General features: G+C 38.3%; 1 protein-coding gene across 10 annotated transcripts; it reads left to right on the forward strand.

Moving 5' to 3' along the window:
• Window positions 1-14580: 14580 nt before the first annotated feature.
• On the forward strand, window positions 14581-38922 carry LOC18431791 (Chaperone DnaJ-domain superfamily protein). 10 transcript variants are annotated; one of them, XM_020665719.2, is made up of 7 exons: window positions 14581-15226; window positions 25784-25894; window positions 31371-31411; window positions 35334-35413; window positions 36357-36440; window positions 38278-38386; window positions 38502-38922. In XM_020665719.2, the coding sequence occupies exons 1-7, from the start codon at window positions 14957-14959 to the stop codon at window positions 38638-38640; spliced, it is 834 nt and encodes a 277-aa protein (XP_020521378.1). In that variant the 5' UTR covers window positions 14581-14956; the 3' UTR covers window positions 38641-38922. The 10 variants fall into 10 exon arrangements, with proteins under 10 accessions (XP_020521378.1, XP_011622434.1, XP_088709002.1 ...); XM_011624132.3 differs by having other exon boundaries at window positions 25784-25864; XM_088852870.1 differs by having other exon boundaries at window positions 14716-14936.
• Window positions 38923-72089: the final 33167 nt, after the last annotated feature.

The raw sequence follows: 72089 nt of genomic DNA on the forward strand, positions 1-72089 counted from the left end.
TGTTATTGACTCAATCATTCTAGTTGCTAAGTTAAACGAGATAGTAACATGAGTGAAACAAAACTCCTTTGCTTATAGATTTGCATTAAGAAAATGAACATAGGCTATGTACAAGAGGAACCAACATAAGCAGCGGAAATCGTTTTTCCGCTGCCATGGTCAGGAATTCGGATACTAAGAGATATGAGCTTTGACCAAGATCCGGGATGCACTCGAAAAAATGTTTGATAGTATCTTTGATGACGTCAACACCTAGTGTAGTGTGCCCTTTTATGAGGGTCGCTGGCATGCCCATGTATTTGTGTTTTGTGTGCTTTTTGTATTAGCACATGTGTGTCAATTTGAGCACGTGACATGCCACCTCATATTTGTTATTTTTTTCTAATTTGAGAAGTTTAAAAGTATGAGAATTTATAGCTAAAAGATTGTTTAAGATTGACACCTTATATAAACCGCACCTTAAATAAATTACATATAATAAATATATAAGTATAAATGTTAGTATCATGTGTGCTAGTTCTTATAATACAAGAGTAGAGAGTTTACCTTGAAAATTTTGCCTTAAACGAGTTGTAAGTGTTGGATTTATGTGGGCCCTTATGAGTACTTATAAAATGAAATAATATAGTAGAACATAGACCCAGTGGGAGTGTGGTCCCTCATGGACCATGCTATGTAAACGGTATTTACAGATACCGGACTGTGCTTGATGATCTAAGTCAGTCGGTTGGAAAAAACCCATGTTACTTAGGCTTAGAAAACAAACCGAGAAGGGTTCTAATAGGTCATCCCTTGATGAGGTCGGAGCATATGTCCGGATGAGTGAGCCGAGGGACTGTGTGACCCTTGTATGTAATGGTGGCCTACAGAGACGGGGGACAAAGCCTCATCCATGTGTCATAACACGGTATGCATATTGATAGATCATTCGATAAAGCAAGGAAGCCACCTTTAGAGTGAAGCGTATGCATGTGCGAGAAATACCCCTATGCGCTATAAAGCTATGGTTGCATCAGGGCTAAGTGACCTTGACTCATCTTTAGGGGAGGACCTATAATCCACAGATTGGGATTGCAATCCCTTAGCTCATCGGGTAGACTTAGATGACCCGCTAATGAGCCCCTGCTTGAATTGTGGGTCATGGAAAATACTGGGTCGGTCTGATAAAGCAACTGTGGTCTGTAGTCCACAGTTGAAGGTGGACTGCCCCATGATTGTTGATTCAATTCCCAAAATTTATGGATCATTTTCCCATCAAATTAATTTAATTGTATTTGTTTATGACAGAAATTATTTTAGAATTATTATTTGAATTTTTATGAACCACTGAATATTTTATTTATAATTTTTGGATTTATAAAATTAAAGATATTGATTTTACAATGGTTTAAATATTCAAATAATATTCTAAAATTTTTTTATTGAATTTTTTTTTTTTACCAAGATTCAAAATTTTATTGAAATCTTAAAAGGATATTACATCTTCAGAGATAGTAAGAGAATCAAGCCCAACCCCCCCTTTAGCCAGAGCATCAGCTATTCCATTAGCCTCTCGAAAGACATGAGAGAGCGTAACAGATAAGGAAGCAGAGATGTCCAAAATATGTAGCCATAATGATCGACGATCCCAATGAACATTCTGTTCCTTTTACACCATCTAATAGTATTTAAAGAGTCACCTTCAATAATACAATTGGTACCCAGCTTATGGTGATTGAAAATCAACGGCCCTCTAAGTAAAGAACACATTTTTGCTCGGTTTGAAGTTGCTATCCTAATTCCCCCAATACCAACCGGACCTGAATTACCCATAGAGCTACCATCGAAATTAATCTTAAGGCAACCAAGAGGGGGAGCACGCCATAAACTCGTTGGCATGTACTTCCTTACATCAAGAGACTGGAGAGATTGGCCATGACGTCCACCTTTGTAATACCCCAACCTTCCTTGGATACAGATAAACAGGACCATGTCGACAGTTTGATTAGGTTAATCACCTTGTGGGGGGGTAGAGTAATACTTTCAAAGGTCCTTCTATTCCTCTCTTTCCACACTTCTCACATGAGCATTCCTATTATAATCTTCCAAATAACTCTCCTAATTTTTGGTAAAAAATGAAGAGAGAACTGAGAGAGAAACTCAGAACCCTCTGTGGCATTACCATGGAAATTCCTACTACCCTAAACAACCAATGCCAAATCCGAGAAGAGTATGAATAGTGCAACAACAGATGTGCAACAGATTCACCATCTTGTTTGCAAAGCAGACAAGTATTAGGCAGAATTTTACCTCTCTTCATCAAATTGTCTACAATTAAAATCTTGTGTTGTGCCGCTAACCATATAAAAATTTGAACTTTATGAGGAATAGGCCATTTCCATATCTGGACAATCTAAAGAAAGGACCATCTGTAGCGATCGTGGAAGAACAAATTGTAGTAGGACTTAACTGAGAAAATACGATCACTCTCAATTTCCCAAACCAACTCATCTTCCGCATCATGTGAGATATAAACCTTGTCTATCAACTCTATCAAAGCACACCATTGAGAGAATACCACATCATTTAGCCTTCGGTACTTAAGATTGACATTCTAAGAAAGACTTTCTCCTCTTCTCTTTACAACATCCTCAATGAGCAAATCTGGTTCAACAGCCACACGAAAAATATCAGAGAAGGCAATTTTCAGTGGCAACTCTCCAATCCACTTATGGTGCCAAAACAAAACCTGTCGGCCATTTCCAACATTCCATTTAAAATATCTTGAGATCATAGGCTGACAGTTATAAATGACTTTCCAGGTGAAAGAAATCTCCTTCCCTCTTCCACCACCAAGCCATACATTGTGATTATCCATCCCATACTTTGACTGTAACACCATAAACCAAAGATGATATTTGAATTGTGCACTGCACCACCACTATTTGCACAGAAGAGCCTCATTAAATTTTCTAATATTTCTATTCCCAAGGCCCCCTTCTCGTTTGGGAGTATACACCTGATCCCATCTAACCAAGTGAAAGTTTCTATGCTCTTCCCTCGATTCGCAAATGAAATCCCTCATCATCTTCTCTAATCTTCTCCCAACCGAGGCAGGAATTTGGACCAAAGACATTTGGTATACTGGGAGATTTGCCAGGCAAGACCGCAACAATGTAACCCTACCCCCAAGAGATAGGTATTTATATTTCCATAAATCATGTTTCACTTACACTCTCTCAATCACCTTATCCCAAACCGCAATAAGGAATTTAGAGTCAGAAATAGGTAGGCCTAAGTAAGATATAAGAAAGGATCCCACTTTACAGCCCACCACGCATGCCAGGCTCTCAGCCACACTTACTCCACAATTAATTGTTACCAAAGAAGACTTGTACAGGTTTACTTTGATCCCCATTACGACTCACGAATTTCTAAAAATCAGGTAATATTTTTCAACTGCGTGGCCTGCGCATCACAAAACACGAGTGTATCATCCGCATACTGAACATGAGACACGGTGATATCTGGATTTGCAGTTTTGAATCTTGAGAAAGCCCCACTCCTTTCTACCTTACTCAACATGAGGCTAAAATACTCTGCATAAATGGTATGAGGAAAATACGATAAAGGGTCACCTTGGCAAAGTCCCTGGAGGCATTAAAAAAACCAATGGGACTTCCTTTGAGAAATGTGCAGAAGAGAGACACCCATAAATCCAACTCTATCATAAGCCTTTTCCATATCTAACTTCAAAATAACCCCCTCCCTCTTACTGAGTACACGAGAGTGAATGCATTCCTGCATAACCAACACACTATCTGTGATCTACCGATCCTTAATAAAAGTCGATTGTGACTTTGAAATAAGGAATGGTAAAACTTCTTTGAGCCTCTCAACAAGTATTTTAGCAATGATTTTGTAGATACTCGTAAGCAAGTTGATAGGTCTCACATCAGAGAGTTCACTAATACTTGATTATTTAGGAATTAAGGCCAAAAAAGTGGAGTTAATACCTGTAAAGACCTGACTCCTAATAAAGAACTCTCTAACCATAACGAGAAGATCATCTTTCAAAATTGGCTAAAACTTATGAAAAAATAGCAAAGGAAACCCATCAAGACCAGGTGCCTTATCACCAGTCAAAGCGAAAACAGCCTTTTTTAACTCTTCCATACAAATAGGCTTATCTAAAAGATTAATTTATTCCCCTTGCAACACCTTAAAGGGAACATTAGAAAAATTAGGATTAAAAAATACCTCCTTAGAGAAAGCTTTTTTGAAATGATTCACAACTCCCTCTTCCATGGTTGGGCTGTCCTCAAGATGAATCCCAAGGATAGTCAATCCTGAGATATCATTTTGCCTTCGTCTAGACGAAGCAATGGCATGAAAAAATTTGGTGTTAAGGTCACCCTCTTTCAACCAGTTCTTCCTCGAACATTTCTTCCAATAAATTTCTTCTACCGTCCTTAATTCCTCAAGCTCCTTCAATTTGACATTACGCTCAATAACCATAGCCTCAGTCATTTCACCCATATTTTGAATATTCTCTTCTAAATTCTCAATATGAGCTGAGACCACATCAATCTTCACCTTTATGTCCACCTTGTTAATCTGCTTCCATTCTATCAACCTTTGCTTAACATTCAACAGTTTTTTATGAATCTGAAAGTCCATGTGGCCAACCACCACCGTATTCAGACATGTTCTTTTTATTATCTCAACTACCTCTTTTTCCTCCAGCCATCCCACCTCTTGTCTGAATGGCTTAGGCCCACCCCTTAGACTTCTCATACTAAGAATAATGAGAACATGGTCCGAGGAAAGACGCACCACTGACTTCACAAAGGCAAGTGGAAAAGCTTCCAACTAACCTGCGCCCACAAGAAATCTGTCCAATTTGGACATAGCAAGATTTTGTACACTATTATTGGACCAAGTAAACTTAGTACCAATAATAGGTAAATCGAAAAGAGCATTATCTTCAATGAAATTATTAAACTTCCTTATAAACAAATTTATTGGGTGGCCTGCAAGACATTCATCAGGCCACCTAATAAGGTTAAAATCCCCCTCAAGAACAATTGGATATGGCACATATTGTACAATAGCATGCATATCAGAATAAAGCCATATTTTAAGGAGGAGGCATTTGGTCCATAAACATTCATAAAACCCCATTAATACCCCAAATTAGGACTTCTAAACCGCAACAAAAGAAAATTGTCTCTAACAATAGTTTCAAAGGAAACAAGAACAGTTAGATCCTAAAGAATCCAAAGACCCCCCGAACTACCCACAACTTCAATACCAACAAAAGAAGCGGCCTCATGGCTCCCTCACCCCCACAATAATTGGGCTAGGAAGTTTGGTCTCCTGTAAAGCCAAAATGACGGGTTAACTTAGAAACTAAAAATAAAACATCTCTTTTCCTACTGGGGTCCCCCAACCCCCTCACATTCCAAGACAAAATATCCATTAAAAAGGAGAATTGGAGGAAGAGGAACCTGGCCCTACTGGACCACCACCACCGAACTGAGCATCTTCAAGCAATAAGGATTGAAAGTCCTCTTCATAGGTCGAGAAGGACGAGGAAGAGGACTCTGAATTAACGTTCACCACCTTTGGTTCCCTTAAAGCAAACACAGCAACCATGTTCCCTCCTTTAGGAGCACCCCGGGCCTTCAGACGCATAGAAGAGCGAATACCCCTATGGTAGACCTTCTTCTTCTTGTCTGCGCTCTTTGATTTGTCAATTAGTGTCTTGTTTTCAGCCTTCCCAGTATGGTCCTCAGCCAAAGCAGGAACTTCACTATTCTTTGAGACAATGCCCGAAGTCTTAGGTTGCTTGTCTACATTCTCATATTTTGCTTTTTGAATCTTTCTGATTTCGTTCATCATAATAGCAAGAGGAGTCTCTTCGATACCCATATCAACCAACATTTTCCCAACTAGAGGTGCATCATCTTCAAGACCCAGAATAGGTAATGCATTCTCAGAGACATCTGTGTTCACCAACGTGGCATCAGTAGCGTCAACTAGTTGGTACTCAGAGGCCTCCAAGGGACTTGGATTCACGACCTCATTCGCCAGGGGCTGAACTACGTCATTGGGCTGAATGACATCATTTTCTAGTAGCAAAGGCTCTTCTGGATCAATCACTGTAATGGCGAGTGGATCAACAAGGAGAGGGTCGAATTGAGTTCGACTCTTTTAACAGCAGCAAGACGAAATAGCAATGGATGCATCTTGGAAGAAAAACGCCCCGTGAAAATCAACAAACACCACGCTTCACCGAGCTTCTTGTAGTGAACCAACAGGAAGACCAAACAGAGCACCGGCGAGGGATTATCCTTCTTATTATTTTGAAGATGATCACCTTTAATAGTGGATTTAGATGGAAATAATACCACCTGTACTTAAGATCTTTCCCCACTCAAAATAAGCTGAGATGATGGTACTATCTCTCCCAAGACTACCTCCAAGCTTAAAAAAAAGAGGTGGACCTTCAGGAATATCTACGCCTTCCGAAGGACCATGCACAAACCGACAAGAGACATCCTCCTTTGTCCCATTCACGTGTGACTCCACAATTTCGTTTTCACAATCTTTTTCCTGTACTTTCTTAGCAGGAAAGTTAATAGCAACAACCACCTTCTGATGCTTACCAAAACTGAACGAAAACCCATCCGTATGATCTGAAAACCTACCCACTGCAATCCACTTTTTTTAATTTTTTGGAGTTACGTGAAAATTGAATTTCTCTTTCCGAAATTTTTGCCTGGGCTATTTACGTTTATTTTTAACCAAATTTTTTCGTTGTGCAAGCTCCCATTTTCTGGCAAAAGAGACTCACCCCCACCTTTCAATGGAACAGGAACATCTTTGATACTCTTTATATCAGTAACTTTGAGAACAACAATCTCAAAAGCGTCCTCTCCAATAGATAGATGAACCTTGTCAGGAATGGGAGAACCAGCTCCTATCGAGACTCTAATCCAAATAGTCTTACAAAGAAGACTAAAAAAAGAGCCCCAATCAATATCCACATAAACACCCAACACATCTGCAATCCTTTTCACAATGGTCAAGTTCCAGGCATGAAGAGGGATACCAATAAGACCTAGCCAACAAAGTTCTTTCTGAATGTGGGACCTATGATCAAAAGGCTTCCACAATTCTAAAGAGAGTAGGCTCCCTCGTAATCAACAGAAACGATGACGAAGAGTTCTACTTATCTCATCCTTAGACCGAAGTTTAAAAACCACTTTGTTTTCACCTATAATCTTCACATCAAGGGAGTACAGAAGATTCCAACCTCTCTTAGCCCAGTTAGAGCGGCCATAGAAATCCGAGAGGGGTGTGAAAATGATCAAGTTACAAAAAACTCCTTTTTAATATTCAACGTATCCCAATCCGAGGATAAAACCCGCACAGAGGGCCATGAAGAGCTACCCACAATAACCATTTGCAAAGATTTCCAATAAACCAACAGAGGGGTTTATTTGAGTGAGGAAAGTTGGAAGAAACAAGACGAAAAGCAAAACAAAAACGAAGTGAAATGAAATAAACGAAAAGGAGAAGTGGGGTGTTTTGCTTGGGGGTTTTTAGAGAGAGAGAGTACAGGGAGAACGGTAGAGTGGGAGGATGGTCGAGCAGCATGAGAGAGAGGGGGAAGGCGAGTGCGAGGGAGTACAGGAGCTGCCATTCTTTTTTAATTTTAAAAATATAAAAATACCATGGGGGGCCATTGTGCACATGGGCCCACCATATTACTGGAAGGTGGGGCACATGAGTGCTTCCCTTGGGTGGCATGCCCCACCCTTATTCTCTTTCCTATTTTTTGGTGATATAGCATGTGGCCATATGGTTAGAAGATATTGACTAAATATTGACTTGGTATATCTTTGAAAGATTTTATGGAAAGATTGAGTAGACTTGTACTATCTTATGGTATGCACAATATTTTTATTAGATTAAATTAATTTCTATTGATGGGAAAATAGTTTTGGAAAGGGAGATAATGGTTCATGCACATTCCATAATGTTGATGGCCTATTTATAAAATAGATGACTCAAATCTCTCACCACCCCACAAATCACCCAAAATCAATGGTTCATATTTAATTGAAGGTTGATCATTGATCCTATGCCATCGGATGGTGGTGACTCGGTGTAGGGTGTAATAAGCTCGGTTGAGGTAATCTCTATCACTCTCTTTTTGTTTCTCGTATTTAGTTATATTGTCTTTATATTCTCAAGCATAAAAATTGTGGATATTTTCTTTGTTTAAAGAAATTTGGTTTAATGGTATCAAGGTTTTTAAGATTTTGGATTTATTAGTTTCAATTTTTTTGAAGCAAGAATTATTGTAATAAGACTACTTGTAAGTGATTTTTGCTAAAAGAAAAGAAAACGAAAAGAAAATGGGTGAAAAGAAGAAGAAAAAAAAAAGTTCCCTGACAAGACCGCATTAGTCTTTCTTTCAATAAGCTTCTTTAGGGATCAAGGAATCATATAATTTTCCTAATAAGGGCAGTTATTATATTAGTGTGTTGTATTATTGCAATTAAAGGTACAATATCATTTGTTTTTTTTTTTTTGACATTAAAAGAAAGTTCAATAGTATGTATACTATGCTCCTGCAAACGCATACGTGCATGTACTCCCTCGCTCAAAACACCTATTTAGGAAGACTTTTTCAGCCTAAAATTTCAGGAACCATATAACTATTATTAGATAAGTATTTTTAAAAGGAAAATTTTGAATTTTGACTTCTGTGACACTTAGATCTAGCCCATCAAAAATTCGATGGTATTTATTCAATCTTGAGGCATTAGTTTCTTTTTGCACATATAAAGTGTAATTCAGAAATCGTTTTTATTAAGATTAATATATGGGTGTAAAGATTACATCACTAAAATTTGAGATTTGAAAAATATCCCCTAGCATGTATTTTGCCCAAGGGAGTAAGTGGATAGTATGCTCCTATTGGAGTAGTAAGTCTTTTTGCAAAGTTCAAAGCTGGACAATCTGAATCAGGAATTGCAAGATCTGATTGGGAATTAATAGGCACAACACTTTCTCCTTGCCTTTGCAGGATCTGATTGGGAATTAATAGGCACAACACTTTCTCTTTGCCTAATCAGGCAGTTCAATAAGTATATAATATAATAATTTTGTTTGTTATAGAGCTTTGACCATTTATCTTTGGTATAAGGAAGTTAAAATTACTTATAACCATCAAATGTGAAATCTGATAGCTTGGCTGTGTTGCAATGTTCGAGAAAATTTCTTTTGAGTTTTGAGCTTAGTCAATAGAATAAATGCAGCCACTCAATTTCAGTTCTAATAGTCAAGAATAATTATAACTACCTTTTACTGAAGGTAAATGGTGTCATTGTATACTTTTTCATATTATTATATTATTATTAGTGAAAATTGCCAAACCCACAAAATTTGTTTAAGAGAAAAAATATGCAAAGGTTACATGCTCCTATGGAGCATGTTGTGCATTTACACATGAGTGTGTATGCCATTCTCCCTCGGGAGGGTATCGTATACACTTACTCCTTCGGGTAAAACACTGAATTTGGAGTTTATTTATTTATTTATTTTTTGAATTTCGGGACGGATATAATTAGAACTAGTGATTATTTTCAAAGAAATAAATTTGAATTTTGAGTTCTTAAACATCTATAACATTCCCTCCAAAATTGGATGGTTCCAGTGAAATATTGGGATTCCATTTTTTTTAGGCACATAAAAAGTGAGAGTTAATTTTATTTTTTTTATATATATATTTTTTGCTTTGAGGTTGGTTATCAGGTTCTAGATATCACAACTCCAAAATTTGAAAAGATATTTTATGATTTAAAAGATATTGTTTAAGTATTGACTGAGGGAGTAGAAGGATAGTATACTCCCATGGGAGTAGAAAATCTTTTGGCTTTACAAAGATTTTTCATATTTAATACAGTGCTAAAAAAGGGTTATGAGTGGTGTCCAGTGTTCATAAAATCAAATCAGAGCGGTTAACTAGACATGGGGCCAGAAGCAGTTTAACCGGCCTAACCTGTAAATCAGCCCATTTAACCGTTCTAATTGGGCAAGTCTTAGATGGTCAAAAAATTGTTCAAAAATTTTAAAAATATACAAAAAAAAATCTACAAAAATATGAAAAGAATATAAAGAGTGATTAGAACAAAACACATTCAAATAAAATAAAGTTGAAAATTAATGGAAAAGATGTATTTTAAAGAATCGATTTGTGCCTAGGGGTATTTTTAAAATTTTTCAAAAACGATGGGAAAATATAAGAGTAAGTATCAATGACCAAATGATTTTTAATATTTACGAAAATTTAAAGAATATTAAAAAATGTATTACAAATCAAATTCCTTATTTTTGGGATTTTATTTACAGTTTTTTGAATTTCTTTTTAAAATATCGGCTGATCATTAAAACTACTCGAAATCGGAATTGGCCCCTAACCAGGCGGTTACCGGTTAGATCGCCAAGTTTTTCTAACTTTTGTGGTGTCTATCTATCATTCTACATAATCATTACAATTGGATGAGCATCAGTGTTCATAACTGCTAACCACCCGATTAGATTGGAACCAGCCACTAACCAATCCCGGTTTTGGGCAGTTCTGGTGATCAACCAGTAATTAAATAAAAATTAAAAAAAATATATATAAATTCTCAAACATAAGGAATTTGATTTGTAATGTATTTTTTTAAAATATTCTTTACATTATGGTAAAGATTAAAACTTATTTTAGTCATTAGTACTCACGTTTATATTTTCCCCATCTTTTTCAAAAAAAATTTAAAATCCTCGGCACAGATAGATTCACTAAATTCTATCTTTTCATTAAGTTTCAACTTTATTTGAATGTGTTTTGTTTTAATTATTCTTTATATGTTTTTTATGTTGCAGTAGATTTTTTTTGCATCTTTTTTTATGTTTTCAACACTTTTATGAACGCCAGGGACTTGCCCTGTTAGAGCAGTTGAATCGGCCGGTTAACCGGTCAGGTCGGTTAAACCGCTTCCGCGCCTATGTCTGGTTAACCGTTCTGGTTCGATTTTGCAAACACTAGTGAGCATCAAGTATCTCAAGACAAGTCTATCTTATGCGTATCTGGTCGTGATTAAAAAATTGACGAGTCGCAACGGACTCGCCCAAGTCGGCACAAGAATCGGTTACCCCGTACCGATTTCAATGTAAAACCGGGAACCGCTTGGTTCTAGAACGAATTGGCCGGTTCTGCACAATGAACCGCTTGTATGACATCATACAAGGGTGAATGTCGCCCGTATGACATCACATGGCGAGTCGCATCGATTTTGAGAACACTGGTGAGCTTCAAGTATCTCAAGACAAGTTTATCTTATGCGTATCTGGTAGTGATTTAAAAATCGACGAGTCGCAACGGACTCGCCCAAGTTGGCACGAGAGTCGGTTACCCCGTGCCGATTCCAGTGTAAAACCGGGAACCGCCCTGTTCTAGAATGAATCGGCCGGTTCTGCACAATGAACCGCTTGTATGACATCATACACGGGTGAATGTCACCCGTGTGACATCACACGGTGACTCACATACCGATGAGTTAACACGTGGCAAAATACCGATTTTTCATAATTCACACGTGGAAGACCTCCGTCACCCACAGGGCGCGCATGGATGGCAACCTCGGCCACACGCAAGCAAACCTCAAGGAACTTACAAAGCAATTTATAGAATCGAAACTAAAGCTTGCTGTTGGATGTGGGATAATTCTCACGGTGCATTAAATTACAATGGAATTTGGAAAAGTAATATTAATGTAAAAAATAAGTACACTTGTGCTAATATGGTAGAGTGGGTATTACTTCCACTTTAAGCCTTCACGTCACAAGTTCGATTTCGATTGGACACATTTTATTTTATTTTTGTTGACAATAAAAATGAGCAGAAAATAATTTTTTTTAATTTTTAATTTTTAATTTTTTTTAATGATTCTCTTTCTATTAACAATTTTTTTTACTAAATTTATTTTATAAATTTTAAAAAATATAAATAAGAAAAAAATAAATTTTTTTTTAATTTTTAATTTTTTTTTTTTAAATCTCTCTCTTTCTATTAACAATCTTTTTTACTAAATTTATTCTATAAATCCAAAAAAAAAAATTTTAAAGAAATTTATTTCATTTGAAATCTCTCTCTTTCTATTAACAATCTCTTTTACTAAATTTATTCTAGAAATCTAAAAAATTAAAATTTTGAAAAACTAAAGTGTTCTTTCAAAAATTGGTATGCATTCTGATAATTTCCCCAAATTTTAATTTTATTTATTAATTTTTACATTATAAATCATGTAATTTATTATCTTTCTTACAATTCTCAATAATACATTTTAAATTAGATCGTATTACAAAATATTTTTGATTTGTTATTATTTGTATAATAAAATAATTATTAAATTTAAACCAACAATTTTAATTTAAGCTTATAACATTATTGTTAGTTGGGTTGTAATAAATTTGGATTATGGTTAGTTAGTTTGTAATAATTTAGGTATTTTTAGGGGATTAGGGCTTTTTGTCAATTTGATATTTTGATGGTCATTTTTTATCGATTAAATCTGCTCTTTATAGTAGTCCATGAATGATTATATATTTTATCCATGGTAATTATAGGATTTTTCTTATGTGTGATGTAAATTTAATGGTTAACATAAGCTTATATAGAGAAAAAACATATCAATATTCACAAATTGATGAAAAAAGTGAAAGGTAACAATGGAGTACCCTCATTTCTTATTGAATTCCTAAAAGACAACATTTATAATTAATTTTAATAATATTTTTGAATTTTTTTAGAGCTTAATCTGACCGAGTCGGTTGATTCCCGATCCGGATCACCGATTCACCGATCCGGATGGGTTTTTGAAGTGCCCGATCGGGGGCACCAATCCTTTTTTTAAATCATTGGTATTTGAGGACCAACAATCATATGATTTTAATTATACGGTTGAGAGTAAAAAAAACATATTATTATCGACTCACACCTAGCTATCCAATTGAACATGAACAATTGTAAAAATAATATAGATTAAGAGATAAAAAGGTTTATGTCCAATAAAGAAAGCCGAACTTTATCATTAGAAAGCCCAATGATAACTCAAAAGAACTTTCTAGAGACAGGGTGAGAAACGGAGAATATATGTGACATATAAAATATAAATGAGGTGAGAATAATGTGGCTGATGATTGCAGATTATGGATCTCCTAGCAACTCTGTGAGTCATTTTTCATGTTTATTGTGAAGCGAATAATGCGGCTAATGCTTTGGCTGAGGGTGGATCTTCTTTACCTTCGCTTGTTGTCTCTAATGATGTAAATTTTTTTTTGTACTTATCAATAAAAGTATCAACATTTGTCAAAAAAACGAGATGAGAATATATGTGACATATATAAAAGATAAACCCTCATTTTATGTAATCACAATCTTTTATTCAACCTATGGAGTCTCTAGTTTCATATAAGATATAGAGTGGATAATGATGAAAATGTCGAAATCCATATTCTGGTTTTTTTGACGACCTTCAGCGACCCAAATCAGATTTTCGGCATTCTAGGTTTAACTGAAAACTACGGTAAGTTTTGTTTAAAAAAAAAGTGATTTACGTATGGAACGTAAATTTTTTCTTAAAGTACGAAATGGTCTATTTATTGGTGGAAATTACAAATAATCAACTCATTTTTTTTTTTTTTTTTTTTTCAAAATTTTCCATCTATTCGAGGACAACCTCAAATCGAATTTTTGTTTTTTCGTTAGTAGGGCACTACCCTAAAGTTTGAGGCATTGCCATACTAACGGAAAAACTAAAAAAAATAAAATAAATTTTGGACTCGGGATTCCATCCTCAGGCCGAAGGAAATTTTGGGAAAAAGAAGAAGAAGCAAATTGACCGACCTTCTTTGTAATTTCTGCTTGTAAATAGAGCATTTCGTATTTTTTTAAAAAATTTAGGGTAAATCACTTAAAAAAAATAGTAGTTTTTAAAATTAAAGACTTTTTTTTTTAAATCAGTTACTATGAATTTCATTAACCCATAACGATTACAACGAGGTCTACAAAGAAAAGAATGTACCCACTAACAAGTGCTGATGCACACCACCTTTTGCTAAAGCATTTGCTTCCATATAAACCTTCCTAAAACAGTGAGATAACTCAAAAGAACCACTACTTAAAATGAAAAATATTTTGTAAAAAAAGCTGCATAATCTCTTGGCCATTGAGATTCTTTATTATTTTTAAACCTTCTAAAAGAGCTCTTGCATCAGTTTCGTTCACTGTTGTTTGTCCACATGATCCCGAGTAGGTTAATTTATAATTACCTATATGATCTTTAATAATACCACCATAATCTGCTGGGTTTGGGTTTCTAATCTAGTTTTCATCAAAGTTGAGTTTTAAGTAATTTTCATGAAAAGGGATTCAAATAACATTTCGAATATGTCTGTCATTATTAAGCTTAGCAACTTCAAATTCCTAAAAAATATGTGACTTTGGAATAAATTTATAATCCTTATTGATTGAAAATCACTCAGCTGTTGGTGCTAAACTGTTGGAGTTCAAAACTTCAATCTCACCCTCTAAAAGTTAATCTATTTCTCTTTCTCCAAATATTCGGAATAGTGCTCACCAATATAGCGCTTCACAACATAATGCCAATTTTCGGCAACAAAGGCTCCTTTCATTGAGAGAGGATCAACTCGAGTATATTTACATTCCCGTATTAAAGTCCCGGGCGGAATTCGTGCGGCGTAAACGGGCGAGTGAGGAAGCTGCTCCTGCGGGAGGACCACATTTTTCTTGAAAATACGTCTTGAGCATTCCGGCGAGTTAAATATATCAATCCGGGTGTCCTTGTGGATATAAGAGACTTGTAGAGTGAGGCGTAAGCGACGAACTAATTCCATGGCGACTCTTTCTCTCATTTTTTCCACTGTTAATCTGCAACGCCATACTTTTTCTTATTATTCTACCTCTTCCTTTTGTTCTTATATACTCAAAGGGACAAGAGAGCTAGGGTTTGGTCGGAGACCTCAAATAGAGGTCAGATCTAATAGGGATAAAGAAATAGAGATTGGAAGTGAGGAATGGCTTGTAAAGGCGACCCCTTACCAGATTCTTGGGGTTAAAGAATCGTGCTCTCTGGAAGATCTCAGAGTTGCTTTTCGAGCTAGGGTTTGTGCCCTTTTCTCCTGTTATTGACTATATTCTTGATTGGTTTGTAGGATTAATGGAAATTAATATTTGGACCGAAGATATTTAGAAGGAATTAAAAAGTAGTCTATATTCCTGGACATTTTAACGTTGCGGTGAAAATTTTTGAGTTTTTTTATGTTCATTTTACCTTGTCAAAGGTTCAAATCTTGAATGTAATTTCTTTTTCCAAATTAAAAACCGATTTGTGGTTTAGTGATACAAATTTCAAACCACCCGAACTATAAGGTGGTTTGAAGGTTGAACTTTAAAATTGTTGGAAGGCCCAACCTTCAAATCGTTTACTGGTAATTTTTTAAAAGTAAATGGTCTACACCTCCTAACAGCTTCATGTTGCTCATTACAAAGTGCAGCTGGAGAGTGTAAGGTTTGTGGAACCCCTCGCTTGCGGAACTGGGAATCCCAAAGACCGGGATTCCACCCAAGATCTTGTATACAATTAGCTAAATGCGAAGTAGATTAATACAACTATAAATTGAGTGCAAGAATACAATAAACTTAAAAAGCACACCACAATAAGCCACGTTTTACATGGTTCACCCTATCAGGCTACCTCTGATAACTAGAAATCCATTGCCACAATGAAGATTACAGTTTTGGGTTAAAAGAGATATATCTCTCTCTAAACATCGATAAAAACCCCTCACCGATCTTCCTTTTTACCCACTGTCTCGATCGAGCAAAACCATCGATCAAAATCTTTTTTCCCATCGCAATTATGCTACAAGAAAGATAACTTTGAGAGCAACCAAGAAACTTTCTCTCTCTAGAAGTGGATACTAAATCAACCCAAAACTTCATGAGAATACCGCCTCTATATAAGAGTCTTTCCCATCGCAATACTGCTACAAGAAAAATTACTTTGAGAGCAATCGAGAAACTTTCTCTCTCTAGAAGTGGAAACTAAATCAACCCAAAACTTCATGGGAATACGCCTCTTTCTAAGAGGCCGTGTCTCTCTCTTGGAGATCCATTCCCATAACCCCCAAATGGATGACCCTCAAAAGGATGGGTATTATGTCTTTCTTGACTCTATTATATAAATATCACCTTTTTGTTTATCAAGAAAGTCCCTTTTGTTTTTTTTACAGTAATACCTCTAATCTTTTAGAGGAAAATATGGGTATGGTGATTTGGCTATCACCACACCCAACAGAGAGTTTGACTTTGACCTTTGAACAAACCACACAATTTGCTGTTTTGGGTGTTTAGATTTGTTCGAAGGTCCAACCCTCATATTGGTTTATAGTTAAAGAAAAAAGCATTACAAGATTTGAACCTTGCAATTGAGGTAAAATGGGACAACAAAAAGCTTGAAAATTGCTTTCTCAGAGTTCACTGAAAATATTCCTTTCATCGATATTCCCCTCTCTAGGGCTTCCTTCACTTGCTCCAACCATGCCTTTAATCCTATAATGACCAAAATTGATAGATTCCTTGTCTCCTAGTCTTGGGAATCTACTTTCACGGGGACCTTGTCCCGTGCCTTATCTAAGTCCACTTTTGACCATAAGCCTATCCTTTTGGACACCAATCCTATCGATCGCTCGATCAAACCTTTTAGATTCAAGCTCTTTTGGTTGGAAGAGCCCGCTTTCACCCACCTATTTAGATCCACTTGGCCCTCACTGTCCGTCACTTGTTGGGCGGTTTTAGACTCTCTAGGAAGCTGCAACTTTTGAAGGCCTCCATCAAGCAATGGAGCCGCTCTCTCCTCGCGAACTTCAGTGAACAAATCAATTCCTCTTTTGTCCTTATCCAGTCTATTGACTCTTTGGAAGAATCCTGACCGCTCACTCCTCAGGAAAGTGCACAGATGGCCTCAACCAAACATAACCTTTTCCACAATCTAAAGCATGAGGAAACCTATTGGTACCAGAGCTCCATACTCAAATGGCTCAAAGTGGGAGATAGATAGGTAGTCGATCCTTCTTCCAACCTGAAAATATTAATCGCATCTTCTTATGATGCTTTAAAAATCTATTCCCTTCACTAGGCAATCTCACCTTTCAGACTCTCCCACTGGCAGAGTCAGCTTGGTTAGAGAGACCTTGTCTCAAGACGAAATCAAGAAGGCGGTCTTCGAACTACCTAAAGACAAGGCCTCGGGGCCCGATGGCTTCCCCATCGTCATCTTTAAGCAATTTTGGGATCTTTTAGCCCCGGACCTTTTAGCCTTCTTTGTAGAGTTCTTCCATAGGGGTCGCCTAAACTCTGCTCTAAATTGAACCTTTTTAGCTTTAGTCCCTAAAATTGATGGAGCTCACAAGCTGAGAGACTTCATATCCATTAGTCTCGTTAACAACTTCTACATGATCGTCGCAAAGGTTTTAGTCTCCTGCCTCTAGGAGGTGCTTAATTCAATAGTTTCCCCAACCCAATCTTCTTTTGTTGCTAATAAACAAATCCTACATGGTGCTATCACGGCATGATGCCATTGACTCTAGATCTCTATTAGGCTAGAAGGGCCTCATTATCAGGCTAGATTGGGAAAAGGCTTATGAGTTATGATCGGGTGGATTGGGATCTTCTTGACCTTATCCAAATTCATATGGGCTTTGGAACTAGATGGACGAAATGGATTAAAGCATGCATTTGCAACCCCACTTTTTTCATTCTCCTCAATGGTTCCCTAGTCGGTTTCTTCCCTGCAATTAGGGGCCTGAGACAGGGAGACCCTCTATCGCCCTTCTTTTTCACCATTATTGGTGAACTATTCTCTAGAACCCTCACTCAACTCTTTGACATAGGAGTTCTCATGAGCTTTAGGACTTTCCTTGAATGGCAGGTCCTCTCCCACTTTCTCTACGTTGATGACACACTCATTTTCTTTGAGGCCTACCCTTCTCAGATTGATAGCATTTGGCTCGTCCTTAGGAGCTATGAACTCCTAATCGGTATGAAAGTTATTCTATATAAGACTAAAATGTTGGGCATTTTGGTGGAAAATGAAGATTTACAGCTTCTTGCCCAACATTTGGGATGTGCTATGGAAAGCCTTCCTTCTTCTGTCTTGGTCTTCCCCTTTGTTTAGGCAAGCCCTGAAAGCACCTCTAGGACAATCTTATTGAGAAGTTCAACCAGAAGTTTGTTGGCTGGAAGGGTAGGTATCTTTCTCTCGGAGGAAGAATTACCCTTATCAAATCCACACCATCAAACACCCTATGTACCACATGTTCCTCTTTCAAATCCCTGTTTCTGTTCTTCAGCATCTTGAGAAACATATGCGAGACTTTTTGTGTCAGGGTCTTCTGAAAGCAAAATTTCACCTGGTAGCCCGGGACAAAGTCTGTACCCCCAAAAAATATGGGGGATTTGGGTATCAAAAAACTTAGAACTATGAATCTTGCCTTCCTAGGCAAATAGTGGTGGAAATTTACTTTCCCTCCCACCCGCTCATGTGGAAACAGGTTATCCAAGTGAAGTACAGACTTGGAGAAGACAGGTGGCTGCCTAGATCTCCCTTCCATAGATCCACTACAGCCTGGAACTGCATCACTTCTAGCAAATTAGCTTTCCTTAACTGCATTAGGTTTTGATTAGGGAATGGTCAGATAATCAAATTTTGGATGGATAGTTAGATACGAGTCCAACCCCATAGGCATGCCTTCCCTTCTCTATTCCTCTTGGCCCAAAACCGGGCAGCGGTGGTTGCTGAATATGTTGGGGTTGGAGGTTCGGCCTTGGTTTGGACGCCCATTTTTAGGAGAAGCTCACAGACTAGGAGTCCCTTTCCATCTTCTCCTTATGCTAGCTCCTCTTTTCAGCCCACTCCAAAGTCAAGACTCTCATCTGGTCTCCAAACCCCACAAGGAGTCCCTTTCCACCTTCTCCTTATGCTAACTCCTCTTTTAAGCCCTCTCCAAAGAACCCCACAGGGATTTTCACAGTCTCCTCTTTCTACTCCTCCTTACTCCCTAATCTATCCCCTGCACCTCTTCCCAACAAATCTTGGTCCCTGCCAGTGCCCCAAAACATACAAGCCTACATATGGGTGCTTCTGCAAGGTAAAACCCTTACATTAGACCAACTTCAGTACAGGGGGACTCTACTCAATCGTTGCATCTTGTGTCTCCAAGATGAGGAGACAATCCCCCACCTTTTTATCCACTGTGAGATCTCTTATGGTGTCTCTTCATCTTTCCTTAAACTCTTTCGTCTTCATCTTTCCTTAAACTCTTTCGCCTCCATTAGGCCACTCCCCCTTCACTTGACAACCTCTTCAACACCTTCTTATCCCCTCCTTTTGCTAAAAATGGTAGAAAACTTCGGCAACTGTCCGTCGTCGCCCTCCTTTGGAGCATTTGGCTTGAGAGAAACTCCATAATCTTTAGGAGCACTTCCTTTGCAGCTCCATCCACATGTCATGTTCGAGCATATCAACTTCCTTTGCAGCTCCATCCACATGTCATGTTCGAGCATATCAACTTCCTTTGCAGCTCCATCCACGTGTCATGTTCGAGCATATTCCTCAAGAGGGCAATTCTGAAGCAGACAGGCTGGCTAAGGAAGGAGCACACCAAGCCAGAGCATAGCAAGCCACAGCTCCATCCCACAGGTAAACAAAGGTTTACACTGAGCTAGACCGCTGGGCTAAGAAGGGATCTTGCCAGGCCACAGGTGCACCCCCAGCTCCTTGAAACCACATACCCCTCAATCTGTTCCGTCTCCTCCTCTCCAAAAAAAATAAAAATAAAAACAAAAAATAAAGAAAAAAAAAGAGAAAAGAAAGGGAAAAAGTTTTAAAAAATAAATAAATATTATTACAATATCATTCTCTCTGTTTGCTGCTCTTCTTCCAAATCATTCCGTCACCCCCTTCTCTCTTTATTCTCTTTCTAACAACCCTCTCCTCTCTTCCCCTCCCCTTTCTTCACCGCACACATCTTCTGTACAATCCATCATCCTTTTCTCTGTCATTCTCCTCCTCTCTCTTAATATCTTTGGCCCCTTTAATCTCTCTTCTTCTTCATCCACTTTCACCCCTCGCCCGTTCCTTTCATTGGCATTCACATTCCCTCTTCCTTGTGCTGCTATGACGTTTCAGACCAAAGGGAACTGAAGACCAAACATACCTTGGCGACGACACCTTACTGAGCAACTATTTTTTATTGTAATGCTTTTCCTTTTCTTTCTTGAGTTATCACCTATTGTTGTACTTTCTTATGCTCTCGTTTTTTTCACGACCCTCAACTTCAATATTTTCTTCTCTCCTTCCCCTCAAATGTGTATATTGTTTCTCAAAAAAAAAGAAAATAGCTCGAAAATTTTGGCACCCAATATAAGAGGACCCAAAACATGGATTTAATTTTGTAAATTATTTTGGCTCCCTGCTTAAATTTTGTAAATTATTTTGGCTTCCTACATTAGTTTCCCTTAGATTAGTGATGATCAAATTTTGGTTGGTTTCTATACGTAAAAAGAATGAGTTTTATGAATTCAAACTATTAGAAATGGATGATAAATTAAAATATGGTTTAAGGATCTCCATGGTATCTTCAATTTCTTAGTGGTTAATGGAGAGAAGGACATCCATGGCATTGCCTGATTTGTTCATGGTAAAGAGAAAAGATAGGAAAATTCTATGTGATTTGGAATTTCGACTGGGAATAAGATTGTTTAGAGGGAATATTATCCGTAATGTGAAAGATTATTCCTTTTTGGATAGAATATCCTTGTTGGGCATTCCTATATAAAAGGGTTAACAGGGAGGAAAAAAAGATTCATCATGGAAGAAAAATTGTGAGTCACGTGCCTCTTAAAAAGAGCTTCTTTCTCTCTATTAAAATCTCCCTTTGCTCTCCTTTCTTAGCCCTAGGAAATAAACACTCATACTAATGATTCAAGAACTCTGTGGCTGTCCATCAAATGCTCGGAATTTGCTGCTATATATATTGTTCTTTTTGTTCTCATAATTAAAAGTCAACCTAAATTTACGGGCACTGAACACTCAACCTAGAGGAAGCACAAGAAAGGTAGAAGAGAATGGCAGAGATTGGCACCAATATCAAGAGGGTAATCAAATTAAAAAAGTATGTAATCTCTTTTCGATCCTTATGTTTTCTGCATTTTTGCTATGTTGGGACTTGGGATTCACCAGATGAATCTAACATTGATATCATAGTGCTTATGAACATAGTTATCAAGACAAAACTGAATTGGTGGTCCGACTAGTTGGATTGGCTGGTTTGGTCCAAGATAAAAACCAGGTTTGGTCGAAAACAGGTCAAGACTGATCTTTGACCAGTTTTGGCGGATCAACCAGTTTTAACCAGTTCCACCAGCTAGATGAAGTTAGGAAAATTTTTTAAATATGTTTTCATATTTTAAACGATTATGTCTATTTCTCTTTCCTTCTTTTAAAATTCAATTGAACTAGTTTGTCTAGTGGTTGGACCGGTTTTGATTGGGCCAAACCCCTTACTTGTTCGATAGCCGGTCTGATCCTGATAACATTACTTGTGAAAGAGGTTTGCCTCTTGGGTCGGATAGCCCATGTGGGTGGTATGCAAAAACATAAAAACCATAGTTTTTAAGGAGGTTTTCAGCTTATCTTTTAGTTTTTTTGGCAACCACTAGACCCCTAAGGGCCTGGCATGGACCTTTGGGGAGTCGAGCACACACATGCATGTTGGGCATGCACGGAATGGGTGCAAAACGAGCTCTGGGTGCTCGTAGATGCATCCTGAAATGTGTGGTCCCTTGGGTGCACCCATAAACCACAAAATGGCGGTGTTGATGCATTGGGTGCGCACCCACACTCTGGACCTTGTGGTCCATCATGGTGGGCCAGCATGTGTACTTAAGGGATAGTATTTTTCTCTTTGGTTGAGTGTGAGAACCTTGTTCTGGTAGTCCTATAGACTAATCCAAGGAGGACCGTAGTTTTCTAGTGACTTAAAAAGAAAATTATGTCAGCCACACATGTGGTGTGATAGGTGTGAGGTCAAGGTGATCTATAGGCTTTACATGAGGACTATGAATGATCTTGGCAGCTTCAATGTGTCTATTCCTTTCATGAAATACAAGTTTCTCAGAGATATGAATGACCACTTCATTGTCATTGTACAAAGTCATGGGAAGCTTAACATTAACACAGAAATCAGATAGATCATTTTTTGACCCACATTATTTCACATATATCATGAGCCATGTACCTGTATTCAGCGTCAGTACTTGATCTTGCCACCACATTTTGTTTCTTGCTATTCCAAGATACCAAATATCCTAAAACAAAGGTGCAATAGCCAGTTGTGATCCCCTGTCAGTTTGGCTTCCAATGGAATTTAGCATCAGTGTAAATAGCAACATCACAATGCTCTTGATTGGAGAATAATATCCCTCTCTATAGTTGTTGGAAACACCTGAGATTTTGAATCAACCATATTAAAATTGCAGAATCGCGGCTGGCTAGAAGATTCATGTTTTTCGAATCGTCATTCGTACAGGGGGAGTTGCGGTGATTCGTACTTTATAGGAATTGAGATTCGACCGAAATGGGATCGAGATCCCTACATATATGGAATTGAGATTCCTGCCTCTTTGGATTTGTTTCTAACCTATTCGGAATTGACGATATGAAATGAAGATTCCTTCATATATAAAAGCGAGATTTTGATATCTTTTGAATCGAGTTCTTGACGTATTTAGAATCATTATCCATACCAGTTTGGAATTGAGATTCATATCAGTTTGGAATCGAGTTTCAACCCACTTGGCAATTGAGATTTGTAACTCTATGGTTTTGAGTTTCAACCCCTTTAAGAGTCAAGATTTCTACATCAATGACATCTCACGCCTTAACAACTTAGAACCTCAGGAAGCAATCGTATTAGAGGTCTCTAAGACCTGAAGGGTTTTGTAGATATGAAGTCAATGTATGAACTACTGAGCTTCAGACACACTATCAGAAGGAAGGTCAATTAATAGATACTCGTAGTCCACTAGGGAAATTGTCTACAGAAGATATAAATATTATCCATGTATTCTTAAAATATGATTTTGATTTAATTATTATAATTTAAAATAGGATTTTGTTTGTGCCATGTTGTTGCCTATGTTGTAATCCAATTTGAACTTAAAACTCTTTAACCAATTATATTTTTTAAAAAAGGCACGGTTTGTATAGAGTCGAGGCTCAAAGCTCAAAACAATCAAATTAGATCCTACCTTCAAATAGTGTTGAGAAATGTGGTTTCAATAATAGCCTTAAAGTATATTTTCATCTTTATTTATAAAGTTTAAACATAAAAAATAGTGTAGATTGACAGATCTAGGAAAACTTGAAAATCTTGAAAATTGACGGTCCAAAAATGCGTTACAAAATACACTATTTCCAAAACTTGAAATCCTTTTTTTCTCATGTCCATGCATCTTGATGTCGAGATGATCAATTTGAGGATATTTGGGAATCAAAACAACCTCTTCTAGTGAAATTTTTTAGGTAGGCTCAAATTTGATTGTTTCGAGCCTCAGCTCCATATGAACTTTTCCCTTTAGAAAAAGGCATCCATTCCTAGAACTATTAGAAACGTGATCCGAGTTAGTCCTAGCACTATGAGAAATGTGATCCCAATTGAACCTAAATCTTTATTCCGATCACCTTTAAAAAATAGAAAGCCTTCATGATCTTGGACACCATGTTCTTTGAATTGTTATTTTTTTTGTTTTACTTACATTCAAGTTGTACGTAGTTCCTGCGGAAGAATTGCAAGTCTAAACATCAAGCACACACATGGATAGAGAGTGACAGCGACTTTTGACTATGGGAGCAGATATGAACTTTGGGAGACAATCGTCTCCAGTCTGGTTTGTAAATAACTCAAATCAAATTCTACAAATATTTGAATTAGTCTATTAAGTCACAAACTTGTGCACTTACAAATTAGTATTCGATTTCATGGCATTATGATTAAAAAAAAAAAACTAGATATTCTATGAGGGTGGAAGCAAGATTCAATGTTTGATTAGTTTGCTGTTTATTGCATCTACAAACCACAGTACTTGATGTTTAGGAATCTAGATTCAAAAACAATTGAATCGAGTATTGTTATATGTGCAATCCAAATGTAACAAATGTAAAACCGAGATTCAACAATTGCGGAATCAAGAATCAATAAATATTCGAAACAAGATTCAATAAGTTTAGGAATTGAGATTCTTAACTAAGGAATCGAGATTCCTAGCTTCATGGAAACACTTTCCGTGAAGATTAAGGTGAATGCGTTAAGTTGAAGGTGGCACAGACCATTTACTCCAATATCTATGCTAAGCATATGCAACGGGTGCTGGATGCTCATTTCTTTTTTACTAATGGGATTGTGGATTTGGGAGCATCAGAGCACGTGGTGAGGGAGGTAGATGGGTTGGTTCAACTTCCCCTGTTCTCGCAGCAGGCATAAGTGCTTGATGAGAAATAACACTAGGACGTGTTGGGCATAAGGTCTTTTGGATGATTGTTTTGTTTTGGTAGGACCATGTTGCTTTGATATGTGCTCTATGCTCCTTGGATGAGGAGCCCAATCTCAATGTCCAGACCCTCTTCAATAGGACTTCTAGTTTGATTTCTCAAAGGGATAGAGTTTAGAAAAACCATGTGTGAGTGCTTGCTTTAGTAGGGTTTCTTGTAGATGGATCATTTTGCTTTGGACTTCAAATGATTCTTGATGCACTTCATCTTCTTCCTGTTTTACTCTTCTATCCATGATGGTGTTTTTGTTTCTTCTTTATGGAATCCTGGAAAGGATCATATCAATAAAAGATGCCTAGAAGAGTTTTTGGGATCGTTAACCAAAGTGAACCTACCCCATGTCACAACATTGTTCAATGGAAATATTCGTTAAAAAACCCTTTATAAGTCACCGAGATTGAAAGAGCTATTAGATATCTTTCATCGAGACATATGTGGTCCTTTAATGTGAAGGCCTATGTCAAAACCCAATATGAATACTCACTCAATCAATAAGCATACTTAGTCTCACTTGAATCAGAGGCAACTTACTGCCAAAGGGTTTGATTTGGAGGTTGAGAACTAGTCACTGAAGAAAATTATGATTCTAAGAACTTGCAGAGGGTGTAAATATACATCTGAATTGTCTAGGACAGTTCTTTCAGTATCATGGGATTTGTCGGCAGGAAACGATATTCTACACTGTGCAGCAATATGGTATTTTAGAGAGAGATTCTTCCCTTACAGGACATTGGTGGGTCCATCATAGCAAAATCCAGTCTCTGTGTGAGCTCCTAGGACGGACTCTGCAGATTTTTGTGTGCATCTTGGATAGGGTGCCTTCATGATCTCTGTCCGAAACCCCCTCAAGAGCTACGAACCAGTAAGAAACCCCAAGCATATCATTTTGAGTCCTTGGGTGTTACTGGTTCTTGCCATCTCATCTGATAGTGGGGTAAATTAGAGGTTTTATATGGGTATAATCTTTGAATCTTAATATGCTGCTGCTCTATTTCACAAGTTTTGCAGTTTTAGTACCTTTTCTAATCATCTACTGTTTTGTACTGCAGGTTAAAGAATATCATCCAGATGTATGCAAACATGTCAGAAATTCACATGCCATAATGCTACGGGTTATTGAGGCGTATGGGGTACTATGTCAACTCTATTCGTCTCGACAAGTAAATGACAATTTTATTGAAAAAGATGTATAAATCAAATGGTACTCTAAAGAGTACATACAAGGATTCCATTCCAACTCTTAACAGCATAATATGCATCACTTAGTTGCTTGGTTTCAAAATTTTGAAGTTGCTGAAAAAATGCTCATTGTGGATTGTCATTATTGTTGTTATTTGACTGTGATTTATTAATCTTATATATGATTCTTGTTATTTGGGGTAGTTCCATTGTTTTGTCTGTCCATATCTAACTGATAGATTTACGTATTGAATGGGCAGGTTTTTTACTTAATTATGGTCCGTCTACTGTGCAGTCATGACCCATTTTCATCCATGTGGTGAAAAATACATCAAAGAACTTGTATCTAAGCTGGTAGTTACCTCCTTGCTTGTTTGTTGAGGTCAATAAATATCTCTACAGTGGCAACATGCACCTCTTTCACATAAATCTCCTCTCTCTCTCTCTTTCTCTCTCTCTCTCTCTATCTCTCTCCACCCACCCTTCTTTTCAATTATAACTTTCCATCTTGAACCCAAAGAAAAATTTTAGAATCCCTCTAGTCTGCCACTGTTAACACTAATGACTGTCCCCCTCATGTTCAAAGTCGTATTCCCCTTCCAAACCACACTCTACACCTCTCACACTCCTTGTGCTACCTCTTGTAATGATTCTCGATTGCATTTTGTCCACCCTTCTCACAATATCTGCACTCGTATCACTTTCTCTTTTCTTCCCATCACTACCTCTGATCATGCTGTTAACATGACGAGAATCGCGCTTGCCTGTAACAAAATCAAGGCAGAGATTCTACTCAGTAGATTGTTAGAGGTCTGCGCTATTTCTGTCGGGAGACCTTTGTAGGGATTTGATAGCTTAATATTTGTCTGTGAAGTTGGACCACAACTTGGTAGCGCGCGCCTGGCCCCTGTATTAGCACATGTCATGTGTCAAGTGAATCATTTTCGATCTGCAGATATAATCTTATTGTACTCTTTACTCTTTTTTTGGTGAAGTTATTTCTTGATACTTTCTAGTTTCATTCTATGTTTTGTACTCATTACTGTTTTGTCCTCTTTATTATATTAGCAGTTAGTTTAACTATTGAATTTCATTAGTGATTAATCTCATTCTAACATTAGAAAAGTACAAAAGCACTAGTTTATGTCTTGTATGCGTTTACATTGCGATGAAATTTTTGAGACCCATGTACCTGTATATTGTATGGATCTGCATGTAACATGTGGATTATCATATTTATAGGACCATATTAGTTCTGTGACAGATTTGAACCTCACCATATCCATTACTGTTGTATAAAGATTATGCTATTTTTCTTGTTTCAATCTATGTTTTTGTACTGTTTATATTGTTATTTTAGCATTTAGTTTATTTGAGTTAAATATTGAATTTCAAGGGATTAATATCATTCCTAGCACTAGAAAAGTAGGAAGCACAGGTTTAATACTGTACAACACAGTAATACTTGAAGTTTGGACGAAATTGTTCAGTCAAATGCCTGTAACACATGTGGGTAACTGTATTTGTATTATTTTGTTAGGGATCTAGACAATAGCAGTGATATTTGCTTGTGCATAGACACACAAACATTTATGTGGGTTGTTGTAAATTTTATCCCTTTCTGAAATAATATCATATTTTTGCATGCCCACATGCAAATGTGTGTGTGTATATTTGCGCATGTGTGTGTTTGTGTATGTGCATTTGCCAGTGTGTTTATTCACTAATATGCTTAATGAAAGATAGATCTTTCATTCTCAAATCTTATACATCATATTAGAGGAAAGGTTCCTTGGACTCCAATCACAATTGTGCTTGTTGACTTCAAGGGACAAGTGGACATCATGAGTTGATCGATAGAGTCGTTTATTCCATAAAAATATCATGCTAGTTTATTGGCATGCCTAGGAGTCTGATGATGCTGGACTCTAACTAAATATATTTGTATCTGTTGATGATGGCTATAACGGTAATAATTGCAAGACAAAAATGTATAATGAGTTGTACACTGTAAAAGTCCTTTTCTAATACTTATTTCTCTTTTATTTTAAGTTAATAGGACATATATGTTCTATTTCAGTTTGTATGGGCAGTTTTTCCCTTTCACTATTTTTTATTAATATAGAAGTGGGTGCGTGAGACCTAATTGGGACTCTCATGTCACTCTTTCTCCTCTCCCTCTTTCCTTTCATCTCCTTTCCCCTTCTCGCTTTCCTATATGCATATATATAAAGTGACTTTACATAGGATGAGTGTAGCTAAGATGATAATGTTGAGATAGATGAGAGTGGCATGACAAGAAAGGATAGACTTCGTAATGAATACATATGAGGGAACTTAGGGGTGGCTCCCATAGCCGATAAGATGAGGGAAAGTAGACTTAGGTGGGCTGGCCATGTGCAGTGTAGACCTAATACAATACCGTTAGGAAGGGCAATTTGGTTCAAGTAGAAAGCTCTAAAAGGGCAAAGGGAAGGTTCAAAAGGACATGGATGGAAGTAGTGAGAAGAGATATGGTGACTTACGGTTTGCTGAGAGTATGACTTTTGATAGAGTAGAATAGTAGAACAAGATTCGTATAACGAACTTCAAATAATCCCTAAATAATTAAGATAATAATCGGATGATGATGATGATGATGATAAAGTAAATTCCCATATAGGATGGGTCTTTAGATGAACATGCATTCAGCCCCGAACCAATGTCTAAAATTCCCTTTGACCTTAGGTACAAATGATCGAGGGGCTATCACATGTGACAAAAAAAAAAAAATGTTGGCCACATAACGAATACAAGTATTCCACGAAGGCCATAGCCATCCATGTTATGATGACTGAAGCACTAGGTGGCCCACTAAGGAGGCCACTCTTGGGCCTTGGGGGTTCATGTGTGGTCCCTTAGCCATTTGGACTCTTAAAATTCTCAAAAAATTAATTTTTGATCACAAGTAATAAATCCAAACTATTTTGGGTTCTTAGAAAACTCATCAAGGAGATCTAGGCACCTTGGGTTTGGAATCACTGAACTAGGACACTTCATTTGGCTCACCCTGGAACCCTCAACCATTTTCTTAAATTACCCATTGGGACCTATGACCTATAGTCTCTAGCAGGGGCTCATGATTGGCCCATCAAAACCGACTAGTAGGTTGTTGGATTTCGAGATTCAGTGTACTGCAGGACCCCCCCCCCCCGCCCCCCCCCAAGGACAAGTGCACTGAGCACCACTCATAAATTTTTTTTTTTTTCCCCGAGAAGGCCGGTTCCCATATAACACAGCTGTCATGCGCATGCTGCGGATGGGGTTGTATCGAGGGTTTGGTCCTTGCCCTCACGGGCCATCTCTTTTGTGTAGGATCACTGTGTTTTGTCTCTGATCAATGGCACACACCAACGTCAACTGAGGGATTATCCTTAAACACTCTCGACAACAATCTTGGCCATTGCCCACAACCCCGTAGTCAAGGGTTCCCATGACTCATAAATTTCTCTCCTAGTCCCTTGATGGCCTAGTTCCGGTGAATCACATGGGTAGGCGAGCCACCCAAATGTTCCCTTTCAGCACTGGAGCCAAGAAATCAATAAAGGTTATGTATTGCACAATTTTAAGGCTTTGAAAGGCCACACAATCCCAACATAATTGACATGTTACTTATTTCTTTTGAGTTCCATAGGGATAAAGAAGAAGGCCTCTAAAGCAGTGTTCAAAAAGATGGGTGCTGCTGCTTAGGCGGCTAGGCGCCAACCCAGGAACAAGGGCCCCCTTGCCCTGTCCCCATTCTCTCTTTTCTTTGTAAAAATATATGAAAGAAGAAAAACAAGAGAAAATATTAAAATATACAAAAAATAAAAATAAAAGCAATAACATGTAAAAATATCAAAAAAGGAAACGAAAAATAGCATAATATCAAAACATCACATGTTAATACCCCCAAAAAAAAAAAAAAAACTGTAATTCAAAGTTTGTATTGCGCTGACTTTTTCAAAACGAATTCATTATAGATTCAAACCGCGAAATATTCATAAAACATTTCAAGCTTTCAACTACAAACATGTAAAAATATCATAAAAGAAAAAAAGAAATACAAGAATATCAAATGAAATCATAGTACATTATACCAAAAAAATACAAAACCTAATTAAAATATTGTAATGCACTAACCTTTTAAAAATGAAATTGATATCGGCCCAAACCGGTGATCCTTGGTCGCCAAAAGTCCTCTTATGCGACCACTCCAAGCTCGAAAAGCTATGTCGAGGTATTCCTTTTGTTTTCACAAGAAATCGAAAACAATGAAATATTTTTTATCTTGCCAAAAATCTCAAATCCCAAGTTTTTTGAGAGTTTTTCTATCTATAGTCTGCACAAGGGGTTTTGGGAGACTAGATTGTCCCCCAAACCCTTTTCCCCCCTTTTAGAAGGGGGGGAAGGGGGGGGTGGGGCGAATCTCGAAAATGCCCCCGGCTGATGCCATTTTTTTGCCCTTGGCTTCCCTTTCACGGGAGCGCCACCTAGGCACCCATCTTAGGCCAAGCGCTTAGACGCATGGCCCCTAGGTGGCCCACCTTGGTGCTGCTTAGTCATTTTCGCCTTCCGACAGCCTACGTGGCCGCTTAGGCTGCCGAATTTTCAAATTATACTCTAAAGTAATAAGAGAAGTGCATTTTTTTTATGTGATTGTATACAATGAGACCATTTATCTTTAGTACAGGGAGGTCACAATTACTTACAACCATCTGATGTGAAATCTGATAGCTTGTGTTTGTCACAAAGTTCGAGAAATTTTTTTTTGAACTTTGAGCTTGGTCAATTAAATAAATGCAGCCACCCAATTTCACATCCAATGGTCAAGATTAATTGTGACCACCTTGTACAAAAGGTAAATGGTCTCATCATATACTTTCCCTTTTTTTATTGATAACTGCAAATTCGAATACCTTGAATGAAATCTGCCCTATTTTGGTTTTGGGACCTGACAAACATAAGTGGGTAATACAAGTGTAAATTATGTACACTTCCATACAAAAATTTTAAATTTGGACTTGGGCAGAAATGGGACAGGGCTCAAGATTGACTCAGGGGGACTTAACTCAAGTCTCAACAAGATTTAGCCAAATCTATTAAAAATAGCACTGCAACCTCGGGAACCAGTGAAACTAAACCAATTTTCTAGGTTTCCCATGGGGCCAGTCACCCTGCTGGCTCTGAATATGTTGGTTGAGTTTGGGTCAGACTCGTCGAGTTTTGCTTCATTGCTTGCATGCACACACTCATTATGGGAGTACTCTTATATGCAATATTGTACAAGCTGTGCAAATAGATGCATTAATGGCTGTGATAATTATGTCTATCTACATAGTGTGAACCATGTATCTCTAACTTATGTTTCCTGAGAATGTCGCTGTAGGTCACTGTTAGTTACATGACATCTTTAACACACATTTGTTATAAATGCAGCAATTGTCTGAGCAATATAATTGGCCTGAAATCTTTGAAAGGTGAGTTTGGAGTTTTTTTACTAGCTGTATACTTATATATTTACTTTCAAAGGGAAACTGTACAAATTCACGTGTTTCTTATCTTCTTTGGCTGCTTCAACATTACTTTGAGTTATACTTGATTGAACTTCTGTTTGTATCATATTCAGAACCTCCGGAGTACACAATACACCACAATATTATTCTCCAGATACATGAAAGAGAGGAGAGAAGGACAAGAGGTTAGAGGGAATGACGGAAGCTGTCTGGGCTGACGTCATTTGATAGTATCATGATGATGTAGTATTTCAAATTTAAAGGAAATAAAGGGTTAAGAAACAGCAGGTTAAGGGTGTGTATATGTCCATCTCACCTCGTGGTTGGATGATTTGAGATTGGATGGACAAGATTGGGCTAATCTCATCACACCAAAGATTTACACGAATCAATGGTTGATATTGCCTCCTATAATTATGTGCACGACAAGGTTCCAAGGGCGATGTGTTCCCTCCACCATTTTCTCTATAATAAGGAGGTAACAGCAACTCAATTTTGACTTTGATAATTCACTCTCTTACTAGAATTGAGTCTATGCCCCATCTTCCCTTCTCTCTCTAGGTTCCCCGCTCCTAATACTTCTCTCTCTAGGCTTCATCAAATCAGCTAGGTTAAACCCTAAGAACAACCAGGATTTCTACCACGCCAAGGCTGCATTGCGCAAGTTTAAGCCCTGGCTTAACCTAGTTCAAGCCTAAGGAACTCCATGCACACATTTGCAGGCATTCGATCTCATTTTGCAGCAATCAAGAAGAACTTTTCTTCTTGCTTCTTTGCAATTTTTATCTTAGGTTTCATCCCTAGTTTTTGATTTGACAATCGGTAGAATTTGTGTTCAATTTGACTTATGTTCATGAAGATCTAGCCTCATATGTCCAAATTTCACTATTGATTTTTTAGCCTGCTGAATTAGTCCCAATTCGATTCCATTAGCCCTCATTTAGATCACTATTTGGATGTATTTTCATCATGTTTTGATGCAGCCTTGCTGGTGTTAGAGGATAGGATCATCATGTGCAAAAACCATGGTGGAATTGGATCAATGCATTTGAGTATATGTTGCTGATTTTGATTCCTAAAATTTCGGCAATATATTGTGATGATTTGACCTTGATATCGCTTTCATTTTGCGGCAATTAGATCATATGATGCGTGAGTCTGTAGATGAATGATCATTGATTTGGAATGCGTCTTGCTCATCTAAGAGGTTCGAGTTGGTCATATATATGCTGCTGTATATGCACGATCTTCATGCATCATGTTCATAATTTTTGTGATCTCCAAACTCATTCATATAGGATCTTGATTTCATGGTTTTTTCCATCATTTTGCTGTTATCTTCCATATGATCAGTGAGTTCAATTGAAGATTATGAGTGTCCTCAAAATGTTTGATTATAGGCATCATATAGCTAAGGCTATGTGGCTGATTTTTCATCTATCTGTGTGCTAAGTCTTGTGGTAGATTTCATGCTATAGCCTTGGTCAATTGTTCAAGCAGAGTGACGAGTGGAAACGACTTTCAAAACACATGAAGGCTTGTTCGAGTGGCTAGTCTTGCCATTTGTTCTCTCCATTGTGCCAAGTACCTTCATACTGGTAAGGAACCAAGTGTTTCAACCCTTCATTGGTAAAATTTGTGGTCATTTATTTTGGTGACATCCTTGTTTATAGGTGAAACCAAAAAGAGCATGTCGATCATTTAAGGCAGGTCTAACTACACTATGTATTATCCTAAAAAAGTCTGCTTTTATGGCAGAATGTCTAGTCTTCCCAGAATTTGTTGTGACCTCGTTAGGTATTCGAGTAGATGAAAACAAAATTAAGATGATCCAAGATTTGTCCGACATCCCAAAGCATCTATGAGGTGTGGAATCTCTAATTTATGTTTCTGGGTCCGGGTTCGATATTTTCGGGTCCGGTTGGGTCCAAGTCAGGGTTCAGTTCTGGCCGGATGCAGACCTGACCTGACCCGTTGCACCCCTAGCAAGGTGAAGGCCAAAGGGGAATCTTTGATGGAAATAGTGAGAAGAGGTATAGTGACTTATGGGCTGACGAAGGGTATGGCTTTGATAGAGAAGAGTGGCAGAACAAGATTCGTGTAGCCGATCCCAAATAGTTGGGTTAAGCCTTGGATGATGATGATAAGATTTTCCCCTATAGGTATCTGCTGCTAGGGTATTAAGAATATATTGATTTGCCCCTGCTGCTACCTGCTGCTAGGAACTTAAGATTATATGAACTCTACCCATGCAGACAACTGCTGCAAGGGATTTAAGAACGTTAGTTCTGCCTTTTGTGGTTTTCTGTTGGTAGAACTTTACATATCAAAATTGTCCCTATGGCTGCTTGCTGTCACGGACTTCTTACAGGGGCATTATTTCATGGGATCTATGTAGATAGGAGTAATGGATTATAGCTTTAGTCTCTTTACCAATGCCCACTTACTAGGGCTTCATTTCATGGGATCTTATGGATAAGAGTATTTGATTATATCTATAGGAAGACCTTTGATAAAACTACGATATATACTTGAGCTGTTTCGGGATGAAAATATTTGTAAGATAAGGATCTCAAGGTTTCTTTTTCTTTTTAAATGGAGTTTAGGGGCTTTGTGGACTAAAATGACGAGCCATTTTGGCATGAGATGTACATGTTGCATGGGCCTGGTATATTATGTATGAGATGTGTGGCTGATAAATCCACAAGGTACGTGTATTCTCATATCTTGTTTTTATTCTGATTTTTTATACCAAATATATCCTTATCTGAAATGCAAATCTAACTAAACAATAAACCACTTGCTTAAGCAGAGAATCTAAGGCAATTAATTTTATTTCCTTGAAAAGCCCTTTTAAAAGCTGCTTTCAAAAACCTCAGAAGATTGTGCTAGCACTAAAAGTAGATCCTTCTACACGGTGCTCCATGACTACCCTTTGATCATTTCTGAACCTTATGCCATGACCCACATGTACTTCCGTGCAAGTGTCTCATGCTTGGCTTATCAAAGCTGGCCAAAGGTGCAGAGGTGCTACAATTCCATAGACTACAAGTGCTCTCCCCCAAGGACAAGTTTTGGGTCTAGTGCACAGACCAAAAATATTTGTATAAGAGTTCTGATGTTCCTTCCGTGTATGAGAGGGTCTCTCTTGGTCATAGACATGGTAACAATCACATAAATCCAAAGCTTTCCAAGATCTCACAAATCTGAGGGAAATAGTAGCACTCGTGCTTTGCAGAATTTCCATTGCCGAGGTTTTTAGGCACTTGTCACAAATCCCCCTATACATTCTACACCGCAGGAACCTCTTTCATCTCTTGACCAGCTAAACAATATCCACCTGGGCTGCCGCGCACCTCGACAATGTACACGTGGATCCTCTTTGGCCATGCTTATCATGGGACCCAACAGCCCCATGTGCGGGTTCACTCATCTAGCATAGCCTAGTTGCAAACCAAGGGAAGAGTGATGGAGCCCACTGTCCAATATAGAGCCCAGCTCCCTACTCATGCCCTGCTCTAGGTATGCAAGTAGAGCACAGTCCCATTCACACTGAGAGTAATCCATAAACATAAAGCATGAAGACACATATATGAGGCAAACGCAATAGAGCTTTTGTTAAAAAAACAATTATATACAGGCATTTAAACACCATAAAGCCATCAGAAGAATTTTCAAAGGTGCACTGCTTTTTGTGAGACACGTCTAAATCAGTTCACATGTTCCTTTTTTCTATGTTTTATTAGATATATAATTTATTTTGCATTTTGCTTTTATCAATGCCTCATCTTGGTTGAAGTGTAACTAGGCATAAAATTAATTTTTTTTATTGTTGTGCTTGAGCTGCATGTATTTCTAATTACAAATTCATCTGTGGTCATTGTAGGGAGTCTTTTGATCCTTTTGAAAAACCTGAGTGCGAGGCATTGGATTTATTTGTCAATGGAACTCTGTGTATTGGTAAAGGTATTCATACTTAATCCAACTATGTCCCATAAAGCACTTCTAGCTGCTGTCAAATTATATAAAATCCTCAATTCCGCTATAAATTCCAAATCATGTGCCCTTTTTATCTCCTTTGCATGTAGTTATTTCCTTCCAAATGCACAACCATCTTAAACTTGTGTGTTCTTCCTCAGTCTTTGAACAGTTTGACTTGTTCAATGATGTGTGGCGAAATGGATTCCCATATTTAGTGTGTGCTATATTTGTAACCTCCTCATGTTTTGTTTTCATAAAATTGGTGCACTTAAATTTACTTTACCAAGTGTTGAAGTATTTGGGTGATATTAATGAGTTGGATTAATTCTGGTTCTTAGGGTTCAAGGCCATAGTTCAACCGGAAGGTTCTTGATGTTACGGGTTGGAACTCAGCAAGTCCATCAAAGAAAAAATATAATGCTTCCATTGTCTATAAACTGTTGCTGGCCTCTGTACATTGGGGCTGTAAAGGTTTATTTATAAACTTTATTATAGCAAATAAAAAGAACAAGTGTCCCAACATTGGGATGCTGTTATCAAATAATTACACTTCCAACCCACATATGATAGTGATAGAGAACAAAGAAACACATTCCCAGGAATATGGGAACAGGTTTCTAGGAAACATAATATCCCTGAAATTCTGTGGATCGGGTTTCTATAGTGGAAGCCCAGTGCTTGTGAAGTGTTCGTGCAGCTTGTTTATTTGTTAAAACTTTTGACTTTCTGGAATTTAGACACTATTCTTGTAATGTGTAACTTCTGCCGTTGTTCTGTCTGAAATGGATAAAGTTCATGTGGCTTGCATCTTTTGCTTTGTTAACAATTAGCTTCAGTACATTTATACATGTGAAGCTTTGATATGTTTATTAAACTGCACACTGATTAGCGTAAATACAAGTTTGTTGCTAATTTTCCATTTTTGAAGGATGCCCATATTCATGTGTTAGAAGGGCACCTCATGCCTTTGCATTTGCTCCCGCAACTGGTACTGCACGTGCGACCTTACAAGGTAAGATTATACTTCCTACCTACCTATCTTTCACTTCTGTTTCTTCAAAATTCTGTAGGTTAGTTTGCATCTTTAAGTTCCTACTGAATGTTGTATAATGTGCAAGCAAAGTCTAAAAGATACGAAGTCAAGTCATGTTGTTTGTTAGTAACTTGGCTGAGTATCTTGAGCATTGGATAATTCTCGGCAGTCAGCTCAAGACTGTCCTGAGTTCCTAACTGAGTCCATCTTTATAAACTGTTCAGGTATCCATAATTCCATAGTGTACCGATTTGTAGGTTTTGAATAAGTGAGGGTATGTTCTTTGGATGCTTTGAAATGATTGTTATGGTAATATTTGGTCACATCCATGTGACGTATGAATTGCTGAAGAGCCAAACTTCTTGGCCAATTTTCATTTCTCATGCCCTTTTTAGCCTGCTATCCCTTGATATTTTGAGTAAGGGATACTTTCTTTCTTCATATTGAGGAAGAAAGGAACAGTAAAAAAACTTCAATATGTGTGAGGAGAGTGTTGACAGAAGGTTAGCATATGGAAATGAAGGAGTGCTGCTATTATGGTAATTTTAGTTAGATGTGTTGGACTCAGGTGTGTACAAGCTAGAGGGGCAAAATGAAACCATGTGTCACATACCATCTCTTTGACTTATCTGGAGTTTTATGCACATATTAATGGACGAAACAAATAGGTCAACCTCTGTAATGCGTGCATGTGCGTGTGTGTGTAATTAAACCACTCCTTGGAAAAATTGTATTATGGGGAAAAAAAAAAAACAACTAAAACTTGCACCCTAGGAAAGGTCCAAAGTAAAGGTTAGTCGTAAGTAAAGGCTAGTTATAGCACCTTTATATCATGTGACATCTTGATCAATGTATAGCCTTAAGTAAAGGCTAGTCATAGCACCCCACCCTTATATCATGTGAATATTTAAGGAAAATAATATAATTGTCGAACATATGGACATCTTGATCAATGTATAACCTTAAGTAAAGGCTAGTCATATCACCCGTATATCATGTGAAGATTTAAGGAGCCCACTGTTCATAAATGAGAATCGTGATCATTCATTTATCTTGTACTCGACATGGTATGTAGCCGTAGAAAAACCGACACTAATGAGCTAGGGTTATGTTCTCTTGGAGAAACAAACAGCAGGTAAAACCAGCATAAGAAGGTACCAACACCAGAAAGAATCAATCAGTGATATTCAGTCCATTGGGAGCCAAAAAGAGAGTTGAGGGGACTGGGAGCTTGGTGAATCTAGTTGAGCAAATGATTTTGGGGAGAAGGCGGTGCAGAAGGTTCAGGAATCGCAAATGACTTCTATGCTGTAGACATCTGGTGTCTCTTTTCTAATGTATCTTTCAATGGCATGAAGGAGACTTTTGTAACCCGATGTGGTGGAATCTCAATTGAACAGTAATTGACTATTTCCACCCAAAGTCCGACACTGATCATGATTGCACAAGAGCTGTTTGGGCTGAACCGCCATGTTTAGAAAGTTCACTTCGAAGAGTGAAAGTGTAATGTGGAATCTGAGTACAGACGATGACAACTCACGTTTTGCGATAATGCGATCAGGATATTAATGAGATAGTTTGATGATACTTTCAGTCATAATTATAATAAAAATATTAACGGAATTGCATCGAAATTCACTTTTTATGAGCTTGTGCTACTGTTAACGTTGGTTATTATTTCAGCTGATCTGTCTGAAGCTTTTAATGTCGAATATTATATCAGCTTTAATTTGTATGTTTTATTATGTCTGATTGCCACAATAGACTGCTTGTCCTCTAGAATAAGAATTTCACCTCATATCATGAATGTTTGCAGCGCATGGTGATGATTACCAGGTCCAACTTGCTGTTGGGCAATGCCCTAGAAATTGCATTCACTATGTTACACCTTCTCAAAGAATTATCCTAGAGGAGCTACTGGAAAGGTGTATATGTCTTTATATGAAATTTAGATAGAAGTTCATAAATCTTGCGTTGTAAAACTTAGAATGTTGTTTCCCCTATTCCTGATCTCTGTTTTCCTCATTCATGACATTGCAGTATCTTAACCTCTCCTCTTTTTCCGCCTGAAGCTACCATATTGGATTCTCTCATTGCCCGTGCAAACTTTGAGAATAACAGGTACTCCAAGCCTAAAAGGAAGCCCAAGGGATCAACACAATACGTGGACTACTATTGATTTCTTCTCACTCTGAATAGCCTTCTACCAAATGCAGAAAGCACAAGTTATAGAGTTTGGATGTGTTAGTCAGGAAATATCTTCCTGCACAGCTGGTGTTAAGTTTTACCATTATAGTCTAAACGGGGTCTTATCTCCTATTTTTTTCATTCTCTTGTATCAATTGAAATTTTTCAAGGATATTTAGTTATGGGTGCGGTTTGTATAGAGCCTAGGCTCTAAACAATCAAATTAGAGCCAACCTTAAAGTAGTATCGAGAAATGTGGTTTTAATACTAAAAATCTTTGTGATAACCTTATAATATATTTTCATCTTTATTTATAAAGTTTAAAGCTTAAAAAATAGTGAAGATCAACAAATCTATGTAAATTTGAAAAATCTTGAAAATTGACGGTCCAAAAATGCGTTACAAAACACATTATATCCAAAACTTGAAATCCGTTTTTTCTTATGTTCATACATCTTGATGTCGAGATGGTCAATTTGAGGATATTTGGGCATCAAAACAATTTTTTTTAGTGAAATTTTTGTGGTAGGCTCCAATTTGATTGTTTAGAGCCTCGGCTCAATACAAACTTTTCCCTTTAGTTATAGCTTTATTGTCCAAGGTTCATTTTGAGTCAATTCTGTTCAGTTCGTCTCTGTCAACAAAAATGGAGGTTAAATCCTTTGGTGGTTCATATCCTGCAAAATGAGAACTATTACTAATTTGACATGGATTTAGATGCACCTCACAGTAGTCATACCCAGGGTTTTTCAAAACTTGGTGTTTTGCTAGAGTCATTTGGAACCAGTCCCCTTGTCGGGTCCAGGGGATTTCAAATCGGCTTCCGTAGGCTCAGGTTCAGAACCAGCCATGCTCCTCTCTTCGTGTTTGACTCAGGTGAGTTCCTGAGTCTTGTTTAAGTTGTGGAAGACCTATCGAGTCTGACCTTTTTTTTTTATTTCCTGTTCTTTTGTTTGAAAAAAAAGGAGAAAAGTTGGCATATTTGAGCGCTTGCGGTATATCAAGCCCCAAATTTTATCTTTGGCTTCGTAAGCACTTTTGTCGAATTGTTAAACACGATTTGCAAATGATGACCAAATTTCAGAGAATTAAAATCCATTGTTTGAGTTCAAAAAAGCATTGCCAAGCCCCAGATCCTGTCAATCCGAAACCTAGACCCAAAAATACTTTGGGGTGTGGATGCTAGGAGTTTTTATGGCATCTACAGCTGGTATTCAATTTCACACCATTGGCGTTTTGCAAATTTCATTATTTATTTCTCAGAATTAACAAAACTGTCATTTGTGTTTGATTTCTTCATATTTAGGTCTCTGGGCTACATTTCAGCTGCATCTAGTTTTTCTTTGCCGACCAACAGCTCAAACATGCATTTTTTCCCTTCGAATGTGTACTCCACATTTGTGAGTGATATGTAGAAATTTTGCAAAAATGGGAAAGATGTCGGTTTTTAATTTTAGCATGAATTATATATATTTTTGTCTCATTTTATGTTATCTAATTCATTATTAACTAAGGAAAAAGTTTATATAAGGTTGCAACTTTAAAAGCTAGAATTACATATGCACCTCAAAAGTCTATTGGGGAGGTTGTTTTAATATTGAAAAACCTTCTAATTGATCATCTCGATATTGAGATGTATGACTATGAAAAAAAGAAGTTTTTGAACTAGTGCATCTTGCAACACATTATCTAGACCGTCCATTTCAAGATTTTCATATGTTATCGATCTACTTGATTTTAACCATTTTTGGATTTTTAAATTTTTTAATTAGATATGAAATTAGATTTTAAGATAATCCTAAGAAGTTTTTATAACAAAATTACATGTTATGATAAAATTTGAAGGTGCGCCTTCATCGGATTGTTTGTTTAAGGTTGCAACCTTATAGAAATCACACCCATTAACTTATCATGAATCTTTATGAATGTAAAGGTTTTTGAATGTGTCCCTTTTTTTTTTTCTTTTGTTTTGGTAAAACCCTATGGTTTAATGCTTAATGGTGTTAATCCCCACCCAAATGCCCTCATGAATTATATTTTTTTTGGTCTCATTTTATGTTACCTAATTTATTCTTAACTTATCATAAATCTTTATGAATTTAGGGGTTTTTGAATCTGTCATTTTTTTTTTCTTTTATTTTTTTTTGATAAAACCGTATGGCTTAATGCTTAATGATGAAAATTCCAACCCAAACGTGCTAAGATTGGGTGCAATCAAAATGGTGTTTATCAAAATTTTGTATTTCGAGTATTTATTTATGAGATTGTATACTATGAGATCATTTATCTTTGTTTGTTACAAGGAGGTAACAATGGTTCCTAGCCATCACATGTCAAATTAGATGGATAAGAGTGACTGTGGTCTTCTTGTATTAAGTAAATATGAGAAAGGTTCATATAAGGTTGTAACCTTACACTATAAAAGTAAGGTGCACATAAAAAATCCAATAGAAAAGAGTTTTCCGAAGTTAGAAAACCTTTCAATTGATCATCTTGAATTCAAGATGTATGGATTTATAGGAAAAATAGAATTTCAAGTCCTACAAAGAGTGTATCTTGTAACAGTGTCTATTTTCAAGATTTTCAAGTGTTTATGGATTTGTTCAATATGTATCATTTTAATAATTTTAAATTTCATAAGGACGCTTAACATTGGTTGGAACTACATCTTCCAGCAAAATTGAAAGGTGCGCCTTACTTGTAAAGTATAAGGTCGACACCTTATACAAAACTCACCCAAAATTTATTGATTTATTTTGTGTTAGTTTACATTCCAAGGCAGCTTATCTGACTGTTTTTTTTTTTGGTTCAAAGACGAGCTGGCTCGGGAGATGGGGGTTAGGGCACGACGGATAAGATGGGATGCATGTCCTGTGCAAAGGTGAGTAGCAGTAAACATTACCTAGCACGGATGAGGGGTGATGTTGTGCCCTATGATAAGGTGTTAGAGAATGTAAGGCGAAAAAATGCTAGCAATTATCAGTCATAAAGGAGAAGAAGATGGTTTGAGGAGACTAGTAAACAAATATCATGCCCCCATCCAAGAGGGGTGATGCTGAGGAACTTGAACTTGCAAGGGAGTATCGCCAACAGAGTGGTGGACATGGGGTGAGGTACCTTCCCCTAAGATAAAACAGGGGTGACCATCATGTTAGTGGCTGGAGGGATGTAAGTGATTATTTTTCAATTTTTGATTATGTGTCAAAAAAATTGAAAAATAATGATGGTCATCCCTGTTTACGAAGATGGATTGCGAGCCACACCACTAGAAGCATGACAAGTTAGATGGGATTGCTTCCTTAGCGGCACACTCTGCCGCAAAACTGGTGGTTGTGACTCCTCAGACCCAATATCCCCCAAGACCTCTTTCTTCTTAACATCGCTGCCACCTCCTTTCAAACGCCCCACCCACTGGCCGTAAGGGACAGTAGCCAGAGTGAGGGCCGCTGCCAATACGCTCATTCATGTCTTGGATGGGTCGACCCTCAACCCCGGGCTCAACATGTGCCGCTTCCCAATGAAGAATAGACCATATAATCAAATAGAGACTCCATCTCAGGCTCAAGAACCAAAACGCAGAAATAATAAAAAAAAAGGGGTCAAACTTCGGCCACAAATCTCTCTCCAATTCTCCAGATAATCAAGAGTGTATATCATAGGAAAAGCGGGAGGGGCAGATCCTCTACCTTGCTTGGTCTCTCATTTTTGGTTGGCATTCACAGCTCTCCAAAAATGAGTCGCATTACTGTAAGAGTGTTTCTTTACGTTCCACCAAAACCAGTAAGTCTCAGTTGCTAATGTGGGACCACGAATTTGCTCACCCCAGTCATATCAAAGCAACTTGACTAGGCTGCCTTCACATGACTGTCCTCCCATGCCTCACGTCTCCCATAAGGCCCAACTTCCTCATCATCATTCTTCCGCCTTTTCCCATACCGCTTCTGAAAGAGCACGGGATATGAGCAACTTTGGTCCAATCCCTGGTGTTGAGCAAACTGATTAAGGTAGTATGCTTCCAATTTATTGTCATTGCCCAGGCGAGGAGGTAGCTCAATTATACAGAAATACAGTTTCTCACAGGATGCAACCCCGAATACTCAGGAGATACATCAACTCTTGGTCAGTAGTAAGGGCCCATCAAGGGTATGACCACTTTGGTCAAACAAGGTGTGATCAGTCAAACCCCTGATACCAAAGCTTTTCTCACGAAATCCCTAGAAAACAACTTGCATGCAGAGCCTGGACCATGAAAGTGCACCCTCATGCTGGATATCTTCAGAAACTGGGAGCATGCACACCCAGCTAGGTCGCCATTGAGGTGGTATGTGTCAGGGAAATAAGTCGACAATGACCCAAACACGTAATGGACTGAGAAAGTAGTCTTGCACTGCCCGGGATTAGTTTTCTTCTTGGCTGGTCTTTCACTGCTATCCATTACTGGGCCACCCTCATCCTCAATAAAATTTTTGAACTTCCCACAGTAAATGGCTCCTAAACCGTGGTAGATACTACATAGAACTGGTTGTGCCAAAGCATACCGATGCCCACTGCCATCTCGCAGACTGCATAAAAAACTTATGTAGATGAAATCACCACGTGAGGATGGAAGAGCAAAACTTTTTAAGAAATATGGCTATATAGGCGGCCAAATAAACATGGTCTTTTTCTAACCTTCGGGGAAGAATAACTAGTAAAGGAGTCTTCCTGTTCCTCTTTTTGGACACTGTCTAGGAGACGTCTTTCCCGCCAAAGACGTTGTACTCGGGCTCGGCATCCTACTTTCCATTCCCTCGGAAGAAGGCTCACATCTCTACCTTTTATTTTGTTCTTCAGCAGCTGGTAGATGTTGAAAAGCTTGTAAAGTCTCGAAGGAGGTGCCACCTCGCCGGTTAGATGGCCTCTGTAAATGACATCGTAGCCAGGTACGAACTCATCATACATCTCTCTAAAGAAAGGCAACCCACTAATAAAATACATGCCGAGAAGGGAGATGCCCTCCTCTTTATAATCAAATAACCAAGTGTTGCTCACGTTATTCCATGCCTCCAGGAGGGCCTTCATCATGTTGGAACATCAATCATAGTAACCAGCAGAACATTGACTTGCGGTTAACAACGGAGCAGAATCCTTGAAATGCTACAACAAGTCAAAAGTCCTAGAGCAATACCCTTTCATATACTGATGCTCCTCTTGAAAATAGAGCCCCTTCAAGGACCACACCAACTCATCCGATGCCATCATCCTCTTCCCAAGAGTAAGAAGTTCTAAACTAGAGCCATAATCCTAGGGCTGGTTTGGGTACTTGGATTGGACTCTCCACGATAAGGCTATCCTAGCGTTGGGCCCTTATCCCTTGTTTGGGTAGCACATTCACGAATAGATAGCCGAATCCCAAAGAGTGGCCGATCCACATTTTTGGGCCAAAAACGTGGAAGATGCCATTCCACCAAAATAGGTGGAATAGGGCTATGTGCGGTTTTTTACATTGGACAATACTGTCAGATTAAAAAATTTACAATTCATTCAAGTTAATTTGAAACATTGACGTCCGCAAATCACCAAGACATCTTACTTAAATATTATATTATATATCACATATAATGTAATAAATATTCATAATATAGTATATATTAATAGCATAAATAGTTAAAGGGTGTGGTTTGTATAGAGCCTAGGCTCTAAACAATCAAATTAGAGCCTACCTTCAAATAGTATCGAGAAATATGGTTTCAATACTGGAAATCTTTATGATAGCCTTAAAATACATTTTCATCTTTATTTATAAAGTTTAAAGCGTAAAAAATAGTGTAGATTGAAAGATATATGAAAACTTGAAAATCTTGAAAATTGACGGTCCGAAAATGTGTTACAAAATACACTATTTCCAAAACTTGAAATCTATTTTTTCCTCGTGGCCATACATCTTGATGTCTAGCTGATCAATTTGAAGATATTTGGGCATCAAAACAACCCGTTCTAATGAAGTTTTTGAGGTAGGCTTGCTCTAATCTGATTGTTTAGAGCCTTGGCTCTATATAAACATTTCCCATCTATACATATGTAATATATATACCATAATACAATATGTAATATGATGTATTTTATATTTATTTTATTAATGTATATTTCTCCACCCCTTAAAGAGAAAGTACTTTCGTTATATAATATAATATAATTTATATTTTTATACTATATATATATATATATATATATATATATATATATATATATATAATCCTATAAGATGCTCCCCCACTCATGTGTAGGACCCCAAAAGATTACCATTAAATTTGGCACAATCTATAGAAAAGTCAAGTTTCACACCCATGTAATAACTTTTTTAGAGATCTATGCCAATTTTAATGGTGATACTTTGAGGTCCTACACACATAGATGGGGGAGGATCCTATAAGATCATTACTCATTATAATATATATATATATATATATATATATATATATATATATATATATATATATATATATATATATATATATATATATATATTATTGATGTATTATAGAAATAATATATATTACATATATTTATATATAAATATCATATATTATATAATACCATTACATTAATAAAATACATGTAAAATATAATATAATTTGTATTATATTATATATAATTTATGCTATTATATATTTATGTTATACTATATTATTATGGTATATTATATACATCATATTTTATTTTATTTATATATATATATATATATATATATATATATATATATACATTATTAATTATATAATATATAATGTATAAATATCATATATTCCATATATTATACATAATAAATATATATTAAAACAATACAATTACATTAATAAAATAAATATACTTTTTTATTACATATAATAAATATAATATAATACAATTTATAGTATATATATAATATATAGTATTATATATTTCTATTATATTGTATTATTATGCTATAAATACATTCCCTGGGGCTTTCAAAGCCATGGCTCAAGCAATGTGTGCTTCCCCGACGGACCCCAAGAGCGAACTCGAAGGGGTGAGGAAGGGATTGTTGTGAGTTTGTGTGCTTTGCTTTATAGCTGCTTATTTGTTTATTCCGGTATGGAGCCAGGCCTCGACAGGATAGCTATAGCATGCCTTAACCCTCCCCTTTGTGACAACCCTCCTCTTTGTGACAACTAGGGGCGGGGACGCAGTGCCTCGGCAAGTGTCCAACCTCAATGTCCAGAGGCAATTGGCGAGTAGCCCTCTTCGGTCTTGCTAATCCCTTCATCCCTCTGTCAATATGCCAAAATCAGCAGGTATGATATTGATGTAACATAACCCTTCTCAACAAGGTTAGAATACCTTTAGCATAGAGAGGTGGACCTAGGTTGCATTTGCCCATGCGAGATCATAGCTTCCTTAGCTGGCTGACAGGTGTGGCAAGCATTCGTTGTACCAGCTGTCTTGCTCGCTATGCCATGGACTTGTGTTTGGAATTGGCCTCCTCCTCTTTCTATGGAGGAGGTACAACAGTGGAACCCATAGTTTCTAAATGCCATACTGCAGTATATTTTCCTTCCCTCTTATAGGTCAACTATCGTGTTGCTTTGACTCTGTACCTCAGGTGTCTACTTCTTTTTCGCCCTTCGTGCACTGAGTGCATGCAAAACGAGCGACAAGGAGAGGCAATTGTAGAACCCTGATCTTGCTTGAGGGAATTGTAGGAAAACAAAGGACCCCAGAACAATCACTATAAGCTTTAGAATCACCTAGAATCCCAAAACTAGTACCTTAAGACCAAAACCACTCTTCACGATCCGTCATGAAGGCCTAGCCCTTAGTCAAGAACTACAGAAAGGCCCCTAATAGGTCAAGAATGGCCTTAAGACAAGAGGAAATCTGGAAGAAACCGCTTGAGATTGCTTGAGTACCAGCTTGAGTTCAACACCACTACCAGTGGTGCCAATGCTAGGGATGGCTATGCCTCGGTGTCAGCACAACACTATGGGTATGAATGTCAGTGATAGGATTAGCAACACCCAATGGATGGTGGCGCAAGTTACAACCCTGGCATCATTGGAATGCGGTTGCAGGTGATCATGATTGCCTCCGATGACAGAGGTAGCAGCGTCGAGTTCCTATTGGATGAGTTTGATGCCAATTGCTAGACATCAAAGTGCTCAAATTGTGGAATAAAGTAACCATCATTGCCTTAATGATGGGGGTGCCAGCGTCCAATGCTACCGAGAGTAATGTCACCTTCTCATTGGCATTGCCCATCGTCTAACATTTGGATGCACAGATTATGGCAGAAAGCAATCATCATTGTTTAGACGATGTGGGTACCAACACTAGCAATGTAGCTAGCTACGTCCAGACCAATTTTGAATATGAAATACTAATAGAAATGTTCAATACCCCTAGTAGGGTCGTTGTCTATCTAACACGCCACCACCCATGATCACATCAACCGTAAATCAAGGGGTTGCGTATTACGAAACCCATAATCACATAGGACCAGCATCATCACTAGCATGTCCATTTTTAAATAATTTAATGGCAGCAAAGCATAATGACGCTAGTAGCAGTGTCAACGAGGCCACTAGCAGCGTTGATATCAGACGACCAAGATTTAATACTAGACTTAATACAGTGTTTAGAGGATCCATCTGCTTATAAATAGGGGTTGACCCCTATTTATGGAACCGAAATTTTGATTTGAGCCAAAATTTTGCCGCACTATAGACTGGATTCTTCGAGCCTTAGCCAGACCTTACTAAACCCGATACTAGCCCTTGAACCCTTTGACCCAGACTTTCAATCTCTATTGTGGGTCGAGGACTTGGCTACCATTGAGGGATAAAATCATCTCCATTTGAGCTAAACCATGGTTATGTAACCTAAAATATGGCTTTTCCATCGGCTCTAGATCAATCCCCAAGTATCGACAATTATGGCATATCGTAGCAACCAATAAATTTTGAGACATACCAAAATGGCATCCAATATGAATTTTAGACAAGAGGCATATGAGCCCTCATTATGAATATCTAAAAAGTTAAACCTCTATCTAATATGATTTGATGAGGCTTAACATAAAATGCTTGTCAAATCCCTCTTGACAAACAATGGTATTCTCGACATGTCAAGTCATAATCAAACTCCTCTAGTATAATATATAGAGACATAAGGGCAAAGGGCCAACGTTTTTTTATTTTTTGGATGAGATCTTTTGATAGTCCTTAAAATGGATGGGTCGTAGAGATATGCATAGTGACCAGCTGTCAGGGCATCCGGGGCATATTGGGTCCATGGATGAAAAGTCTTGATTTTATCATATCTTATTCATGATATTTGAAATGTATTTGCAAACATTTCTTGAGATTACGTCCATGTCCTCACATATGATCCCACTGGTTATTAAGCCTACATGTGCTTAGCGATCGCTCAGTTCTATTCACTTCTTGCCTTAGTATAAATCCCTATCTTCAATTATGAATTTCTCGAGTGTGTTTGGTCCTTGATTTATGGGTCTGAAAACATACCTAATAAAACTGCCCTATTACAGATGTGGCTCACCAAAACGTGTGGGATTCGATAATTTGGGTGGATTATCAATTTCACCCTATTCTCATTCTTGCATAGATAATTGTTGCCATTGAGGCTTAGTGTGTATAATTTATCAACTCACTTCACTATGAGGCTTTCAAGTTCCCTCATTTGTCTTTTTTATGAAGAGGCTTCTCTCTTCGTGTTCTTCTTTTCCCTTCATACATACAAGACGGGCTACACATCCAACCATCTGTAGCCATGACTGTCCAGAGTCTCCTCCATGTCAACTGGCAACGAGTCTCCTTTAGTGGCTGCCATAGCTATAGATGGCAGCAATGATGGGTCCTCCCTAAGCTTATGGTCTGCACCGTCAAAGCAATCCTCATCTTTCGACGAAGAAGAAGGACCACCCCCTTTTAACAACTTATCATATCTTCGCAGCCTTATGAAGGTGAAATAGCTTATTATTAACATTTGTCTTAGGTATATGAGGATGAGGCCATACGTTTAGTACAAATCTTGGAGTCTTTGTCCAATGAAAAGAAGTGGATGAAATCACCAAGATCATTTGTATCTAAATTTTGGATGTCATGGCATTTGGGATGAGGAGCTGCTGATTGTCTTGGTCCTCCCGCTTTCTTCTTCTTTTATTTTCTTCTAAATAATAAGGGCATAGCCCTATCCTTTGTTAGGTACCTAAATATTTCGCCTCAAAACCCTTGGGTGATGGAAATGCAGAAAGTTTGGGCCCTAAACCACCTAAGGATGGAAATATATCACCATGCTTTGCTATCGACGTCCTCTATGGGATAAAGAAGCCCTTTGAAGGTTTTCTATGGGATTTTTAGTAAGAGGTGATCTCCTGTTCAAGAGGTCCTTCAATGGCATCATTCCACAGTGTCTTGATCAGGCAAAAATCGATCAAGTACTGACAGAGTTACACAATGAATGAGGTCATTCTGGCATAGCCGCCTTAGCTCAGAAAATCAGGCGCCAAGGCTATTACTGGACCACCATGGCTGAAAATTGTTGGAAGTTCGTAAATATGTGTCCCAAATGTCAGCTTTATGGAGACCTCATCCATGCACTGTCCGTACCACTCAACTCAACACTGCCTATATGGCCCTTTGCCATGTGGGGTCTTGATATCATCGGAATGATCTCACCGAAAGCCTCAAATGGCCACCGTTTTATATTAACGGTTACATAGTACTTTACCAAATGGGTAGAGACCGCATTATTTGTAAAAATTAAGGGACAACATGTTGCCCGTTTCATAAAGAACAATATTGTATTCAGGTTTGGTGTTCCTGAGTCAATCATTACTGACAATAGATCCAATCTCAAAAATAAAAAGGTATCTAAGGTGCAAAAATTTTGGGATAACGTAGAAATTCTCCATACCTTACTACCCTCAAGGAAATGGACAAGCAAAGGCTACAAACAAATGACTTCTCAGAATTATAGATAGAATAATAGAAGGTGGCAAAGATTGACACGAAAGCTAAATGATGCGCTATGGGCCTACCGGATAATTGAGATGACTCTTATTGGCATGACCCCGTGCTTATTAGTGTATGGTATGGAAGCAGTGTTATCCATTGAAGTTGAGATACCGTCTCTCCGAGTGCTTATTCATAAAGATTCAGATGAGGAACAAAAGATCGAATCACGAATCGCTGTCTTAGTTAATTTGGATGAAAGACGACTACGAACAACACAAAATATTGTTGCTTACCAGCGTAGAATCGAGAGTGCATACCAAAGTAAAGTTGTTCCTCGACAGTTCAGGGAAGGGGACATGGTACTCAAGAAAATCTTCCACACTAGTGCAAACCCACACCCTTTAGGCAAGTTCAAACCTAGTTGGGATGGGCCATTCGTGGTCACCCGAGCACGCAGGCAATTCTTACAAGATCAAGAATCAGGAGGGGTGCAAGCTCAACGTCCCTATCAATGAGATGTACAATAGAAAATACTACTCGTAACGAGCTCAAAAAAGTGGTGAAAACTTGAAAAGGCATTACAAAAAAAATAAAAAATGGACGTGGTGACAACCTGAAAGGACATCACAGGTAAAAAAAAAAAAAAAAAATCTCCAAGAAGGAGCTTCTTATTCAAAAACACTCAAGTACAAACAAGTACTTGCAAGTTCCAACAATACGACACAAGCAAACCCTAAGGACAAAGAGTCCTCCTAAACCCTGCAGGTTCCCAACATAACCAACTCAGAAAGATGCAAGAGCATGATATGAATGGAAAACCAAAGTGACTTCAACGAATCCTGGAAGAACATCGGGACCTCTCCAAGATGGAAGCTTAGCAAGAATCCAGAGAACTCTTCATGGACCCGCAAAGCACAAGATGAAAGCTCCAAAGGTAAAAAGATAACTTCGAGACTTTTGAGTTCTCACGATCCCACAAGGAAATCCTTTCATTATCTTTGGGTAAAATAAATAAAGAAAACGACCACCAAAGGGGCCACAGGTGGAAAAATTGTAAGGCCCGTCTCTTTTAAAAGTGTTTTTTCAATCTGTTGTTAAAACCCTCCATTTTCAAAATCCCTTTAGAAAGGACTTCCTCCATCACTACAAGAGGTTAAACTGTTAATCGATCTGGCCTTGTTCTCGAAGCCAACTTCCTATGCTTGTTATGAAGGCTTGAAACTAGTCAGGCACACCATGGTTGTATGAGTATAACTACCAACTACCACATATCTGAGATGGGTGAACCTCACCAATGATGATATTGGCTAGTCTTGGAGCGTTTTTTCTCTCGACTGGATCCCCTGAGGTAAAATGAGGCAAGCTCATCCCCATGTGTACGTACGATGTCCCAAAGTCCAATTTGGATAAGCGTCAAACTCGTACAACGTTAAAGAGCCGAGACAGGATAAACATTAAACTTGTGCGACGTAAAAGAGCCAAGACATGATAAATGTCAAACTCGTGTGATGTAAAAGAGCTGAGATAGGATAAGTGTCAAACTCATGCGACGTTAAAGAGTCGAGACAAGATAAACATCAAACTCGTATAACATAAAAGAACCGAGACAGAAAAAAAAAAAATTTGTCAAACTCGTGCAACATTAAAACATCGAGACAAGAAAACCATCAAACTCGTTCGATGTTAAAAAGCCGAGATAAGAAAAACGTCAAACTCGTGCGACGTAAAAAAGCCGAGACAGGGATTGTCCAGCCCTGTATGACATGAAAGGTCGGGTGTATCCAGGGCACAACCACCCTGTTCAATTGAAAAGCGTCAAACTCGTGCGATGTAAAAGAGCCGAGACAGGGACCGTCCAGCCATGTATGACGTGAAAGGTCGGGTGTATCCAGGGCACAACCACCCTGTTCAATGAAAAAACGTCAAACTTGTGCAATGTGCAAGAGCCGAGACAGGTATCGTCTAGCCCCGTCTGACGTGAAAGGTCGGGTGTATCCAGGGCACAACCACCCTGTTTCAATAAAAAAACGTCAAAATCGTGTGACGTAAAAGAGTCGAGGCAGGTACCATCTATCCCCATATGATGTGAAAGTTTGGGTGTATCCAAGGCACAACCACTCTGTTTGATGGAAAAACGTCAAACTCGTGCGACGTAAAAGTGCAGAGGCAGGTATCGTCTAGCCCCGTATGACGAAAAAAGGTTGGGTGTATCCAGAACACAACCACCCTGTTAACTAGATTCCAACTATCTCCGTATTGACGTAAAAGGTTCGGGTGTATGGTCTATCGCTGCATGATGTTAAACTGCTTAGAGGGCTCTATGGTTGTAGGAGTAAAAACTACTAACCAACCTTGTTTTTTGAAATATCTTTCTCTTTTCAAAATTTTCACTATATGCCTTTTGTTTTCCAAAAACTTTAATTTCTTTGTTAAAGTCGTAACCTATCCTTGCTCCGGATTCTATTTCAAATCTCCCTCTACTTTATAAAATTCCTAAAAAAGTCTTAAAAAACGAATGATCGTGGACATCATATATGATGATTACCGCGTTGCCACGTTGCTGCCTCGTCTCTTACTTTGGATTCAGCCAAGCAACTCTCTTCCTATAAAAGGCCTTTTTCTATAGACAGCCTTAGGAAACCCTAAGTAGATAAAAAAAAATGTCAGGGTTAAAAAATTCAAACTACAAAAACCCTGAAACTAAGTGGCATAGCTAAAAAATCCAACTCGAGTTTCAAGCTTGTGTAACTCACCGACATGTCACACCAAAAACCCTAGAACGAAAAATGTCCTAGGTGGGTGAGGTCAGTGAGCTGAATGACTTGAAAGGATAATTGATGTGCCCCTTGACCATGTGACCTCAAGAAGATATTTAAAATGTCTGCTTTATCTTTGACGTTCACCTGCCCCTCGAAAGACAGGGAACGCCAAAGTGTCTACTTCTTTACCACTCACCTATCTCTCAAAGGATAAGGAGTGCCAAAGAGGGGCAACAGTAGACACCCCATTTTAAATTTGGAAAATTATATGGTTTTCTTACCCCTTAGGACCACATTATCCTAGTAGACCCAATTTAATTAACCTGAAACTACCCAAATCCTATCCCAATTTGAATTAGAGCCCAAGAACTTTCCAACGGTCCAAGAATCGCCTGAATCGGATATACGGATAAAAAGATTTAACAAATAACAATTTAGTTCATGTGAGACCCAAAGGTCGTGTCGTGGGCAGGGCTGTAACGGGCCCGGCAGGCCCAGAAGCGGGCTGATGTTGCAGTCAACGCATCTGATGAAGTAGTAAACGTGTTTTCTTTAATTAGATAAGGCTAAACTTCAAGATAAATCTAAAAAATTTCTAAAAAACTCGAAAAAATTTAGAAAAAATCACCCATTGAATCTTGTAAATACTCCCTCTCCCTAACCCAAAAAGAGAGAGAAAAAAAGACCAAAAAGACCTTAGAAATTGCCTAAATTAGGAAAATTATTCAAAAATACCAAAAATAGGAAAAACCCTTAAAAATTTCCTAAAAATTTAGGAAAAATCCTCAAAAATCCCAAAACATTAGAGAAAATCTCATAATTCATATTCAACCTTTGGAGATCACAAAAACCTTAAAAAACTAAGAAAATTCTCTTTCAGACCTCGAGAAAGACCGACAGCTTTAAAAAAATCTTTAGATTGAAAATCCTAGAGAAGATAAAAACCCTAGCCTCCTAAAGTCCTAATCCCCAATACTGAGAAAATCTAGACCTAGGGCACAAATAGATCAAAACTAGAATTAGGACACAACCACTCTAGATCTAACCCTTTACACCAGAGATTTGCTGGTCAACATCCGAATCAGAGAGGCAAAGACGACCGGTTCTGATACGGGCGAGCCCTCATAGGCTCAAGAATCCCGAGCCATCCGACCCGGTTTGGTATTTTTTCTTCCTCTCTGTTTCTTCTTCCTTTTGCTGTTTTACTTCTTTTACTTATTTTTGATATGTTAACTTGTCTTAAAAATCGTATTTTAATGCTTGGGATCATGATGGCTCTGTCACAGATCTGAGAGTAAATCTACTCGTTTCTGAGCAAATCTGAATTCGATCTGTCCCACTTTCTCTACCACTTTATTTACATTTTTTTAATTAGTTTAAGGTGTTAAAATTTGAGATATCTTCATCGGAAGATATGTCATATTTTCATCGTAAACACCATTTAGAGGTACCCATGTCTTTTTATTGTTGTTTTGCCTATGTAGAGAGATGTACTACGACCCAAGTGTGAGGGCGTGGGACTTAGACACCAAGTCCACCACCAAGTCATACTAAAGGTCTGGTAAGTCGGTCAGTCGTCTAGTGAGATATCGTACTATTGTCCCCTAGGATTATGGGACTCAGCCCTAGCTTGAGCCCATAGTTAGGCCACCTAGTTATCTTTTTGATGACCAACTAAATTACTGGCTGGATGCTAGTTATCTTTTAGATGAACCCTAGCCTAGGACATGCAGCAAAACTTTCGACCCAACCTAATCTAGAGCCCCATCAGTTCGGTCGAGTGCTGCCCGACCCGCTTTTGAATTATCTTACCATTTCTACCCTTCCCAGCCTAAGGAGACACCACTTATCCTCATGACACCAAGTTATCCACTACCATATCAACCAACACCCATTTACCTAGCTGCTCAACCTGTCAACTTGGGGAGCAACCCTTGGGCGCCATCCATGCAGGTGAATGTCAAATACCTATCTTTGGAGAACCAGGTTAAGGCCATGAGAGGAGCCCCACAACGAATGGGAGTTGACAATCCAGCCCTCATGGAACCCTATGATGAATCCTACCTAGACAACATTGCCAATCTCCCCATGAACTTGGATTTTTGAAACTGCTTCAATGGAAAAGGCGACGTCAACCTGTATGTGACAAGTTATCTGCTCGTTGTACCTACTTTATGTGACACGCCACTCGCCCTGAGGGAAATAATTGTTCACAGTCTCGCAAGAGACACAATCACATGATATAACAACTTTGTGAGGGACTACCCCATGACCTCATGCCAAGACATGTTTAGGAAATTCGTAGTGAACCACTGGACTAAGAAACCACCCTCGATCCCCCTCGCGAAACTAGAAGCCTTCAAACAAGGACCCAATGAAGTGTTCACCAATTTCTTTGACCAGTTCAATGCTATGGTCGCAAGGGTCACAAAATGTCCCTTATCGAACCCCGCTAAGATGAGCATGATTGTGGAGAATGCCAATCTCGACTATAAGTTATTTTTCAGTCACAACGATGTCCCTCTGAATTTCAACATTATGTAAGATAGAAGCACGCTTTACTAAAGGACTCCGAGGCGGTCGGTACTAAGCCGGTTGAGAATCAAATGATTAACGAGCTCCCGCAAAAAACAGCTCAAGGAAAGACTCAAGAAGCTGAGAAGGTGAACCCGATCATCTTCCACCAAGCGAGTCCGGATAACCAACATCCTCCGGCTAGTCAAAACCATCAAGGGAATAAGGATGTGAATGGTAATTGTTATCGGTCATACAATCAGTCCATAAGCCCACAAATGCACTTCACCCCTTTGAAACAACCATTGGTTGAACTCCATCGACAACTCCATGAGGACAGAGACTTAATTCTTCCTCCCCAGATGCCACCCCCATATGAGGTAAAGGACAAGATCAAGTGGTGTGAATGGAATCGACACTACCACCACACCACCCAAAATTACGTCTCCTTGAAGAACCAAGTCGAAAACCTTATTGAAAAAGGGCTGATCAAGGTGGTTAAGCTTGGTGAGCCCATTAAAGAGGCCAATTAAAAAATAGGAATTTATGTCAACCCACTGCCAAGCAATGATCCCCTTAAGCACACAACTACTGGCAGTTACAAAATTGTCGGTAGTGGACCCAAAGGGAAAAGCAACAGTCTCAGTGGTTCATGAGGACCCGTACATTTTAAACCCTTCTTTCCTCATTTCCCTTACATGATAACCACTACCCTAAATTTCCAAGTTCCAAGGGAAACAAACACTCAGGAACCTTCACCATTGCATCAAGATGCCAAGATGCTCCCCAATAAGGAGCTCGAAGAAGAAGTTCACTCCTTCTCTATTGACTTAGGAGTGATCAATGTTGAAGGCGATCATCCTGCCCAAAAGAAAATCCAGCTGGAAGGAGCATACAAGGGTGTCGACGCATGGATTAAAGAAGAACCCTCATATGTCCTTGCAGACGAAGCTATCACATGCCTCACGAGGCACGGCTGTTACTTTAAACCAACCCGGCTCAAAACCGAAAACCTACAAGAAAGGATAGCAGGTCCTACCCCTACACCTCAAGCTACCGCTGACAATCTAACCCCAGCCACTTGACCAACTCAAGAGGGGGTAATCTTCAACATTCCTAGTAACGATCTCCCAGCTCATCTAGATAAGATCCCAACCTCTATATCCGTGCTAGATATTCTTAGGAGATCTCCAACCCATTGGCGCCAAATCGAGAGTGTACTCCAAAAGTCACGCATCTCCCCCGAAACAGGACTGGAAGAGCTTAGTGGGATGATCATGCAATTGACGACTTCAATGGCCATAACTTTTAGTGATAATGACCTCCCCCTAACTTCGATCGACACCATAATCGAGCGCTTTACATAACGGTTCATTCCATAGGTCACGGGATCCCTAGGGTAATCATAGATAATGGGGCAGCCCTTAACAGTTATCTGGTAAGGACGTTAAATAAAATAGGTATGGGCCTAGCTTTCTTAGAACCCTCTTAGCTCACCATCACAGCTTATGACGGGACCAAGAGGTAGGCGGATGGTATTATGCCCATAGCTCTCATTGTAGGACCTATATCCCAAATGGTGAGATTTGATTTCTCAGATATAGATTCCTTTTTTAATTTTCTCCTAAGGCGGCCTTGGCTTCATGAGAATCTGTGCATAGCCTCAATATTTCACCAGTGTCTCAAATTTCCCATGGCTCAAGGGATGGTAACGATTTTTGCAAATCAACCCCAAACAATCAATTTGTTGGAACTAGACCAATCATGGGGCATCAATGACGTGGGAGCCATGATGTACCTCTGGTAACATACGATGAACCTCATTGTACTATTTTGACCTTTAAAGTCAGCAACCCATCTCTCAAAAAATTCTGAAGCTCTCCATATTTCGAACAAATTCGATTCTGTTACGAGAAGTACAATTACAAGTCGCCTGAAACCCCGCATATGCTGTTAGACCAAGGCTTTCATGTCGAGCACATCTTAGGAGTTATGGAAGAAGAGGTGTCTGTGGCAATCACAGAAGCCCCGAATGCTAAAAGAGAAAAGAAAGACCAAAGAGGGCTAGGGTGTTCACACACCCTCATTGAGGCTCATGAGAGGCTCGAAGGACCAATCCACTCCGATTCTATAAGCCATGTTCCCTTGAACCCACAAATGGGAAATGTTACTAATTGACCCGATGGAGCCTTACGATTTCCAAATCAGGGTCAACTAAGTCTTACACCTCCACTCGATATTCTTGACTCCACAAGGATTTTGAAAATTTCATTTCAAACAAGAACCCACACTCCCCAGTCGAGGACCATCTTGTCAGGCTCAGCTTGAGTAGTCGAGGGGCAAAGGCTCCATTCGAGGCTATGCTCCCCCGACATCCCAAGAAGGCTAGCGGCAAAATTGGCCACTCGTTCTGATGACCTCCATTTCACTGGAAGGCTTCCAACGGCATCAACAAACGTCGATCCCAAAAAATGAGTAGGCACAATGTACCCATAGGAGTACCATGTGCCCTCTTATCCACCTGTCACTGCTATTAACCCCGCATTGGCTTAATTCTAAAATTGATGAAAACTTTGACAAATCTAATAATTATTCACATTTCTCTAAGGAAAACAATTTTGAAGGTGTGAAAGACTAAAAACAAATCCAAAAAATCATATGATGGAAAACCTAATTCATAATGACGATTCAGACTTTTCCTTCTCAGATCAAGCGAAGGTGGAAGCCGAAAGTGATCCCAAGTTGGAAGAGCTTAAATCTCATATCGAGTTGCTCGATCAAAAATTCGATGGTAACTCGACTGCCACTGTCAAATAGACATTTGATGTTAACCTTGACTCAGAGGGCGATTCGAAGATAACCAAGGTCAAGACTTCCCTATCACCCAAGGAACAAGAAAAAATGATCGCCTTTCTTAAAGACCATCGGGATGTCTTTGTGTGGTTATACAGTGACATGCTCGGCTTGAGCTCTACCCTAGTGGAGCACCAACTCAGCTTACGCGACGAGGTGACCCCAGTCAAGAAAACGGCCAGGTGACGAAAGACCCAACTGGAACTTAAAACCAAAGAAGAAATCGATAAGCTTCTAAATGTGAATTTCATCTTGCATGTCGATTACCCTGACTGGTTGGCCAATATCGTAGTCGTCCCCAAGAAAGACGATTGAATATGAATGTGTATCGCTTTAGAGATCTAAATAAGGCATGTCCAAAAGACGACTTTGCTTTGCCCAACATAGATGCCCTAATCGATAATACCGCTAAACATGAGTTGCTATCATGGCTATATCCAAATCTGTATGGCTAAGGAGGACGAAATAAAAACCTCTTTCATCACGCCATGGGGATCATAATGCTAATCATGCCCTTCGGACTCAAGAATTTCGAAGCAACCTACCAAAGGGCCATGACTTCTATATTCCATGACATGATGCACATCAATATGGAAGACTACGTGGACGACATCCTAGTCAAATCTAAACCTAGGGATGGCCACCAAGCGACTTAAGATTGGTATTCGATCGATGCCGAAGATGTCACCTTAAACTTGACCCTCAAAAGTGTGCTTTCGAATTCGCTTTGGGAAAATGGTTAGGCTTCATTGTTAGTCAGAGGGGCATTGAAGTAGACCCGTTCAAGATCCGGGCCATTACTGACATGCCGCTTCCAAAGAACACAAGAGAAATACAAGGCTGCAAGGAAGAATATAAGTCATAGGCATTTTGCAATTTGTCATTAGTGCTTCTTTTATCTATTAGCTACTCATTCTCCCTTCCTAGTTGTACTTGCAATATAATGTAAAGAGTACAACACAATTGTTTGTGCGTTGGGTTCTTTGAGAACAAGGACTTGCATATAGTCAGTTAGGGTACCTTATGCTAGAAACTTGAAGAAGGAGGTCTAGCAATTCGTCATATTCACGAGGAGATGATGAAGTTAGCCTGGAGAAGGGTCTCAAAACCCTCCTCCCTTCTATCTTGCTTCCTCAAGCACATATACTTTTGCCATACAATCCCCAGCTAAAATTTTCTCTTATGAATGGAAGGGGGTAGCCATGTGGTTAAATAGATTGCAGAATGATGTTACATGGATAATCAGCCATGGAAAGTTGATAGACTTTAGGGCAAAACCTTAGTTGCTTGAACGATCCTTATGGGAACAACATGGTGTAGATGTTCTTACGGCCCTCAGCAGTTTGGTGAAGTTCAAGTTATCATTTAACATCGAAGGTTCAACTAAAAAATGGGCTCTTCCATCCTTTAGCTCTGGTCCACTCCTCTATGTCTAGGAGGAGGCACATTCACGTGTTTGCCTATATAACCCTTACATGATCATCTAGTTTGGATCCACTTTGCTATTGTTGAATTCTCAGTGGGAAGTGTGTAGGACTACATCAAACAAAATCCCCCTGTTTATGCAGCTTTCAGGGCCCTCTGGAAAACCCCATCCCACCCTAGAGGGAAATAGTGCACATGGCTCGCCCTTCATTCCAGTCTACCCACCATGGGTTTGCTCCAATCTAGAGCTTAACTTTGGTGTCCAAATGTCTTTCTACCTCCAAGAGGAGGAGACGAATGTGTGTTTTCTCACAAGTCCTTTAGATATTTGGCAAACTCATATTGATCAAGCAAATTACTTACGATGATGATGGCCAAGTGGATCAAATTTCAGTTTAAGTCCACTGGCATGAAAATTGTTTGGCTCTTCATTTTCTCCATTACCAGCTAATGCTTGTAGGCTGAGTGCAATGCATGTGCTCATGAAGGGAGGAGCAATTCCAAAGAGAACCTTCCATGATGAATCATTTGCCTTGTCAGCAGGTTTACAGAAAGGAAGGGATGGGCTTTCCATCCATTAGAAAATATCATCACCTCAAACCTCAAACTGAAGTGGTGTGTGAACCCTTCATCCCAAACTAGATTGCATGGCTCTTCCCACCCACGTGTCACCTCAAGCTCAAAAATAGACGGTTCGTCCCTTTGATATCTTTGTACAGCTAGTTAGGGGGAAGATATTAGAAATGACACAAGTCGTTTTGCAGTAGCCTTTGCTACCTCCTTGGGTTTTACCTCTGACAATGTCGTCTAGTTTCATACCTTGAATTAGGGAGTTTCATTGGCATGGGAACTCGACTACAAACATTTAATCATTGAGAGCGACTCTGAAATGCTTGTTGACTTCTTGACTCAATGCAGTAGACTCCCATAGAAGCTTCGTATAATCTTGTCCAACTACAGGACCGAGCTTTCTTCCTTTGCAGATCAACTTTGGTAGGTCCTCATGTTTTTAGGGAGGCAAATACAGTAGTTGATTGCCTAGCAGAAAGGGGGTTTTCATTGGTAGAAGCAATGGTATTGCAGACTCGCCAGCCAGACCTGATAGCTCCCCTTATCAGACATGGCATCCCATTCCCTTCATAAGGATTGTTAAATGACTTTAAATGTAAACACATTGTTGATTAGTAATATAACATGTCATCATTCTCACTGATTTACCAAAAAAAAAACAAAATGAAAGTAAGCTTCAGTTACTAAGCTAGTGGCATGTAATTAGCAAGACCATATTTGATTCACTAGCAGAGAATTGGATGCATGCCAAATGAAAAGCAAGGTGGGGGTGTTTTTTGTTGGGGAGCTCCTCACGTCTCTCTCCCTCTCACTTATCACTTTTCTCTCTCCCTCTCACTTATCACTTTTCTTTTCTTATGGGATTATTACATACAGAGATGAATTATCAAATTTACTATTTGGTTCATAATTTCGTAACGGCATCTTTCTTTCATTTTTAATTTTTTTTTTGTTTTAACCCCAGTTTCAAACATAAAGCCGCTTAATTTCTTATTTTTTCACATTTGTAGGGCGGTCCTTATGTTTAAAATATCAAACCGCCCCATTTGCAGGGCATTTCGCTAATTGCAATATCGGACCGCCCTACATTTTTGGCCCATCCTTCGCAATCTAATTTATAAACATCGTGCGGTCATTAGTAATAGTTTTTTATATTTTCGTGGTCCGAGCGTTTGAACATGCGGATCATTGATACTTATGGGGAAAAAATATATTAAAAAAAAAAAACGGTGTGATATCGAGCCCCCATAGACAATATTAGCAAAAAGACGATGTTGTAGTTATCAAACAGCCGTACGAATGGGGCAATTAAACATATTGAATGTTGGATCGCCCCAGAAATGTTAAATAATAATAATAATTAAGAAATAAGCAGTTTGATATTTAAAATATTAAAACAAAAGCAATAATAAAAAAATAAAAAAAAAAGGGGAATAAGACCTCAGGCTATCGTTACCAAACGTATTGTTCAAATACGTGCAAATGCCTTTATTTTTCTATATGACCTTCAAAAATAATTCCGTACGAGTCTTAAATACCATAAGAGTGTGCCCACCAAGCATTCAATGAGAGAGAAAGGAGCTTTACTTGCATAAACCATCAAACGATACATTACATAAAACAAAAGGAGATGCTTTCACCTTCATTTACCATCTCAAACCCCATCATCACTCACTACCACTGAATCCACTCTGAATCTACAAAGAGGTTCATTTACCATCTCAAACCCCATCATCACTCACTACCACTGAATCCACTCTGAATCTACAAAGAGGACATGAAGAGTGAGAAAGAAGCCACTTATCAACACATTCCAAATGAAAACAGTGACCACAATTCGGCAAAACCCTAAAAACCTGCCCCTCTTCCAATCCACTCAAACAAACAGCGCACTCTCCACCCTCTCGAGGCACAGACCTAACCACCAAGCCCATTTTGCAGGGTCCGGGCTCAACAGAACCGAGCCCAAAGCTCGAGCTGCATAGCCTCCCATAAAACGCGGTCACGACGAGCAAAGAGGAGAAGACAGAGAGGAGGCCAAGGGCCAGAGCGAGAGCGGGTCGGAGAGAGAAACTTGAAATTTGGGTTTGTGGAGTGGTCGGAGAGAGAGAGGGTTGGGGTGAGGGGTTGTTGGGGAGAGAGAGGGAAGGGGAGTTGAGGAGAGAGGATGATGAGAGAGAGAAGGAGAGGACGAGGAGAGAGAACATGATGGTGGTGGTTGTGGTTATGGTGGTGGTGGTGGTGGCCATTGTTGGCTGTGGGATTTGGGATGGTGGGGAGTGAGAGAAGTGTGTGGTAATGGAATTTGTAAGGTCTTTTCAGCTGAGTTAGTTTTGGGGGTCAGAAAGCGCATGTGAAACAATGGGCGTGGGTCGGCTCATTTATGAGCATTGGAATGGACTGGTTTTTAGAGAAAGAAAAAGGGTTGAGGTAAATTTGATAGCAGATGATCTGGCCCAAAAAGGGGCTCAATTTGATGAAATGAAGATCGTCGAAGAGCTTTTTCTTTGACTTTGTCTTCCTTTGACATTTTCTGTTCTTTTGTTTTTGTTGCAAATATGCAACACTCTATTACTTAATGAAATTATGGTACTTTAATAATAATAATAATAATAATAATAATAAATTAATGATTGTATGAGACCCTCCCACATCCATATATAAAGGACGTCAAATAAACACCCTTAAATTTGACATAGATATCTAAAAAAGTCAAATCTCACATCCATGTGGTAGCTTTTTTAGAGATATGTACCAAATTTAATAGTGATCATTTAAAGGCCTACACACATAGGTGTGGAAGGGTCTCTTAGGATCATTACTCATAATAATAATAATAATAATAATAATAAAAGAAAGAGAGAGGGTTGAGGTATGTCGGACTAAATGCAATCGGTAATTTTTGTGTGGGCAAGAAATATCTCCAAAGTCCAGGTTTTTTTGCTTGTTCTTCTTTTTCTCTATGGCAATGGGTCCTGTGGCCCCAAAAAATTAGGGCCAAGGCTACAAAATATATCATGATGCGTGGAGCCACCATGAAATGAGGGTTGGGTTGCGTGAGGCCTAGGCCCATGCTAAGGCAAGGTCGGCCCGGCCGAACCCTTATTTCCCTTTTTTTATTTATTTATTTTAGCCTGATCATAGCCCAGCCTGACACAGATAGGGCCAAGGCCTCTATATACCAGGCTAGGCCCCTCAGGGGAACATAGCCAGGCCAAGGTTAGGACTGGCCCATTGCCAACCCTAGCTATCTAGAGAGAGGGGTTAATAGGAATTTAGTAAGACGCTTTTGGATGAAGGAAGCTTGGGATCCCATCCCATATTTATCCATTTGGAAGACCGACAACAAACTCAAGTAAAAAAGAAAAAAAAGCAAGGGAAAGGTTTCTATGCTTCTCATACATCATAGAAGTTCTATCTTCCCCCTAATATCCAGCCGTTCAATTTTGATCAAGAGAGTCATTCACTGTTTGATCTTAAATTCGATGTCTCAAAGTATTTTATTTTTACTTTTTTTTTATAAAAATTGTATGAATATGAAATTTGGTTGTTCACCCACAGAACCCAGATGTGTGGCGCTAGTTGTATGGCTATAGAAAGAAGCGGCTTGTTTAAAGAACTCATTTGAGCTTATGAAGATACGACCCCATGCGATGAGGATACGTGATGATCTTCTGTGACAGTAAGTCTATGATTCGCGTTGTAATATGAAAGATGGACAATGAACACTTTTGGGATGATATTCAAGCAGCAAAGAGAAAGAGGTGTTGCCCTTATAATTCTTTTTCTAGAAATTATTGATGGCGAAAGCCATAATTAATGTATTGAGAGATATTGTAATTGGAACAGAGAGATGGGGATAAGAAAAAATAAAGAAGAGAGAATGCAAGGCCTTCAAAGGCCAAGTGGGAGATATTAGGTTTATGTGGCCTTTAAAGGCGGTATGAGTGATTGTGAGAAGACATCATGAACTCAGCAGGAATGTGGTCCCTTGTGGATCATATCATGCAAGCGATGTTTACAGATACCAGACTGTGCTTAACGGTCTAGGCCAGTCGGATGGAACATGTTACCCGGCCATAGAGAATTAACCGAAAAGGGTTCTAATGAGATCAGAGTATATGCCCAGATGAGTGAGCCGAGAGACTATGTGACTCTTGTGTGTGATGGTGGCCAACAGAGACGGGGGCCAAAGCCTCATCCATGTACCATCACACGGCATGTATATCGATAGACCGTTCAAAAAAGCAAGCAACTCACCTTTTAGGAGGAAACGTATGCATGTATGAAAGATACCTCTATGAGCCATAGAGTTGTGGTCACATCAGGTTTAAGTGACATTGACTCATATCTAAGGGAGAACTTGAAATCCACAGACTGGGATTGCAACCCCTTGGCTCATCAACCAGACTATGGTGACCCCCCTTGGCTCATCAACCAAACTATGGTGACCCGCTGATAAGCCCCTGCTTGGATTGTGAGTCAAGGGCAACGATGGGTCGACATGATAAAGCAAGCGTGGTCTATAGTCCACAGTTGAAGGTGGAGTGCACCATTATTGATTTAATTCATTGACCATAAGGATCTTTTTCACGTCGAATTAATTTAATTATGTTTCTTTTATGGTAAATATTATTTTAGTATTGTTATTTGAATTTTTATAAATCCCTGAATATTTTATTTATAAAATTTCAGTTTATAAACTTAAAGATATTGATTTTTAATAATTTAAATATTCAAATAATATTTTAAAATTTATATTTTTATTATTTTTAAATATATGAAATATTTTGAGGGCCCATTATGCACATGGGCCCACTATACCCAAATTTTAAGGGGGGACCACATCGCCATCCTTTGGGTGGCACGCCTCTGTTTCAGGGAGTTGCCTATCCCCATGGGAGGCATGCTCTATCTTTATGGGATTTGTTGATATATTTTATCTCAAATTGGTTTGAATTGATGAAGCGTTTTATCTTTAAAAGATTTGAGTAGATCTTTTAGTAGGCCTATAAGGCCTATGAATATATATTTTGGATAGAGTAGAGTATTTTCTTGATTAATTTTTATTTGATGGGATAATGGTCAAAGAAAAGGGGGATAATGGTTCAGCACATTCCGTAATGTTAATGACTACTTTATGAAATGAATGACTCAAATATCTCACCCTACAAATCACCTTTGATCGACGGTTCAGATTCAATCTTGTGAGGCAAGCCACTGAAACCCTAACCCAATTCTCTATAAAAAGGGGTAAATCCCCCTTCATTCTAATCACGCTCCACGTCTCTCATCTCTCTCTTCATAAGGGGCACGCCCCTCTCACTTCTCTCAATCTCTCTCCAACAAACACCTCTTCTCTCTCTCTAGGGGCACGCCTCACCTAGAGATAAACCATCTCTCTCTAATTTGATCTAAGCCTAGAGATAAACCACCTCTCTCTCTCTCAAATTTGATCTAAGCCTTCGGTTGGAAAAAATAGTGAAAGAGTTTTTTTTTGAAACAGTATTTTGGGGATTGTTCCCAAAGCTCTTGTGAGAGCATAAGGGTTCCATTGAAGAGCTTTGCCAAAATTAACTTTCCCGGTTGAGATTGAACGAAGACCATCGATCTCGCGCCATCAGATGGTGGTGACTCGGTGTATGATGTAATAAGCCCGGTTGAGGTAATCTCTAGCATCCTCTTTTGTTTTTTGCATATTTAATTGTATAGTCCTTATATTCTCAAGCTAAGATTTGTGGTTATTTTTTTTTATTAAAGAAAATTGGTTTAGTGGTATCAAAGTTTTTAAGATCTTGGATTTGTAAGTTTTTATTTTCTTTGAAGCAAGAGTTGTTGTAATGAGGCTACTTGTATGTGATCTTCGCCAAAAGAGAAGAAAAGAAAATGGGTGAGGAAAAAAAAAAAAAAATGTCCCCTCCAAGATCACATTAGCCTTTCTTTCAATAACATTGTTGCCTTAATAAATTTGTTCAAAGAGAACATTAAGATCGAGGATCTTGCCTTGGTCATGATGCCCTGAACATCCCCCCTAGTGTTCTTAAAGCACCTAGAGTTCGAGTTATCAGAACTAAGCTATTTGGTGGCGTTTGGAGCGCTAAGGAGCTAGAGATCTTCCTCTAAGACCTGGAGCAACAAGTAATGGGTGGCATAAAAAGAAGCCATGTTAAGAAACTTTCAAAGAAGGACAAGGACTTCTCGAGCTGCTTTATCAATAAAGGCCGCACATATCCAAGGAGTACCCACCAAAGCAAAACTGAAAGTTTGTCCAATTGAGGCCTGAGGAGGAGAAGGAAGAGGATGTCATGAGAGCCACTCTCTCCAACTTCGTTCCTTTCAAAGGGTGGTGAAGTAGATTCCCACAAAAGCTGGCATCATGTACATGAAGGTCAACCCAAAAGGACAGGAAGCTTGAGCTATGGTGGACAAAGAAGTTATCTGTAGCTCCCCGCCAGATTGGCAGGCTACTCGGAGCCTCAAACTGAGTAGGGACTCCAATGAAGACCTCATTGACTTAATCGGTCATGGGGGTAGACACGGAGGTGTTTGCTAAGGTTAGAGGTAAGGTGCAGCTTCAAATTTTATCATGATATATAATTTTGATGTAAAATATTCTTAGGATTATCTCAAAATCTATTTTTATATCTACTCATAAAATTTTAAATTTCAAAAATAGTTAAAATCAAATAGATCTATAAACATATGAAAATCTTGAAAATGGACGGTGTAGATAATATGTTGTAAAATGCACTATTTATGAGACTTGAAATCTTTTTATTTTTCATGATCGTACATCTTGATGTCGAGATGATCAATCAAAGGGTTTTTCAATATTAAAACTATCTTTTCCGATAGATTTTTTGAGGTGCATCTAGAGGTAAGGTTGCAACCTTATATAAACTTTTGCCTTTAAGGTTGCCCATTTATAAGTACTCGTTTATAATACTATGACTTTTTTCATGCTCCACAAGCTATAGACCATCCTATCAAAATTGTTTTCATTATATCTTGGTATCTAATATAAGAGTGACTTTATTTTTAGGGGATATCTTGAGGTGCTATATTAGATTTAGACATAGTTTGGGGCACATCTGCATATTTTTTTATCTACTTTAAATTATGACCATTGGTAGCCATTACATTGCGATCTCTAGGTCGCAACTGAGGATTAATCCCACACCACCACCTTCCTATTTTGGGGTAAATTTTATTAATAAATCGGACTTTCGGTTGATTTTAGTACATCCAGGGATATCCTAGCCTTTAAACCATAATCTTATTTCCATATTTGAAGTCCTAAACCCTAGACTTAAGCTATTCAAACCCTAGGTATAGAATCATGTTCCAATCAAACTCGGACAAAAAAAGCAAGCACCATTTTATTCAATTCAAAAGCCCCATATGTAAATTCCTAGGCACCTCTCTTTCGCGGAGTACAGCCTCAAGCTTTGCCATCTAATCCCTCTGTCCCATTATACCCTCTCCCTTTATAAAAGGGAGGAGCAGATGCCCACAACCACCATGTGGCCAAAGGTGACCGTTTTGTCGCCATCAAGGCCACTGCCGGCCATGGCTGGTGCAGCCAATCCTGGTCAACTACTAGCTGTAAGCAGTGACACGCAACTGAAAGCGGTCACGCTCCCCTCTAACACCTAATAAGACCCCTCTCTAGCTCTAACAACCAAGGACTAGCCATAACTCGGCCTCTGTCTGATGACATCCACCTCCAGTCTATCTTAGGCAAATCGTAGTTGGACATATTGTGCGTCAAGTCACAAAACCCCAACTACCATCAGCTTCCGACTGATAGCTCTCGCTTACTATAAGTGCGATGTAGGGAACAAACAAATAAAAAAAAAGATAAAATAAGAAGTTTGAGATATTGTACCCTCTCCTTGAGTGAAGAATGGAGTTCACCCTAAGGATCTTTTCACAAGATCAAAATATTTTTTTTATTCTACATTGAATATCTTTTCAAATAGGGAAAACCTTTATATAAAGTTGCAACCTTACCTCTACAGCTATGGATGCACCTCAAAAATCCATCGGAAAAGATAGTTTTAATGTTGAAAAACCTTTTGACTGATCATCTCGACATCGAGATATATGACCATGAAAAATAAAAAGATTTTAAGTCTTAGAAATAGTGCACTTTGCAACATATTTTCTACACCGTCCATTTTCAAGATTTTCATGTATTTATAGATCTACTTGATTTTAACTTTTTTTAAATTTAAAATTTTATAATTAGATATAAAAATAGATTTTGAGATAATCCTAAGAATATTTTACATCAAAATTATATACCATGACAAAATTTGAATGTGCACCTTACCTCTACAACTACGGATGCATCTGTATGCCGACTGCACCCTTCAAAGAGGGACATATTCCTTTTAAATATAACTAAAAAAATAAAAATAAAAAATAAAATGAAAAAAACCCAAAACTCTCTCTCTCCTACTTCTCTCTATATCCCACGCTCTAACCAAGCCACCTCAAGTCTCTTCATCTCACATTAACCCTTATCCTAAACTAATTTACCTTTATCTCTTTAAAACCAATCAAACTTAGCTACCCCTAAAATCCTACTCCTTCAATCTCATATAAACAAAGTGTAACATAAAAAAAACACGACCAACTAATCCCTTGTCTAACGTTATTAAACCCAAGTATATTCCAAACCATCCAATTGCTAATCATATTCATTGAACAACTTATGCCTAAAAAGACAGAAAACAAAAAAATTCAACACCCACCAGTCTATCTATCCAATGTGAAAAAAAAAAAAAAACTAAGAAATAAAATAAAATAAAAAATTAAAATAAAGATATCAGTTCCCTTTTGCCTTGTAATTTATTTATTGCGAAGTCACCCAAATTATGGTAGGGAGAGAAACCGTCCAAATTTCATAAAAGTACCTATTTGTAAATTCTTTTTCGACCTAGTATACTATGAAGCTTTCATTATTTGCGTAACCTTCACAAAACTGTACAATAAATATAATGCCTAAAATTATTAGCACTAACTAGGTGCCATGGCTTTCACTTTCAATCCCTCACGAGCAGCTAATATTGTCCGGTTGGAGTCCTCATCTTAGAATCTACCATTAGTGAGAAGCCTATTCTTTTAGGCCAACCAATATAACTCAGATACCCTAAAGCGAATTGCGCTTTTCCATAACTCACTACGAATATTGGGAAATGGGCTAGGGTCGTGTCGTAGTGCTAATACCTCCACACTTTAATACCACGTTGTAGTTTTCATTCCCACTGACACCACCCTACTAACACTTTCAAAAAACTAATTCCTAAACTATTTGGAAAAATGGGTAGGGGTTGTCCTCCCCATTGAATTACTTAAAGAAAAATATGAAATGTTATTTCGAACCCCTTGTTCGCGAGTTACCTTGTGGGAATTCATTACGAAGACATCAAAATTTTGAATAGGCAACCACATATGATTTCTTCCACCCATCATTCCAATAACTCTACATTTCATGATTTAGAGTGCGCTATTTATGCATTTCAAAGCCTCATGAGGCTGTTAGGATTTAAAAACCCTCGTAGATGCAGAAAGAAGAATCCCAAAATTGTATCCCACCAAGATTGTGTACTTATCCAACTAGAAACGAAATAGGACATAAAATGAGCTATAATATGATAAATAAAGCACAAAATACACACACCACAAGAACACAAAGATTTATGTGGTTCAACCCAAGAGGGCTACATTCACGGGCGGACCACATCTACGGGCACAGCAAACTGAAATCCACTATATCAACAAAGTTACATTACAGATTTTGGGATATAGAATTACCTATGTAGCCCTCGACAAGACCCAGTCAAACAAACTTTTTAGACACAGTCTCCCGATCGGCACCACCCGTTGGTCTTTCATCTCTATTTCACAGCTAAACTACTGTCCAAAAATAGACACATCTCAATTCCACAGCTAAACTGTCCAGAAATAGACTTATCTCAGTTCCACAACTAAACTATTGTCCAGAAAGAAAACATTGAGAACAACCGAGACTTTCTCTCTCTAAAAGATGAAACTACCCAAAATGTTCATGAGAACCATTTTTTTACAAGAAACCAGTCTCTCGATCTACATAAGGCACATTTATGGTGTTTCTCTCCGTAAGAAACTCTCTTCTCTCAAAGGGGAGGTCTTGCCTCTGGAGCAGAGAAGGTCATGCTTCTCTCTTTAGTGGAAGCTACTTTTATCATATTGTGGCCTAAATAGACCATACAAATTATTTGCTTCTTTCATCCCATATATATAAGATTACGAATCCATACTAAATAGGAAACTTCTTGTAGATGTTATATATATATCTCAAAACGAAGAGATATACCAAGAATATTTAACGTTTTTGGATTTATATTTTCTTTAAAAAACTTATCAATATCAATCTCATTCCCACATAATATGGGATTTTCATATGTGTGTGATTTTGGATATCACCATATCCAACAATCTCTACATTGATATCAAAATCTCATGCTCACCATGCCAACATCTATTGGATGGTATTATGAATTCATCATCTTTTGCCAAATAAATTATTTCATCATTCTTACTAAAAAATGGTGTTTGCTATCATATTTCTCCACTTTAAATAAAACACTCGCATTCTTTGTCATGTGATTTTCTCCAATTGAATGCACAAACACTAGCCTTGTACTGAACTATATGTGATTTTCATATGTGGGCAATTTTGGAATCACCATATCCAAAATATGGGATTTTCATATGTGGGTGATTTTCATATGGGATACCACATATTGGATAACACATATAAGATTTCATATGAGGATGATTTTTGGATATCACCATATCCAACAATCTCTACATTGATATCAAAATCACCTACTCACCATGCCAACATCTATTAGATATCATTATGAATTCATCATCTTTTGTCAAATAAATTATTTCGCCATTCTTGCTAAAAAATAGTGTTTGTTATCACATTTCTCCACCTCAAATAAACACTCGTATTCTTTGTCATGTGTTTTTCTTCAACTGAATGCACGAACACTAGCCTAATACTTAACCATGCGCTTTGATACCACTCGTTAGGATTTAATAACCCTCTTAAATGAGGAAAGAAGTATCACAAATATTGGATCCCTCCAAGATCATGTACTTATCCAACAAGAAACAAAATACGACAGAGCATGAGCTATACTACGAGAAATAAAGTACGAAACATACACCACAAAAACGCAAAGATTTACGTAGTTCACCCCAAGAGGGTTGCATCCATGGGTACGTCAAACTGAATTCCAATATACCAATGAAAGTTACATTGCAAATTTTGGGACATAGAGTTACCTCTGTAGCCTTCGACAAAACCCAATCGAGTAAACCTTTTAAACCCAATCTCTCGACCGTACCACCCATTGATCCCACATCTCTTATTCCACATCTCAACCATTGTCTAGGAATAAACTCATCTATGTTCCACAACTAAACTCATTTCTAGGAATAGAACCTTGAGAGCAACCGAGACTTTCTCTCTCTCTCTAAAAGGTAAAACAACTCAAAATCTTCATGGGAACCGCTTCTTTACAAAAAATCAGCATCTCAATCCACAAGAGGCATATTCATAGTATTTTTCTTCATAGAAAGATCTTTTCTCTCTAAGGGAAGGCCTTGCCTCTAGAGTAGATGAGGCCCTGCCTTTCTTTTTAGAGAAAGCCAACTTTCCCATATGATGATCCAAATAGGGCACACAAATTCTCTATTCCTTCATCCCATATATATAAGATTAGTAATTCATACTAAATAGAAACTTACTATAGATGTTACATATATCTAAAAACCAAGAGATATACCAAGATTCTTAATCTTTTTTTAATTTCTATTTCTTTTAGAAAACTTATCAATATCAATCTCAATCCCACATAATATAGGATTTTCATATGTGGGTGATTTTGGATATCACCATATCCAACACAGATTCCCTTTGTGGCTCCAGAACCATATTGGTAAATATCTCGAAATATATTTCCTATATTATTGACGAACACAAATAATCTTTCATACTTGCCAACTCCCACCCAAGCTTATCACATGCATTGTTGATCTTCTTCATTCCTTTGATATCAAGCCCAAATTCCCAATTGCATTTGCAAACTATATCCCTTTTAACTAGGTTTTAGTATCTCCGGATGAGTTAATTACCCTAAAAGAATTCCTTGTGAAGCTTCTCAAGAGTATTAAATGTGGTAGAGGGGAGTTTAAACACACAACACCAGGAAGGATAAATGTGGTAAGGTATGAGCTTATTAGAGCAAGCCTCTCAGGATATGAAAGGGGTTGGCAAAGTT

Source organism: Amborella trichopoda, chromosome 12, assembly GCF_054954075.1.
Source record: "Amborella trichopoda isolate Santa Cruz 75 chromosome 12, AtrichopodaSantaCruz75HAP2 v2.0, whole genome shotgun sequence".
NCBI classification, from domain to species: domain Eukaryota; kingdom Viridiplantae; phylum Streptophyta; class Magnoliopsida; order Amborellales; family Amborellaceae; genus Amborella; species Amborella trichopoda.

Excerpts from the sequence above, each read along its gene's own strand:
- LOC18431791 (XM_020665719.2), top strand. The coding sequence starts at position 14,957 with ATGGCGACTCTTTCTCTCATTTTTTCCACTGTTAATCTGCAACGCCAT. Across the intron at positions 31,412-35,333 it reads TGGCCTGAAATCTTTGAAAG|GGAGTCTTTTGATCCTTTTG; the intron begins GTGAGTTTGGAG and ends TGGTCATTGTAG. Across the intron at positions 36,441-38,277 it reads TGCACGTGCGACCTTACAAG|CGCATGGTGATGATTACCAG; the intron begins GTAAGATTATAC and ends GAATGTTTGCAG.